Genomic DNA, 72,089 nt, shown 5'->3' on the forward strand with positions numbered 1-72,089 from the left:
TACTAGGGTTCTCTATAGTGTGAACCCAACTAAATAAGCTAGTGCTATAACTATGCCAGTCTCTAGAATGGCTGTCACATAGCCTGTCATCCCACTGGCTGCATATCATCCATGATCTCACCAACCATGCCAGTGGTGTAAGTGTGGGGCCTATCCCCCAATCAGGTCATTCAGTGTCCACCGCCTCACTAGTAGATGAGCTCGATATCTTAACACAAAGTACAAGTGAAGTGACATGATAAGGTCACTTACACACTCTCATAAGTTTAGATTAGTAAATCTAGAGAACAAGGCAAACTTCAACACCTTGAAGAGTGCTTTCAAAGTCAAATAGGCCCAATAAGGAACCTACTAGAATCCTTTGGATTAGTTATATCATGCAAAACAACTAGAGGAGGAATCAGTTTATGATTACATTAAATTGAGTGTGATATCAACACTCACAATGTTTGAATAAAGGTAAGTTCTCTCATGAAATGCTAAGCAAAATATTCATGGAGGGACTCAAAGATGCATCATTCCACAATGCCTTGTCCTCAAAAAGTACTCAGAAAGGCATAAATCCTTTGAGCTAAAGCAATATTGACTTTGCTGATAACTTCATGGGAACCCTCTCATGAGAACTCCCTAAAGGACCCCAAAGGAAACAAAGGTATCTTTTGACATTGTACCATAAAAGGGAGAACCAAAAGAAAAGAGCCTTCTGGAAGTACACGCGACCTTGGGTCGTGGATTGGTTTTTGGTACCCATACCATTGCATTTCCTTGATAGTAGCCTTGTGCTGCTAGTAAGTCTTTTCTAACCCACTGCTTTTGAATGCTGAGTTGTGTGCAAGCTTGCTTGGAATGCTGCTTTCTCTCCTTGGTTTAATTCCTTTGTCTTTTACTTGTAGCATGGCTTTCCTACCTTGATAGCCATGAGGTTTTGTGTGTATCATAGTATCCCTAGGCTTGAAGCTGGGCTTTGAGAACCCACTATTGTCTGACTAGATACCCTTGCTACCTTTTCTATGGGTCTCTGGAATGGGGATGATGTTTTGGCATGGATGCCTATTCTGTTTAGTCCTCATCCTTGCTTGGCAATGGTGGCTCCATGTCGCATGCCAATACTTGTTTTTCCTTATTAAATGGACTTCATAATGGAAGGGTGATGGTTTCTTTGTCATTGTTGAGTTGTATTTCTCGTTTTGCCCAATGGATATGACAGTTTGCTGGCGCAAATGGATCTTGTAGGAACCCTTGAGCTAGGTATTTTGATATTTCCTCCGTCCACTCAAGCACCATATTAATTTTGAAAAGACATGCATCTAGGAGGTCATCATCAATGCCAATTGCAGGTTCTCCATTTGAAATTCTAGACATATGGTGTGCCAAAACATGTTGCGTTCCTTTCCTTACCATGACCGTAAAGTCGAATTCCAGGAGGTCATCATCAATGCTAATTGCAACAAGTTCTCCGTTTGGAATTCTAGACATATGGTCTTCTAAAACATATTGTGTTCCTCTCCTTACTGTGACCATAAAGTCAAATTCTAGGAGTCAAAGCAACTAGCATGTGATTCTCCCCATGGTCCAAGGTTTATTCACTAGATATATATAAGGCCTGGTGATCAACAAAGAATACAAACTTGTTGGCCAACAAGTAATGTTGGTGTTTCTTTACAGCATAAACCATGGTCAACCCTTCACACTTAGTTGTGGTGTAGTTTATCTCTGCATCATTCAATTGATAACTAGCAAAGCACACTAGGTAGTCCAATTTAAATTCCCCAAGTTACACCAATACACATCCTATAGTAAAATTTGATGCATCGATGTGCACATGGAATACAATATTCTAGTTGGGTGGTCACAGAATTGGTGCACTAGCCAGTGCTTTCTTCATCTTATCATATGCATTTTGACATTCCTCAGTCCCTTCAAAGACGATGAGTAGTCTATACAATGGTCTGGCAATTTTAGCATAGAATATGATGAATCATCGATAGTACCCCATGGTCTGGCAATTTTAGAATATGATGAATCATCGATAGTACCCCCAACATGTCCCATAAACCACTATACACCCTTGTAGTTTGTTGGTGAGGCTAATTTCAAGATCGACTTTACTTTGCTCTCGTCAGTGGAAATACCATTCTTGGACACAATATGCCCTAATATTACACCATGCTTGACCTAGAATTGACACTTTAAAGGATTTAAGAATATATGATATAATCGACATCTCTCAAACACCTTCTGCCCGCAAGCCAAGTGGTCAGTCCAGCATGAGTGTACACATAGATCATCAATGAATACCTCCAGCCACTTTTTCAAGTAGTCTTTGAAGGCCGTGCACATCCATCGTTTGGAAGGTTGCTGGGGCATTAGTGAGGCCAAAAGGCATAACATAAGCATAGGCCCCCCACATTGTGTTAAAGGTCATCTTGTGTTGGTCTTCTGGTGCTATGGACACCTAATTGTAGCCTGAAAACCCATCTAAGAAGCTATAGGCTTCCTCGCCTACTACTACCCGTTTTTCACATTTTTCGTGTTTGGTAGTGGGGATAATGATCTTTCCGGGTGGTTGCATTGACCTTTTGAGAGATCAACACAGACTCTTAGTTTTCCATTCTTCTTTGGCACAATCACGATTGGTGAAAGCTAATCTGTGTGCTCAATCTCATACATCAAATCCGCAGCGAATGAGTTTATCAATTTACTCCTTTACAATCACCGCACAGATTTCAAATTCATTTGTTAACGGTTTCTACCTGGACGGTCTCGATCCTTCCATGATCGGGATAGTGTGTTGAACCACCTTGGGCGGTACATACTCTTTGAGGAGAGCAACGAGTTCTTCTTTATAGCAGCCGTTTAGTCTTTAGCAATGTAGATAGGTTTGGTGTCCTCCCTTGGCTCTGCAATGTCTACCTCCTTAACTTCCGCTGGACCGTCGTAGGACGTGGATTGGCCATTTTCCTTCACCCTTTTAGCTGTCAATCGGACCGGTGTAGGTTTTGAAATGGTCCGGCACTACTAAGAGCATGCTTGACTTGTCATCCTCATCATCTTCTATCCTAACCAGATGGCCTTCTTTTTCTCTCGCCTAGCTTCAATGAGAGCCTTATTTTGCTTTCTTTGTCTTTCCTTAGAGAGTATCAGCGTATGCGGCTCTTGAGGCGTGGCTTTCTCCTCTTGTTTTCTTGCCAAGGTTATCTTACTCAATTCCTCACCCCAATTCTTAGAAAATTCCTCATGCATGTTAGTGACTTCGAGATATTCTAGCCACTAGGGATTCGTGGGTTTATTGTGTACACGGCATTTTGTCAAAAGATATACCTCTTTTGTTTTCACCACTTCCTGAGGCATTATGTGCCGTTGTTACGACCTTGCGGTCCAGACCCTTCTGTGCTAGAGGTGTCTTCCTCTATTTCATTTTCTTTTGATTGCACATCTATCATACGCACTGAGGTGGTGGGAATGGTTCCTAATTCAACGTATGTGGTTCCTCTAGGGGGCAACATATCTATGGTGGACAGTACATGCATCCAATTTTCACTAAAGTCTGGAAGTGGAAGTGATGCGTACATTTTGGCCTCTTCCTCTTCCCGTGTATTCTCCCTAACTGGTTGACAAACTTGCAAGGATGTGGTTCGTTCTGTGGTGAGACTGAATCATCTCCAAACAATTTCCCTTTCATGGGGTGTGCCTTTCACATATGGAGATTGATTTTCAGGATTTGCAAATCCCTTCGAATATACACTTGGTCTAATGCCCAATTGTGCACCACCTTAGCTTCCCTCATGAAGGGTAAGATAATATCGTAAGAATCTGGCTGGCACAGAAAGTCTGTTACACTAAATGTATGATGGTAATGGAACGAAAAGACCATAAGCCAAACATTTTTCAATAGACCCATAGGTCTTGAAGATGTCCCATAGGTCTTGAAGATGTCCCATCTGCCATCTTGATGATTAGATCCACCCTTTCTAATTCTGGTTTTCCCCAGTTCTCCTAACATCTCTTGGTGATGATGCTCACATCCACACCTCGATCCAAGATAGCAAGTGCTTGGTACCCATTATGGTGAATTGGGATTGTGTCATTCGTTTCATCACTCTCATAATACCGGCCCAATTGGTTGATAGGTATTTTGATGAATCTGGGTGCTCCCCCTTCCTCATGCACTAGGTTCTTTTCTGCTAGAGGTGACTAACTCCCTTCTGTATTGGACATTGGGTTCATTCTTCCTTCTACCCAGTCCTTGACATCTACCCATAATGCCAACGTGTTGCATAGCAATGGTCCCCACAGCATTTTGACAGTTGTGGATAGTATGGCTGCAAGACTGCCTATGTCTCCAAGTTCTCTGGCAAGTGAGGGATCCTTCCAGATGTTTGTCACATATTCAACCCTAGGGAATGAATGGATCAACAAATCTTGATCTACCTCCTCAAACATTCTTGCCATGAGGCTATGAGTCCCTTCTTCAGACTCTTTTGGAATTGGAGTATGCACATCCAATTTCCTTTCTTTAAATAACTCGTTTTGTGGATACACTGTATCCTTAGCCCTATTAGCCCTCAATTTGGCTTCATGGTTGCATTAACATTCCTCAACAAGGGCCTTAGGTTCTTCAGGTTTCCTTATCTGTTCTTCAGCATTAGGGTATTCTCCAACACCTTTGGGGGTTGCTGGTCCCTCTTTTGGCTGCTCATCTGGTTTCAACACTTAGTCATCTCCTTTCTTTGATTGGGTGGATCTGGTGTCAATGGTATCTTCCTCCGATCCATCCTGAATTATGACCATGGTATCACCCTCGCCCACCTTTTTCACTCTTCTTCTTCTTCCTGTCTTAGAGGCTATCACACCTCCTAGATTTTATCCGCTTGTTTTGCTTGGGTGCATGTTAGGACATTCAGTGGCATGATGTTACCAGGCTGCGCACTTATAGTCTTGATAGTGGCATGGTTAGAAGATGGGCAGTCCTTGACCAAATGATCAACACCACACTTAACACATGAAAGTGTAGACATGACGTTGGTTTGTGCTATGATTGGCTGGGTTTGCATTAGCCACATTCTTTAGAGGACACTCCGTTACTTGATGATTTCCATTACAATGAAAACATTGTATGGGTCCTCTTCTCATAGTTAAGTTTATGTCTTTTCCTTTCCATTGTACCATGGTTTGAAACACTGACACTAGCGTACTGTTTTTTGCAAGACATAATACTCCGGTGTGATCTCCGTGGGCTCCTCGTAGTAGTCGGTATTGACTTCTACCTCACGCATGATTTTTCCCTCTTCCAAGGGTTCCTCGATCACACCTGGTTGATCTTGGCTCGTGGAGGCTATGGTAGTAGGACACAAGTGGCGGAAATGGCGACATGTCCTACATTCTAAACATTCCCCTTGGTAAGTAAGAGGTATTTGGTTGCCCTATAGCTGCGGTTTGTATTGGAGGGGCTGGCTCGTAGTTGTGCTAGAGGTAAGATCCTCAGATATCTACACATGGTAGTGTCATGGTTTCCTAGTCTCTGACAATGAGCACAATAAAGTAATTGCCTTGGTCTTAGGTGAGGGCATTCAGTGCTCATGTGATTTTGTCTACAAATAGAGCTCATCTCTTTGGGGGTAGAGATGAGCATTCCCTAATGCTTCTCTCCCATCCCTGACCTTTAACTTCTCCAAGATGGCATTACTAAGTTCCTCGAGTGTCATTTTGCCAACTTGCTTATTCTTGGATCTTGCATCCTGATGATGACTAGACACTCGTGATGGTGCCACTACCGAAGCTAACTTGGTATCTTTTGGTTTGCGACAACTCGAGCATGTTATCCTCATATTCAATCGCCAATTTATAGCATGTATCTAGAGTAGTCGGTCGAGCTAACACCTAATAATCATGCATCTTCTGATGATCTCAAACTCCTCTTAGAAAATAGGGCAATAACTGATCATAAGTTAGCCTTTCCCTTACTTTACATCTTGATTTTAAGTGTTTGAGCCAAGAAACATAATCACACATGGACTTATTGTCTTTTTGCTTAATGTTGTGGAGCTATGCCGTCATAGGACTCCACCTATCACCACTTCGAGCAAAGCTCAGTATGAACACATTCTTAAGCCGAGTGAAATTGACTTTATCCTTAGGCTTTATCCTTAGGCTTTAGGGTTCAATACCATTGGTGGGATTTCCCTTCTAGGGTCAAAGAAAAAGCATGTGTCATGGTTACATCACTCACTGGCCCACATGTTTCACAGGTTGACTCAAAGACCTCGATGTGTTGGATAGGGTCCCCATCCCCTGAAAACTTTTGCACCAGCTTCAAAATGGTGTGTGGCTTCATCTGAGATGGTCTGGATTCAAGGGTAGTGCCTAGCTCCCTAACCATGCCTCTGTCCATTTCTGTAGCCGTATTCAACAGATATGCCCTTGTCACTACATTTAGATCTGCCCTTGTCACTGCATTTAGATCTATGTTAGGATCCACAATTGGCCTTCGAGGAGCTACCCCCCCTACCTACATCCCCAATTAGTTCTTCTATTCAACTTGGGTCTATGGTTGGGTCCAGGTAAATCCTCATCACTTGCCTCATGGTCGGCCTCAGCCTGCCTTTGTTGGATTAAAAGTTCCATGCTCTACAAGAAGGTGGGATCATTGCATTTCTTGTATATTCTCTCTTGTGTAGAGTCGATCCTCTCCTCCTACAGATGCCCTATGTAGATTGTCCACCTCTTCTTATGTTTTAAGGCTTTAATCAGCCTTTGGATCCTCATTGATGGGTTCTAGGGCTAGTATTCCCCCTTATGTCATCCCCATCCACATGTTATCAGTGGCATTTCTAGATGCTTCTATATTCTTGCCACGTGGTCAAAACGGATTCACATTATCCATTTCCCTTTGTTCCACCATTGTTCTTCGTGTGTCGAGCTGTTGCCTTTTTAAGCTCAGTAGCCGTAATTGTCAATGTGCTTTAGCCACCTTCAAGTCTACTTCCACTTTCTCAGATGTGGGGAAGAAGATTTGACCTGTTTTGGCAGCATTTTCCTTATCCCTCCTAACCCTAGGGGTCATCCCACTAATCCTCACTGTGTTCACATTCCTAGGGCCAAAAGGTTGGGTTGGTAAATCTGGTCTTAGACCGTGTCCTACGCTTGTTGATGGGCTTGTGCCCGTAGATTGCACTTCATCTTTCGTGCTGTGTTGGAGACCAAAAAATCCCCTAGCCATATCAAAGATTCCGCTGGACTTCACATAAGAAGCTGGTTTTTCTTCCTCTCCAAAGCTAGAGAATCTTAGCTCTTCTTCCATGGATTCTTCACTACTTGTTTCCATGGTGGTCAAATTTCTCCAAGCTGCAACACTCAATTGAGTGCTCGCCAAGCGACCTGAACCAACACTTCTTTGGTAGGAAGAACCTGGGTGATTGATGCACTGCAATGCAAGTCACCAACACAACCAATGGCTCTTTGTTTTTGTAGTTTTTATGATTTTTAGAAAAAATAGTACAAGGTGTGTCACCAACTGCTAGCTCACACTTTAGAAATTTGTGATGAAAATAATAAAATTAAAAGTAAAACCAAGTGTAGCTTTCCTTTACATACGACCAAGTACTCACCCACACTTCCAAACACACGATTTTCCACAACTACTCTAATTCCTTCTCTTTCACACAAACCTTATCTACAAATTTTTATCGCAATGCACCTTCAAAATGTTGTGTTCTTTCATTATAAGAAATTTCCTTTTATACATCTAGCCCTTATTCACATGTGGGCGCCCAAAACTTACTAACTAAGGCCTTGGGTGGCCAAGATCATAGAATGTACAACTTTTATAATGCCTTTACATAACACTTATTAATGTCCTCAATTGGAGGATCATCTTTGTTAATACAAAATGGGATTAACAGTCACCAATAGTAATCATTCCCAAGAAGAATATAAAGCTTAGAGTGTGTCTTAACCTGAAAAAGGTTATTGTCGCCACATGCGTATTGCTGCCTTTTTACACTAATCAAAAAGGTTACTATCGCCACATGCGTATTGCTGCCTTTTTACACTAATCACATGTTAGAAAGAGTCATTGGGGAGAGTAGAGGCTTTTAGTTTCTTGGATGGCTTCTCAAGCTACAACTAATTGACGATCAATCTAGCAAATTAATATAAGATAACACTTGCTAGGATGGTATCATCCTAAGTGATTCCATTAGGCATTCAAACCTTGTGATGAGGCTAGTTGCCTTAAAGCAACTAGCCTAATTCCACTAGGCATCTAAATATGTATTAAAGCTTGCTTTTCACTCATCAGAAGCTTGCTTTTCAAAAAGACAACTCCCAAAAATAAAGCTTAAGAGCCTTTTGAGTGTATAAGCTGTTCCAAAAATATAGCAACCTAAAAATATCAAGGCTTGGGCCTACCAAAAGTATAAATACTAATTAGTATATGTACAAAGGTTCTAATTAGTATGTACAAAGGTTTAAGGCCTTAGCCATCCAAAAATATAAATGCCAAAAATATGTAATAGGTGTTTACATGTCTTTCAAGATATCTCAGTGTGGTCCAACAAATGTTCCACCCATGAGACTAACAAATAGTTCACCACTCAATCATCACCTACATTAAAATAATATTAGTCAGCACTCAAAGCTGATTAAACACATTAATATTGACTACATCATACCAGCACACACAGCTGATTAAACACATTAATAAATAAAAGGCACATCCAACATATAAAATATCCCCGATAAATATACATCGCACTTACGGAATTAAATAATGGCATCACCCATATTCCCATGTGTAAGTAATGATCGCCTAGGCATCCCCACTTGACCATAGAGGTTATGGCTAACATTCCCGCTTGCTTAGGTTGCAATTGACCTTAATTGCATGGATGGTATAAGTGGATGAGATTTTGGTAAGAATAGAAAAACCTTTCTTGCATTCATTTAGCATCTTCAATATGACGATTCTTGAAAGTAACAAGATACTTAACATCAGTGTTTGCATGTGCATGTAGTGATATTCTCATTGTCAATAATAGACTTAGGCACAAGATGTTCCTCTTCATCTACTAAATCAGGAGGTTCTTCTAATATAGGAAAGGCAGAGGTTCTCTAAAACGTCTCAAAAGACTAACGTGAAAAGAATTATGGATATGCCAATTGGAGGGTAGCTCCAACTTAAATGAATTGCTATTTATCTTTGCAATAATCTTAAAAGGTCCATAAAATCTAGGAGCTCACTTTATCACAGGATTAATCTCTACAGACTTAAGTCTCTTTTTCTCAATGCAAAGAAGAATATAGTCGCCTTCATTGAAGATGACATGTCTATGTTTACGATTTGTATACTTCATGTACTTATCTTGAGCTTTTTAAATATTTAATTTCACTAACTCATGAATTTGGTCAAAGAATCTACAGCCTCAGTAGAATGTGAGAGACGAGTCATAGAAGTCGGCAAAGCCTTACCATAGACTATCTTAAATGGTGCTTTCTTAGTAGTAGTGCGAGGACAATTATTATATGCGAATTGCAAAATGTGTAAATAATTATCCCACCACTTAGGCTGAGATAAAACATAAAATTTAATTAAATTAAGAATTGTACTATTTGTTACTTCAGTTTGCCCATTTGATTCAAGATGAAAAGTAGTAGAAAGTCAAGTTATGTTCCAAGATTATTAAATAAAGTAGTCCAAAAATCACTACAAAACTTTTTGTCTCTATAAAAAACAATGATCTTTAGTAAACCATGATGCACAAACACTTGTCTGATGAAAACATATGTAGCTTGATAAGCAGCCAATGTCTTTTTACAAGTAATGAAATAAGCATGCTTGCTAAATCTATCTACAATAGTCTAAATCATATGATTCTTGTTAACAATAAAAGGAAAACCAGTAATGAAATCCATACTTATTTGTGCCCATGGTTCACTAGGAATAGATAATGGCATAAGCAAGCCAAATTTCTTTCCTTTATAACTCTTAATCTTTTGACAAGTAACACATTTAAACACAACTTTGCAATATCTATATGTATATTAGGCCAAAAGAAATCTCTAGCAATAATTTACAAAGTAGATAAAACTCCTCTATGACCAACAAAAGGCTGTTTTGATGAGATTCTTCAATAATAGCTTGCCTAAATCGTCTAGTGAAAGAAAAGAAAACCATCATCATAAGAATAATCCAAATGAGGTTACCAATCATTGTCTTTCACCTTGTTGTATACAAAAATTAAAATCATTTTTTGTAAGTTCCTTTCATGTTATCAAAAGAAATCCCATCAATAATGGATATATTATTAATGCTAGGTCTCCTACTCAAAGCATTAGCAAAAACATTATCATAACCAGGTCATATAAAATAACTGGCTGAAAAGTTTGAATAAAAGATGCCCACTTAATATGTCTATCCGATATTAAAAGTTGTGAAAGCAAATGTTTAATACTTTATTGATCAATTTTAATGATGAACTTAGAATCCATAAGATAATGGTTCTAAATTTTCAATGCATGAACAACAATAATCAATTCTTTATCATAAGTGTTATACTTGAGCTCAAATGGTTCCAAAATTTATACTTTCAAAGGCAATTGGATGATTATCTTGTATAAGCACAACACTAATACCATGTCCATTAGCATTAGGTATACTACCACAACAAATGGTCTAAGGAAATAAGGTAATGTTAAAACAAATGTATGGGTTAGTGCATACTTAAGAGTATTGAAAGACCTTTCTTGCATGTCAATCTAATGAAAAACTTTAGCCTTTTTCAACAATTCAGTCGCGCTTTGTAAAGCAAAGTTTTCGACAAATCTCCTATAATAAGAACATAGACCAAGAAAAGATCTCAACTCATGAATATCTTTTGGTCTAGGCCATGATCTAATGATCTCTATCTTTTTAGGATCTACACGAATTCCATCAGTAGACACAATATACCCAAGGTATTCAATTTATTTTTGAGCTCACTCTTATCCAGATTGGCATAAAGTTGATTCTCTTTCAAAAGATTGAATATTATCTCTAGATATTTTTCATGCTCATCTTCATCTTTGCTAAAGACTAGATGTCATTAAAGAAAACAACCACGACATTTTGGTGCTTCGAGAATATACGGCTCATCATGCGACTAAATGCCACAATGAGATATCTTGGATGATATATGAACACCTATTATGGTTATATATTTTTGGCATTTATATTTTTGGAAGGCCTTAAACCTTTGTACATACCAATTAGTATTTATACTTTCGGTAGGCCCAAGGCTTGATATTTTTAGTTTGCTATATTTTTGGAAGAGCTTGTACGCTCAAAAAGCTCTTAAGCTTTATTTTTGAGAGTTGTCTTTTTGAAAAGCAAGCTTTAATACATATAAATATGGATGAGTGGTACAATGGGCCATACTCATCAATCTTGTGTCCACACGGTGATCTCTCTCTTATTTTCAAGCTATTCTCTTTATTTATTTTGGTATAAATTTATTTACGTAAGGTTCATGCTACTAATTTGTTTCAAGTCTATGGTTTACTTTAATTTTTCTATTTGAGGAAAATAATTATTCTCCAAGTGCAATAAAGGTCCTAACCGAAAGCAACTGTCTCAGAGAGGCCTTCAAGAATATAGACCACAACTAGATTTCTCTTAATTTAAATGTGGCAATAAGTTGTAAAAAAATCTGCTTTACACACCAAAACTAGGTTTCTCTTAATTTAAATGTGGCTGTTGTGAGTTGTAAAAAATCTACTTAAGTACCAAACTATTGTAAAAAATATGTTTTTGGCTATTCATTTCATGTATATTCATGGTCACAGCATATAAGTTATTTTGCATAATGGTTACATGAAGCCATTAGAATATGGGTGCCATTTGTGAGGGTGTCCTATTCACCCTTTTTGTGAGGGTGATTATTTAATGCTTGTTGCACGGGCATTAATTAATAACCCTTTCTACGCTGAGAAATGTGTAGCCCCTGCACTCATCGTAGCCCCTCGCCTGCTCGCCTCTTATTTAGTTGATCGCCTTTCCTCACCCATTGCTCCCTTGCGCTAGTTGTAGCCCCTCAACTGCTCGCCTCTTAGTAGCCGATCACCTTTCCTCACCCGTTGCTCCCCTCGACCGCTTGTTTGCCTTGCCTCCCCTCACTGCTTGCTCACCTCGAACCTCCTCCCCTCGGCGGTTCGCGTCCCCTGACCCGCCTGCTTGCCTCCCTTGCCTTCCCCTCGAATCTCCTGACCCGCCTGCTCACCTCCCCCATCTTCCCCTCACCTGGTCGCCTTGCCTGACCCGCTTGCTGGACTCCACCACCTTCCCCTAGCCTGGTCCCCTCCCTCCCTCCCTCCCTCGCTCTTTTTGCACGCTTTGAAGAGCAAAGTGCATACTCCTACACCTCTTGCACCATCATCTGCACGCTAGGAACTTGGGGAAAGAAAGGGTGCAAACGGTACGTGACTAGGGAAGAAGCCATTTTCTAGAAGCAAGCAGAAATGCCATATGAGGATCATGCGAGATTCTTGGCAAAAAAAAACTAAAAAATATAGTCTTATTTAACTTTAAAAAAACTATACTTTAGCCCTCAAAAAATTAATGAATGAACTCAAGAAAAAGATTTATCACATCATGTATGTATATAGTCAAGTATCATATAAGTTATTTTGCGTAGTGGTAAACCATAGCTGTTAGTAGAGAGTTGGAAAGAAGGCGGTGGGAGGCCGTTGCAGCCCAATTGAGGTCATGGGTCAGCCCAAGTGGTGGTGCTGGCCGGGGGAACGCCCAAGAAGCTATTCCCTCTTGTTTCTAAGGTGCCCAAGCCCAATTACGCCTATTTGGCTTGCTGCCCTCGAAATTTAGAAATCAATGGAACCTCTGTGATGCGGATGGGTTTTGGTTTCTGTATCTATGCAGGACGTTCCAAAAGCTTTGCTTCCTGTTGGGAATCGGCCGGTTCTTTCCTACTTGCTGGAGCTTCTTGAAGCGAGCAATCTGAAAAATCTCATCATAGTAAGTGCCTCGTTTTCATCTTTTGCTTCTCGGCTTTGCCCCTAGGAGCACACATAAGCCACTTTTGTGATCAGCGTAACGATGCCATTGTTGTGATGCTTTTAAACACTAAGGTTACTTCATTGGAAGCTCAAAAACCTGACATGAAGAACAAGATTACCTTATTAGAAGAAGAAATTCTTCGGCTGCAAGAACTGTCAATCTATTCATATAATCTCAGGAAACAGCTTGCCAATGTAAATAACATACCCTTGGGATTTTGAGAAAGGAAAAGGAAGCAGAATCAGTTGGAGTCACTTGCTGAATCTAGCGGTGCTTGAAAGAGAAGACTCAGGGTCACATTAGACTCCACCCTAAAAAATAAAGTTATGATGAATTGTGGATTAAGAACCAAGTTTGTATGTTAAATTTTGCCGGTGAGATGATGGGACATGGTGTTGAAGCCCAAAAAACAAGGTTTGGCTTGCTAAAGCATGTGGTGTATTGATGTTATTAGGGTCTAAGCACACTTAGTCGGTTGCTGTGATTAGGGTTTCAATACATATTTTAGCCATCGTTGTGAATAGGATTTTAAAGCACACTCAGGAAGCCTTTTCCATAGCTAAAGCTAATTAGCACATTCATTTGTCAACTTTACAAGTGCATGGTTGGCAGGAAGCACACCACCAGGACCACCTGGTTTGCAGGATGCACACGGCCTGGGCACACTCTGGGCTCCAGGCACATCGCTTGGTTTGTAGTCAGGACAAGGTCTGGGCAAACCTGGAGCTGCTAGAATGCTGAATGATGGGGGCTCTACCAGCCAGTAACCATCTGGGCGCAACTGGGCTGTTAAGGCTGGAATTGCTACAGCAGGCTAAGGTGCTAAAATCGGTGGATTTATGCAGTTGGAGCTGCTTCAGAATACCCCCTTTCCCATGCTTAACTCGCAGGTGGGCAGCAGAGGAGAATAGCTTTGAAACAGCTCATCTCTGTCTGTCTGTGTGTGTGTGTGTGAGAGAGAGAGAGAGAGAGAGGAGCCTATGATGATCGTCTACATGTAGAGGTGAAAACTTAAACTGGGAAGAGTGCAACATGGCTAGAATCAAGGGAAAGTGTGGAGGCGTGCTAATGTTTGCCCTTCTTCACTGCAGGTTGCAGCTGTGGCAGAGGATGTGGGTACGGCAGATGCCTTGAGAGCTGTTTCCCATCGTCTCACTGCAGATCACATTCTTGTATGGTGGATTTTTCCTATGTTTTTGAGTTGAGTGCCCAATAATTGGAGCTTCTAGTTTCTTAACTGCTATTCTTTCTCCTGGTTTCCCTTGAGATTTGTGCCTGCAGGTTGTAAGTGGGGATTTGGTCTGCGATGTCCCACTTGGTGCGGTTGCAGCCATGCATTGTAGGAAAAGAGCATCAAGGACAGCACTCTTATGTGCACGTCCAGCAGCTGGTGTGTCTGATGGAAGCTCAGGAGCAGGGGGAAAGGAGAAAGCTAAACAGCAAAGTCCTAGTGACATCATTGGTCTTGACCCTTCTCGTCAGTTTCTTACATTTATATCTTCAGGTATGCTTCTATGTATGGTTCTCTTATGCTATATGCAGTTGTATCTATCACCATAGAATCATCATTTCATTCCCCTGTCATCCTAGGATGGAAAGTAGAATGCAAGAGAAGGCTCAATTCTGTAGACAGATACCTCATTGTGCATTACGTGCTTTTCAGGCTGGGTACGAAACAATCTGGTTGTTTCTAATGACCTCTTATAATCTGAAGGCCTAGAAGTCTTTCCACTGTCTGCTGAGTTCTGGACTTAAACTTTCTGCTAGATGCTGTCCACCTAAGGTTAAGGGATGGGGATTTTTGTATACCAATCAAAGTACATTCAAAAGCTGTTGCACAAATTTGGCTTCCAAGATTGTGAGCCCATCTCTACTCCGATGGAGCCAGGGGTGAAATTGAGCATGTATGATGATGGAGAGCCTTTTGATATGAGTGTTTACAGCCACGTAGTGGGCTGCCTCATATACTTATGCAACACACGCTCGGATATTCAGTTTGGGGTTTCCCAGTGTAGCAAATTTATGCACAGCCCAGGTACAAAGCATTGGCAAGCAGTGAAGCGGATCTTCCGCTATCTTCAGGGCTCTCCCTGGATCTTGTGTTGGTATATCTCAGGGGGCAGCTTGCAGATACATGCATACAGTGATTCCGACTGGGTTGGTGACTATGATACACGGCAATCCACCAGTGGGAATTGTTTCTTTTTGGGGCATTCATGCATATCATGGTTGAGCAAAAAGCAGTCTACTTTTGCCACATCTACTTGTGAGGCTGAGTACAGGGCAGTCTTTACAACCATAATAGATTGTGTATGGCTGAGGAGATTGATGGCTGATCTTCGTGAGTGTTAGCAGCCACCCACCACCATACTCACTGTCAGTCAGAGTGCTATAGCCGTGGCACGAAATCCAGTGTTTCATGCACGTACTAAGCACATAGAGATTCATTATCACTATGTCAGGTAGAGGATTCATGCAAGGGAGATCTCATTATCTTATTACTCTACACAGGACAATGTTGCAGATCTGTTCACGAAGGCGTTGCCTCGAGAGAAGTTTGAAGCTTTCTGCAAAGCTTTAGGCTTACTCTTCTATAGAGAGTAATCTGCACGGACCTTGTACAGGTTCACATTGCCACTATAGGGGGGATTTATTGGCATATATGCTATGAGTTATGCCACATATGATATGAGTAGTGCCACATGTGAACATGGGCTAACCAAGGACACTTTTCTCCCTGTGGGTTTTTCTCTTTGGATATTAGGTGTGAAAGAACACCACATATTTTGTATTTTGATATTGTGGAGTTAACTCACTCATTCTACACATTTGTATCTCATCTTTCTTTGAGTATCAATCACCATCTCTCTCTCACTCTCTTGAGAGACCTTGTTGCTGTGTACTTATCTGTGTGTTCTCTGTTTCTGTGAAACCCTAACCCAATAGTATGCTAAGCTGATTTTTGCTCAACTACATAAAATTTCAGCATATCAAGCACACATGAGTTTGCTATTTCACTTTGCCCATCCTTTTGAGGATGATAGACACACGAGAAACTCAATTTTATGTCCTTATTGTTAAATAAGCCCTCCAAAAGGGACTCGTCCTTCTTGGGTCTCTACCTCCTACAATTGACATGGACATCTCATGATGTTTGAAGACCTACGCTAAGAAAATTCAAGCTATATGGTGGGCTTTAATGATCTTTCTAAAAGGAATAAAGCGTGTGCGCTTGCTAAATCTGTCAACAATAGTCCATACTGCATCATTCCCAAAAGATGTTATGTCTGAAACTAAGTTTGAGACCCTTCGAATTGATATGTGGATCAGGGTTATAGAATTCGAGGAATTCTGGTATGAAATTCAGAATTCCGATCAAAAAGTTTTGGGGATACTGATTCAAGAAATACTCTTTGTATTCAAAAGAAAATCAAACTGAAAACTTGCATAGAAACCCTGTTTTCTTAAAGGACTGTCTTACGCCAGAATGCTAGAGAGAGCATTTGGTATATGTTTTTGTAAGGGAAGTTCGGTTGCAACAGCTGGCGGGGAGTGTTCAAAGGACGGCTCACGTGGCAAAGCTTGCCCAGGTCTTAATCAGTCTCGGTATGGTTGAAAAATGATGCCTTTCCAGTACGATGGGCGAGGGCCAATGAAGTGGTCCCTGAGTGAAGTGCCAAGACACCTAAGGAGGATCTTGGAGGGTTCTGACGAGGCGATGCACGGGCTCGCGGTGCCTAGGACACCCATGCTATTATTTCAATTTGATTATTAAAACTCCACTAATTCGAGCCTAACCCCATCCGGCCCATGGGTTAGCCACCACCCAACCACTGGAATTGGTAGAACCAAACAATTACTCACCCATCCATAATTGAATGCCTTTCTTAACTTTTGTTTTCGAATACAGATACACACACACTCCTCTTTAAAACTTTAACATATAAAATAATCCATTGACAAATAGTTATTGGTTACAGATGTCATAACTCAAATATTCCATCCAGTCTCTTGTTTCTTGGTTGTCAGACGCAAGGGTGAATTCCCTTGGCAGTAAATCCTGGCCAGAGTCCTGGTTTTTGGTGTAATTGCTGAGTTTTATGGTGTATGGTGTTGTGTATGTTTTTGGTCTATGATCAGTTGTCTGTGTTGGTTTTGAGCTGTTCTTTATGGCGTGGGTGGGTGGTGAAGAGTGAGAAGTGTTCCAGCCGGTGGCTGGTGGTGCCTCCGTTGTGTTTGTATTTCCAAGTTTGGGAGGTGAAGGGCTATAGAGGCAGTGGTTCTTTTTTCTTTTTTTCACCTCACAACGTGAGTTCAAGGCCTATTTTAAAAATCCCTTATCTGTAAATTTTTCATGAATAAAACATACCCTTTTTCTATTCAACCTATGAATACCCTCTTTAAATGGTACCCATGTGCTACGCTTACATATTTATAAGTGATCCCCCCCCCCCTCCCCCCCGCGAGATGAGGAGTATTATTGTAAGCAAACTGGAGAAGATGAATGTATTTATCCCATAAATTAGGTTGTTGGGCAACATAGGCTTTGAGTAGATCCAAGATAGTACTATTAGTAATCTCAGTTTGTCTATTCATTTTTGGATGGAAAGCTGTGGAAAAATCTACCGTAGTATCTAAGGTGGTGAAAAGAGTGATCCAAAAGTTACTATAAAACCTTGAGTCTTCTTTAGAAACAATGACTTTTGGCAATCCGTGATGTACAAAGATTTGTTTGATAAACATAATCGCGGCTTGCTGAGAAGTCAAAGTTTTCCCACAAGGCAAGAAACATGCTCGCTTACTTAAATGGTCAACTATAGTCTAAATCATATCATTATGACTCGATGGACATTTTCTTTCTCGATTTGGTATAGTGTCCCATCGTCGTTTTTTTGACACATGTTAGCCTTGTACTGAGATGGTAAAAAGTGCTTCTTTAAGAGTTTTTGGAACTCTTTCCATGTTAAAGGTCGATGTTTACCCTGCTTGATCACATTCCACCATAAAGCAGCACTTTCGATCAAGTGATTACAAGCACATTTGATTTTGTTCTTTTTTGAGAACTTTTGCGCCAGAGAAATAGTCATCTAATTGGCTAATCCATGCAATAAGAACTCGTCCATCCTTCTTGACATCATAATTTCAGAAAGTGAATGCCTTTCAACTAATTCGTAAGTCTTTCCGGGAACTTCGCCACGCAAGGTAGCTTTAACAGTGCGTTTAACATGATCACTTTCCTCCTCGTCAAAGTTAGAAGAGTTGGAAGAGTCACATTTGCATTTGGAACGTTGCACTTAACACTCTAATTTGTGTCAAAGTTTATGACGATCACTAGCAATTTGCTCTTGCTATGCTAAGATTTGCTCTTGCACAGTAGGTTATATAGGTAAAGTGGCCATTGCAATAAAATAGATAAAGAAAGTGTGATTTCATAATGCAAATAAATAAATGGGGACGAAAAACTTAGCTCTTGAATTATTGAATTTGTCGCCGTTCTCCAATAATTTGCCGGTCTAGGCACCGTTCTCCAATGATTTGTCGGTATTTCTTTGATGCCAAAATTTTTATTGTAAGAGGCTTCTACTTTATTTATTTTTTAAGATTAAATCTTTTCTCAAATTTTTCTGTAGATTTTTCTACAATCTGAAAATCTAAATTAGCTGAATTTTCTTGAATTTCCCCCTTTGTGCAAACTCTTGTTCTTCTTAAGATCTATGAAAACCTTTAAGTATAAGCTTTGTAAGCTTATATAAGCTTTATAACATAAAGCTTACTATAGAAGCTTATAGCTATAAGCTTTTTCCTTGCAAAGCGTATTAAGATTTGAATTAAAAAAAAAACATAGCTCAAGAGTTGATGTAATCTGATGATCAATTATAGCATTTAGAAGCAAAATTTCTTCCTCACCCTCAATAAAAGGTGGTTCCTCGTACACAAGATGAGTGGGAACTAATCCCTTGAAAGGTTTTAACAAATTGACATGAAATGAGTTATGAATCTGCCAATGAGAAGGTAATTTAAGTTTATATACAGCATCATTAATTTTGTGAATCACCTTAAAAGGTCCATAAAATCTTGAGGCAAGCTTAACAGCTGGAATTTTTTCAACACTATTTTTTCAACACTCTTAAGTCGACGCTTTAATTTCAAAAGATATTGCTTTACATTTTCGGTTTGCTTCCATATTGTTCCGAGGCATGAGCAATAGAATCTTTTACATCATTCAAAATGCTACTAAAATCAATAGTGAATTGATCAGCACCTTCGATTTTGTGGAGAAGTCTAGTTGCCGGAATAGGCAAAGATGTCCAATTTCTTCCCTTGTAAATCAATCCCCTTTTCAGAATAATAAAAGATCTTGTTTCTACCTGTTTTGGCCTAGAGAGAGAAAATATTTTAGAGAGAGATAAGTCAGGTTTTAGATATCTTTGGATGGAAAAATATCCCTTCTTATTAAAACAATTTCCATACATAATTTTAAAAGGTGCTCGACCAGTAGAGCTGAATGAGGAGCTCGGGGGGTTCACTATAAGTAAACCCTCTATATCACGTGAGTTCAAGGCCTATTTTAAAAATCCCTTATCTGTAAATTTTTCATGAATAAAACATACCCATTTTCTATTCAACCTATGAATACCCTCTTTAAATGGTACCCATGTGCTACGCTTACATATTTATAAGTGAGCCCCCTCCCCCTCCCCCCCCCCCCCCCGCGCCCCCGCGGAAATGAGGAGTATTATTGTAAGCAAACTGGAGAAGATGACTGTACTTATCCCATAAATTAGGTTGTTGGGCAACATAGGCTTTGAGTAGATCCAAGATAGTACTATTAGTAACCTCAGTTTGTCTATACATTTTTGGATGGAAAGCTATTGTAAGATCCCTGTCCCCACCGCGCAACCATTTCAGGGGTGCTAGCAGTGGAAGTAGCACTTCTTACACGGGATAGGGTCCCACACTCGGGGCCTCGCCCACCCACGGATATCCGGACAAGAGACTAATCCATCGATTTTTCCAAAACCAAACCCGAAAAAACTTCCTTTGTCCAGAAAGCACGAGCGATTCCACCAAGATAACTTTTTCCTAACGTAGTCAAAAGCCTTAACTAATTGAGCTCATCTGACTGAACCCATAAGTCCCATAGTCAGATCACGAAAAAAGACTGTACTTGGATGATAGAGACCAACGCTTTTTTTCTCATTGAGAGAGGCACAGCCGTTGATTCTTTTCCATAGAACAATTTTTGTCTGGGATTTACTTCATCTATCGATATAAACAAAAATTGAGTCGATTTACGGATCCATCAGTCTAGCCTAACTCCATCAATCCCATGGGTTAGCCAACCGCGCCCAACCACTGTAGTGATGGGATCCAATTAGGAATTTGGTTAGGTTTTATCCCAGGTACCAGGGAAAAGAGTTCCCAGGCTCCCTAGCCGGATGTTCATGCAAACATAAAACTAGTCACACCACTTACACACCCAATATGAAATTGCCTTTTTCTCAGCATCAGCTATCTTTAAAACAATCCTTTAATGAAACCATTGTGTCACTGATCACAATCCTCAAAATCTCTAGTTGAATCCATATTTTCAATCATTTATTCATCGGTGTACTTATGGCATCATGGGCAACTAGAACGCTCACCACCTGTTTACTCAGGGGCCTTTTCAATAGTTCCTAACTCATAGTAGGCAGATAATCACTTATAAAAATCAAGATGGAATCCTCGTTGACGACCTTAATCACAAGACGGTTAAAATGCTTCCCCACCAGCATTATTGACATCATTTACAAACAGGTCACAAATACAGTTTTTATATTGAACTCTCGTCTTTCCACATTATCCCTCATCAGTCCACATTACTTATTCCACATTCCATTCATATGTGTACTCATTCTCATTCAATCACATCATTTTTCATCTCATCACTTCATATTCATTCACATCACATATCATATATTCACATCCCAATTCACATGTCATCACATCTCATCCATTCACTCATATCGACGACACATCATTTCACATACACATTCGCATTCATTATTCTACATACACATCCACATTCGTATATGCACATCATACATCCAATTTCACATCCACGTTCATACATACACATCCATATCCACATCCATACATCCACATCCATATCCACATCCACATGTATACATCCATTTCCACATCCACATCCACATGCATACATCCATTTCCACATCCACATTCATACATCCACATCCACATTCCATATCTACATCTATACATCCACATCCATACATCCACATTCACATTCACATCCATACATCCATATCCACATTCCACATTCATACATCCATATCCACATTCCACGTTCACATTCATACATCCATTTTTACGTCTTCATTCATACATCCATTTTTACGTCTTCATTCATACATCCACATCCACATACATACATCCATACATCTACATCCATACCCACATCCATTTACATCTATCTGATTCCTATCACATCTTATCACATCTATTTATAGAATGTAGGAGAATTCTACTGTAAGGAGGAGGAGAAGAACAAACAGAGCAAACTGTAAGGAGGAGGAGGAGAACAAACAGAGCAAACTGTAAGGAGGAGAACAAACAGTTGCCAGTTGCGTCCTCGATTCCGATTGTTGTTGTTGGAAGAGGATCCTGTTTGTGAGGCTGCTGCCTGACCTGAAAATCTAGGCCGAAAGGGCTGTTGCCGAGTAGATTGCTGTCCAGAGGATTGGGAATATTGAGACTCAGGTTGAGATAAATTTCCTCTGCGAATTGTGCTGGGAGAAACGAGCACTGTTTGAGGACCGATTGCCAAAGAAGGATGTCCTGGGTTGTCGTCGTAGATCTCCAAGGCGCTCTACATAGGCAATGGCAGCATCTATGGTGAGAGGGTTAAACTTCTGCACATCTTCCTGTAAGTTGGGTTCAAGCCCATCGATGAAGCTGTGTAGCTTGTCAGCGGGGCTGAGGCTCTCAATTTCCAGAGTTAAACGTTGGAACTCTGTGATATATGCGGCTGAGGATCCTGTTTGCCTTAGACAGCGGAGAGCAGACCGGGCATGGTGGTCCGCACTGGCAGGTTCAAAGGCCTTGCGGAGGGCGCGCCGGAATTTATCCCAAGTAGGAGTGTGCTTACCATCTGCAACACGTCGTTGCCACCATAGAAGTGCTGTATCCTTGAGTAGTGAACTGGCTAAAGCCACTTCTTGCTTTCGACCAAATCGGTATTGGTCAAATATACCTCCATTTTGAATATCCATTGGTCAAGCACGCGCTTGTCGCGGCGACCATTATAAGGGGCGGCAGTTTGACATCGAGTTTCTTTTTTTGTGCAGCATTAAATATTTTATAAAGAAGTTGGAGTTCTGCATTGTTTACCTCGGCAGTTGGATCTGGTTCATCTTCATTTTCTGCTACCGAAGTCTCTGAAGAAGATGGTTGTGGATCACTGGCTGGTGTGCGCGCTAGATGGGGCCGCTGCAACTGGTCGAGTCGTCTGCTGATGGTAGAGAGACTTGTCGAAAAAGTCTGCTGAAGTGTCTCCATCTGCTCGCGTAATGATGTAATGGCCTGCATTTGCTCGTCTTGTTGCTGGCCCTCCTCCTCTGAGATAGATGGCATGTTGGATCTGCTAGAGGGAGTAGCGCGGAGAAGCTGGTGAAATATGTGGTACTGCTGGAGGAGAGAGTGACAGTGAATCGTCTCCCAATTCTGCTAAGAAATTGGAGTCTAACTCCGAAGGCTCGAAGTCTTCCACCTCGTCGAGAGAAGGTGTCTCTGCAGGGGTTAAGGGAGTGTAATCTGGCACAATGAGCTCGCTGTATACTCGAACCAAGGGCTGAAGCGAGATGATCCGGTTTACTGCATCCACACGGCACTCGTCCAGGAAATATGCAAGATGTGGCTACCGTCCCAAAATAAACTTGTAATGCGCAAGATGGTGTGCTGGACACGTCAAGTAAATATGCCAGATCACCCACGCCTGGAACTGAGTGGCGTGGCGGTGACTGATGTATAATAAAAAGTCCAGGGGACCTGGTACATGAACTGGAGCTGGAACAGGTTCTGCAACAGGTTCGGGTAATGGGGCGGGCTCCGGTGTGGGTGTCGGGATGCTATCAGAAGTATTGAGGACAAAGCACGGTTTTATGCTGATATGCAGCGTTCATCATCGAGGGAGTTATTCGAGGGATTGCTAATATAATCGTGCTTAAGGCAGAGCACGGTTTTATGATGATAGGTAGCGTTCATCACTGAGGGAGTTACTTGAGGAAATGCTAATATATTTGAGAGTATCCAAGAGTTTTGAGACATTATGGAGGGAGGGGAAGGTTGGGAAATTATCCCCTAGGTACTATGGACCTTACCGAAATGTGAAAAAGATTGGTGAGGTGGCCCACAAGCTACAATTACGTCCTAATGTGTGAGTTCATCGAGTTTTCCATGTGAATAGACTCAAGGAGAAATTGGGGGCGGGGGATAACATAGTTACTCCTCAAGAACTTGTTGAGGTTGAGGACTTGTTCTTTTCTCCACATGAGCTGGACCTCATCGTTGACTTCACAGAGAGGCAACTTAGGAATAAGTTGATCTTTGAATGCAATATTAGTGCAGAGAAGGACTCAACTTGGGAGACATTTGCTACTTGTAACATCGGTTCCCTGACTTCCATTTAAGAGTAAATGTTTGAGGAGGGGGAGTATGTTATGTACCTAATACTAATCCTTTTGGGATAAGCGCCTAATGTCACATGCACTCTGCACTGTAGTGCATGGTGACAAGATGGCTCATCATCATTAGTGCAACATTGTACAGTATTAGAACCCTTTAGGATGATATTTGTCATACGCCGTGACCCCATTGTAATCCTTAGTCTAGGATATGTCAGGCACGAGCTACGTAGGTCATTCCTTAGCCTTAGATAGTCAATTGGTCAGTCGAAGTCCCTTAACCCACTTGGAGAGAATGATTCATGCATATAGAAGTCATAGAAGCCTTAGGGTCTACATCAGTTCATGGTTGCATTTTGTATATATCATCCATCCCATAGGCACATAAGACCACATAGACCATGGCAGAAGCATCAGAATATTAATCAGCATTATTCCAGTATTTTTTTCATATTTTTTAGTATTTATTTATCATTTTACACCATTTATCACATCATTTCTAGTCGTGCTGCATTTATGATGCAGTCAGCCAGCTCTGTAGCCAGCCGACTAGCATCAAAGCCCATATAAATAGCATCACTCATTCATTCATCACCAATCAGCCCACAAGCCTTCAAGCGCTTCATCCTTCAGCACAAGGAGCATTAACGCTTGGACCATTCAGCACCTCATCAGCAAAACGCAGCATCAACCAGCATTCAGCTTTAGGGTTCAACATTTTCAGCATCCATACACTCATCGTTTTGCTACAGCCCTTATGGCGGTGAAGGTAAAACACATTCATACATTCATTTACAGCATTCATTCACAGCCTAGAACCAGTCCCAAACAGTCCATATCTCAGCCTCAGAGTTGCAGCCTTCCTACATTCCATTGGGAAGAGTGCATAGGCTCAAGATCGATCATTATTGGTGCTTCTACAGTCGTGTACAGTTCAGCCCGACTCTTGGTCCTCTAAGATCTTGCGTTTGGCTTATCGTCAGTCCAAAGTCATTCTCTTCAAAGTAATAAAAGCAAATACTATTCTGGTAATGGGATAGAGGGCCCTTCAGTGGGTAATTCGGGACTCAATCTGGTGTACAGTTTCTCTCTCTCTCTCTCTCTCTCTAAATCTCTTAAAGTTTGAATTCATAAAAGTGGATTGCTAAACTCGTGAAACTTAGGATACAGAAGGCGGTGTGAGACTTGTGTGACAGAATCCTTAATTACGAATACTTCCACTACATGTTACATTGGTATTAGATTCAGCTTGTCCACACACTGCATCCTAGTGTGAGGGCATCCTTGGATGGTCAGATTGCGTTCTGGCATGACCACGGACTTCAGTATCATGTCTACAGAGGAGAGTACACATCAGTAGGAAGACGTCTCCCCCAAAGGAGACCTTGCTTCTCCAGCTACCGCAGATACCATAGCTCGACTCCGAGCTCAGAACCAGCTTCGCATGGAGCGTCTCCAACTCTTAGAGGCAAGAGCAGCAAAATCCACACCTCCAGCTACCCCCTACTTCCTCACTCTCTTCTTCTAGATGGAACAACAAAGACGAGAGGATGAGGCCATACGGCGGGAAGAAAAAGCAGATAGACAGGACTATGAGGAAGCCCAACGCAAGATCGATGTAGACCGGCGTCAGGCTGAACTTGCCGCTTGGGAGCACCAATGTTACTCGAACACCAAAGGGAAAAGGAGGCCATACATCTGAGGTATCAACACCTCTCTTCAGTTTTCCGAGCCATAGGTGCCACAAGCCAGCAAACCCTGACATCGACTACCGTCATCCGAACTCAACCGAACTTTAGTAAGTATGATGGTAAGTGTGATCATTTAGCAGTTAATCAATTCATTCATCAATTTAATGCTCATTTTCCTTTAGCTAGGATCACAGACCCTCAGGACAGAGTCCACGTAGCGGCTCCCCACCTTACAAGTAAGGGAGTCACTTGGTGGCAGCATTGGTCTAGTCTTCATACAAACCAGACCACAGGTGTTACAGCTTTTAGTTGGGATACATTTGTCCATGACCTAAAGACCACATTTCTTCCTCCCGAGTATTTGACCAACCTGGCAGATGAGTTCTATGGACTCAAACAGAACGGGTCACCCGTGCTTCAGTTTTCCGGAAAGGTTATAACTTTAGCACAACAGTAGGGTTATCTGAGTGGGCCAAGATGGATCAATTCATTCTTGGATTAGATCCTAATATCCGGTTCACAGTTCGTAACTTTGAATCTAGATATATGACTGGGTTTTGACTCTGGCTCAAAATGAAGAAATGAAGATGAATGGAGGCAAGCCTAAGCAGTCGTCGCAGTCTAGTACGAAACCGAGCAACAACAATTTACTGCATAGCCAGGGAAAGGTAATGCATCTTCTAAAGATTCTAAGGACGGGAGTAATAGCTCTATTCAGGGGGTAAGAAGGATAAGGACTTCAAGCCTAAGAAAACCCCCGACGAAAAGGCTAAAGCAGGCATCACTGGAGGCTACCTTCCTCCAAAGGAGCAAAGGAAATACCAGTCAAAAAATAGATGTTTTTTTGGTCATACCATTGGGCATGGCAAGAAAGATTGCCAGAAATGGCAAGCGGAGCAAGCCTCCAAAGCCCCTTCTTGCACAGTTGCCACAGCATCTCCTGTTCCTCCAGCCCCGCCTACTGCCACAAATGCAGTTGCTTTTACCTTCTATGCATCCTATCCTATCCGTGGTATTTGATGCTAAGCAGGAGGGTGAAAGCGATGTTGCACAGAAAAGCCTCATCCGAGCTTATGGCTTTGCCAAGGGCCGACAGTTTGTAGTCTTATTTGACATCGGCAGTTCTGAGGACGCCATCTCTCCCCCGTTGGTTAACAAAATGAGCTGCACATTAGTGCCATATCATTTGGATGTGGACGGGTTTACACCTGGTCTTCGCACCCACATATCTCAGAAGGCACAATAGTTTGCCTATGTAGTTCAAAAGGCCTCATTCCAACGAGATTTCATTGTCTTGTCTCTTCTGGGATGTGACATGATCTTAGGAATCTAGTGGTTTCGTCAATATGAGCCTATTCTCGATTGGGGGCAGGATACTTTTACTATCTGTAAAGGTTTTCCTGAGCCCGTCATGATTCGTGGGGATAGAAGCATTCTTGGCATCCCATTGATTTCTCATCTCGAGGCCCGATGAGCTATCCGCAAGGGAGCAGAAGGAGCACTGCTTTATGTTCGTGCTGAGACAACCCCTATCTCATCGGTGGCAGCTATCTCATCTTCATCCCTAGTCCCACAGTTAGTAGACCTCGTGGCTAGACATCAGGACATTATGCTTAGGGATGATCTCCCGCCCAGTCTCCCCCCATCCCGTCCTGAGGACCATCATATCGATTTCTTCCCTGGATCAGAACCTCCTAGCAGGTTCCCCTATCGTCTTTCCAAGACTTTAGAGGGCGACTAGAAAAGTAGTTATCTGAGCTCTTCCGAGCCAGATTCGTTCGGCCTTCTTCCTCACCATTTGCTGCACCCATCCTATTTGTCCAAAAGAAGGACAACTTTGCATGCCTTTGTGTAGACTACAGGGCATTTAACAAACTCAAGATTAAGAATAAGTTTCCTATGCCAAGGATTGAGTACATTTTGGAGCATTTAGACGGTGCAAATTTTTTCACTAAGATGGACCTCAAGAGTGGTTACCATCAGGTCCGCATTTTGAAGCTGACATTCCAAAAACAGCTTTCTGGACAGAGCGTGGTCACTACGAGTAGCCATGGCTTTTGGGCTTACCAATGCACCCGTAACCTTCAATAAAATGATATCCAAGATTTTCGCAGTCCTCATTGGTAAGTGTGTTTTCATATTTCTTGATGACATACTTGTCTTCTTAGCCACTACGGAGCAGCATGCGAAAGATGTGGAGAAAGTCTTGCAACTTTTGCGAGATACCCGCGACCTTGACTAAAGTGCTCACACATACATCTACCACGTGGCCTACATCATCGGTGGCTCAGAGGTGGTTTTACTTTATTGGGGCAGGTTACATTGGGTTGTGGGGTCTCTCTCTCTCTCTCTCTCTCTCAGAAAAGATGATCTGACTCCACTTCCCTTGGAGCCTCCATGAAGTTTGCCGATGTCGTTCCTTCTTCACTGGGTTTGCTGTAGCAGTCTCTCGCCATGTGTCCTGGCTTTCCACATTTGTGGCAAGTGAAGGTCCTCCCTCCTACTCTGCCTCTTCCTCGTCCTCGTCCTCGAGAGAATCCTCCTCGGGTGAAGAATGCTTTTTCCTCTCCTGCTGTTGAGTCGAGCCCTTTCTTCTCTTTGCCTCTGCTCTCTTGCTCTAGTAGAGCTGCTTCTATCTCGTGTATCTTCAGTTCAGGTACATTCTTTAGTGTTGCTACAATGTTTTCATAATCTCCTTTGTCCACACTCTTCAAAAGTACAGCTAATGCTTCATCATCTTCTACCTTTTTGCCAATAGTTGCCAGCTGTTGCTTAATGCTTTTATATTTGTTCAAGTGTGTGATTAAAGGTTCACTTTCCTTCATGTCCAATTTGTAGAATTGCATTAATAGATTTATCTTGGAATTTTTTGCTTGTGTACCAAATAATTTATTGAGTTCATCCCATGCATCTTTTGCCCATTATATCCCTGTGATATGATGAATGATTTCATCATTTAAACTGAGTGCAATAAGTCCCAATGCTACATGGTTTTTGTCTGCCATGTATAAAACTGTTCCCCATTAAATTTGGCTATTTCTTGTGCTGAATTCATGGTGATGTGAAGGGGGTCTTACCTCTTGATCCAAATTCAAGATTCAAGGGCAGTGTCTACCCTTTTACAACTCAATCTGGTGTTTAATAGATGATTACAACAATTTTATCAGCATAAAATCACCAGAAATTACATTAAATTGAGGGTAACCAATTTGTACGGGATGGTTGGAGTATCAAACCAACTCCGATTTGCAATCTGAAGCTTTAGGGATCTGTATCAGATACCTAATGGTTAATTTGAACCCTCAATTGCACCAAAGTACAGTGATTAGCACTGATTAATCACTGATTAGCAAATTAATGCTCTAGTTTGTGTGCAGAAAACAGAGTATGCGGGGAGTCCAGATCTGGTGCCTTCCACTTCAAATGAGCTCAAATGCTTTCAAAGGCATCAATAGCAATGAGTCTAGTAGAGGATTAAGCCAAGAAACACAAGATTTGACCAAATAATGAAAGCTTAATCTCTGTTTTACCAAAGTCACCTGTAGATTTGATGAAGAGCTTTGATCTCAAAGTAGACTTGATGAAATTGAATTCTGTCTTCACCAGCTTGTAGAGCATGCTTGATTACACCTTGGGCTAGGAGGAATTGAATCAATTTGACTTGCACAAGGAGAAATCTTCAAAATGCTTCAGAAAAACGGCACCCAGAAATCAACGAAAATCGGCAGTCCTTCGTGGCGGTTTGCGCATGTAATTGCATAGGCTGGAGCCCCTTTGGGTTAGCTACCTTGGGCTAGAATGGCTTGGTAAATGATTGAGTATGCAAGGTGCTAGGGCTCCTCCACCAGCTAGGAGTGAAGGGGTGAAGTGAAAAATAGCTAAATTTTTGATTATTTTCTAATTATCTACTAATCCTAATTAATTAACTAATGGGCTCATAAACCTGGTTGATTCTAGGCATGGCTCTGATACCATGTTGAAATTTGAGCATAATGATGAGCTATGGTGGATCATAGACTAGAATCAACATGATTAACAAAGTGATTAGCAAATGATTAAGACGTAATTAGTGAATAATTAGTAAATAGATTAATGTAGGCATGGATACTCAAAAACCAGCAAATTCTCATTAGGACTATGCCTCAATTTATAGAGTTTACATTAAGCATCAAATCCCATTGATTTCTCCATGATTCACTCCCAGAATATCTCCACCTCTTGCCTGATTCTCTCCACCTCTTCTCTTTTCCCTGAATATCTCCCAGAATATCTCCACACTCCTAAATTCCCTCATGCTACCCATTATTCTCTCCCAGTAAATCGATTCTTCTCACCTTTTCACAGGTTCTTTCACAATTACATCTCCTCTTTTACAGCCTCTATCCAAGAGCTTGTTCCCACACACACCCTATTCACTTGTATATTTCAACAAAAATGATAAGTGATGTCTCCATGAAGTTAAAGTTGCCTAACAGTTGGACAATGCATGATGTTTTCCACGTTTCTTCGCTAAAACCATATGTTGGACCAAAAGTGTTTGATGTTTCAGATGAACAGCAGCCAGACGTCGTAGACGAAGCAGAAGTCATTGAGCCTGAGGAGATTCTTCTTCATCATTGGAAGCATGGTTATGGTCGAAGAATACGTCAGTTCTATATGAAGGTCCGAGATTGAGGTACCCACGAAGCCGTTTGGCTAGACGAGGAGTTCTTTCAAGAGTATCCCCAATTGTTGGCGGACTACTTGGAAGCCATGAACCTGCCGCCAAGCTAAGCAGGAGGGAATGTCACATGAACACTGCACTGTAGTGCATGGTGACAAGATGGCTCATCATCATCAGTGCAAAATTGTACAATATTAGAACTGTTTAGGATGATATTGTCGTACGCCGTGATCCCATTGTAATCCTCAGTCCAGGATATGTCAGGCATGAGCTACGTAGGTCATTCCTTAGGCTTAGACAGTCAGTCAGTCAGTTGAAGTTCCTTAATCCACTTGGAGAGAATCATTCATGCATATAGAAGTCATAGAAGCCTCAGGGTCTGCAACACCAACCTGTTGATCTCTGATGCACAGGTGCAGCACTAAGGTGGTTGATGGAGACCCATGCTATGCATGTGTGGTGTGTGTGTGTGTGTGTGAGAGAGAGAGAGAGAGAGAGAGAGAGAGAGAGAGAGAGAGAGAGTTGTATTAACGTCTTCAAAAGGCCAAATGACCTATGAGACCAAAAGGTTACATCATATTAATGAGGTACATCATCTTGGGTTCAAAATAGTAGTAAAGAAAGATAACAAAAATCTAGAACTATGAAATCTGATCTAGGTACATGAACAGAGAGCTCTCATGTCACCCTAATACATCCCTCATGGGCCGCTGTGACGTGGTGCTCAAGGTGGTAAAACTGAGCCGGCACAAGAAGGTCTCGCGATGATGGCCCGGATCCTCCTGTGGTGGTGTGGCTGTGGGTGAGGGTCATGGGGTTTGGGGCGTCGAGCTCTGCATAACTCAATGGCTTTGTGGAGTGTCACACCTCTCGGTCGAGCTCTTGCACTAGCTTGTGGTCCATGTATGGTGGGTAGATCGGCCCTCGGAGTGCTGGTATGGAAGAAGTCGGTGAGAGCTCTCTGTGCTTGTCCTCGAGCAAGTACAACTGATCTGAATCTCACGAAGGACTCCCTGTGTCTGCGGAGCTCTAGAAGAAAAAGTCCCAGACATCTTTGATCCGGGAAGTCCATGATCTTGGAAAGTGGTCCGAACCTAGCTCGGAAGAGGTAGTGGAACCTCCTGTGAAACTCATAGTATACAGGGCATCGGCATATGTAATGATCCTCTGTCTCAGGCTCTGTATGACAGAGCTGGCATATCCTGTTCTCTAGTGCAGCCGCCCTGAGCCCATTTCTGGCAGTCTCCACTCTGAGCTGGTGGGACGAGGTGCGGATTTGGCTGATCGCACATGTCACCCCAAAAGATAGGTGTGTGTCCATGTAGCGTGGACGGATGATGAAACCATCCTCTATCAGGCATAGGAGGTGATCTCTGTAGAAGGCCATCTTCGTCCCCAGTGGACGACTAGGTGAACTCCATGTCCTTTGAGTATCCAGTTTGACAATGTCCTTCTTGATAACCTTGTTCTGCTTTGTGCGACTAAGAGCAAATGACAGGGCCTTGTGCTATACTAGAACAGGGGGAGTGTCTCCATGTGCATGCCATGCATGCCAAACCAAGTGCCTACCTATGCATACCAGCACTCTGTATCTCCCTTGAGTGTCGGCTGTCGCGAGGACTCCAGGGCTAGCCGGGGGTATATATCTAGTGGAAGCTCCCATAGACTGTGCCAGTATGTCAGTGTCTGGAATAGAGCCCATGTCACTATCGATGCAGCCCCCATCTCTGCCCGCACAATCTCATGTAGCACTGATGGCTTACTCCTAATCATGCGCGAGATCATCGCTACTAGGGGCTCTCCATCGGCTTCCACCCATCATATACCTCCTCTGTATCTATCTCGGCCGGCTCTCCCCTCTGTCTCCTCCTATGGTGTAAGGTGGGACTCCAGATGGGGACACCATACAGTAGTGTAGGTATAACTAGAGTATCAAATAGCCAAAGTGTTGCGTGACGAATGAAGATCAATGCAAGGATGCAACAAAAAAGACACTTAGGGCTCTTGTAAAGAGTTCCAAGTTGTAGATGAATGTGGGAGTGGGCTTGACAATAATCCCACATGGGAACTTTTGGGAGTTTTAGAGTTTTTGTATAAAAAGTGGCCCATTTGAGAGCTAAAGGAGGACTCTTTGGTCATTTGGTTGCTCCATAGCTCCTTCTCATGTGCTCTCCCAAGGCTCTCCATCTCCATTCTTGCTTCAATCTTGTACTCTCTATTCTCTACGTATTCAATGATTTGAGGTTGCGGTCTACACACTTGCTAATCTAGATTTCGTAATGATGTTTTGATGCTAAAATCTGATTTGTGAATTGTAGAGTGCATGTGATGAAGCTTGTGCATGAAATGATGTGTAGTTGAGGCTTGTGTGATAGCTCTTTGCATGTTAGATTCTTTGCATAAGTTGCATTTTTGTGCTTAAGTGTAGCCTAATCTTGATGCGTTGATTATGTTAGATTGAGAAGGAATCAACGATTGATTGCTTGATTGTTGAAGAAGGATTGAGTAGGATTAGAAGTCATTAGTGTGTGGTTAACTAATCTTCTCCCTTTCGGGATAGCCTCTATGCGCTAACCGGGTTGCATTCACGGATTGACAAAGTGTGTGGGTTGGAGTGTAGCCTCCGCTATGCTATGATGTCCCAAACAATGGCGCCGCTGCCGGGGACGCACACCTAAGTTAGTGAAGGGTGTTAACCATTACTTCATACTAAGTGCTCCATTGATTGCAAAATTGTGGATTAGGGTAGATTAGAGTAGAGTTTGCAAGGGCATTGAGTGTGTGATCTCAAGGGCGCCTTGTGTGTTTTCTGTTTTTGATTAGAAGCAAAAACAAATTAAAACCCCATTGCGGTAGAGTAATCCCGCCATTAAGTAGGTTCAAGTGGTTTCTGTTTTTGTATTTTCTGACGTCGGGCTGTAGGAGGTGTGTCGTTGGAGGCGCAGCAAAGAAAAATAAATAAATAAATAAATAAATATATATATATATATTTTACATATATATATACGTTGCAGCTGTTGGGCGGCCGGCTGAAAGCGAAGGCGAAGCGCTGTGGGGGGGGCGTCTGCATTAGGCGCAGCTTGCAGAAGAGTCCGTGTGGGTAGCTGCAAGAGAAGCAGGCGCGGCTGGCAGAAGCGTGGAAGGCGTCAAGGTGAGGGAGAGCGGCAGAAGGCTGCTGGAGGCGGCTGGCAGCGAAGTGGGCTGCAGCTCGCGAAGGAAGTGGAGGCAAGAAGGCGTGGAAGAGAAGGCGTGAGCTCGTCGACGGTGAAGGAAGAGGTGGCCGTGTAGCATCAGCAAAGGCAGCTGTAGAGCAAGCCTGCGTGGCTGGCTTGAGAGGCCGCGTGGAGGCGGAAGACGTGGAGTTGAGAGGGCTGTAGTTGGGCTGTAGCAAGCGTGCAGTTGGCGAAGGAGGCGACCGGCAGCTGAGGCCGGCGAAGAAGGGAAGCGAGGGCCCGTTGTGGCGACTGAGGGAGAGCGAAGAGAAGCGACGCGAAGGAGGGGCTGACGTGCGGAACCCAGGCCGACAGGTGTGCAGAGTGAAGGCACTGGCAGCCAGGCTAGCTGTGAAGATCATCAGGCTGGCGCAGAGCGAACTGATAAGGTTAGTTCATTTTTAATTTTTTTAATTTTTATTTTTTTAATTAATTTTTCATGTTTTTGTATTTTTTAAATAAAAAATAATAATAATAAAAAAAAACAACAAAATAATAAAAAATATAATTTTTTTTAAAAAAAAGAGAGAGAAAAGCGAAAAAAGAGAGAAAAACGAAAAAAGAGAGAATAGAAAGACAAGGAAAAAAAAAGAAGAGAAAAAAAAACAAGAAAACAATTATTATTTTCGTATTTTGAGTCCATTTTTCATTTCTGAATTTTCTGTAAAATTTTGCATAATTAAAGTAGCTTGCATTTTTTTAAGAATTTCTGTAAATTGTGTGCATAATTAGTATTTTTTTAGCGTGATTCATATTTTCTGTAATTGGTACGAAATTTATTAGTTTTTTTTTAAAAAAAGGAAGAAAACAAAAGGAAAGAAATAGAAAATTTTAAAAAAAAAATTCTATAAATTATGTGTTTTTTTTAGGAGTCCATATTCTTTGCATATTTTGTAATTTTTAAATTTTTTTTAATTTTTTGTAATTTTTTTACATAATTAGGGTAACTTGCATCGTTTTAAAATTTTTGTAATTTTGTGCATAATTAGTATTTTTTTTAGCATGATTCATATTTTTTGTAATTAGAAAAAAAAATTTAAAAAAAAAATTAAAAAATAAAATCATTTTAAAAAAATAAATAATAATAAAATAAAAAAAGGATAGGTATTTGTACACATATTCATTTTAGTTGCATTTAGTGGTTAGGAAGGGTAAAAAAATATATATATATATATACATATATATATATTTATTTATAAAAAAAACAACAAAAAAACAAAAACAAAAACAAAAAAAGAAAAGAAAAGAAAAGAAAAAAAACATAAAAAACCAAAAAAATTTGACCTTATGCACTTGCGGTCGGGACGTCTTATAGATTCTGCCATAGGGTCTAGGGCACCTTCTAGAGTACCTACGCAAGAAAGTGGGACCCAATCGGTAGGAAATTTAGCAGATATTGCTGAAACCCTTTCCGAATCCCAATCCGACACCCTTTCCTCCAGAACAACTAGCTCATTGTCCATGGACAATCTAGGGCCGTCAAATAGTCATCCCTTAGCCCCAAATAGAACACCCACAAGATCTTTTAATCCTTTTGAAGCCGACACTATGGGGTTAACACTCAATGTGAGACTCCAATATGTCTACACGAACGCTCAAGGAGCTGAGATCTTTAGGGATCCACAACAACAACGGTATCTTGTTAAGATCGCAGACATTTTCTCAGAACTTGATAGAGCATCTCTAGTCAATGACCAGGGTAACATGTACATGGGTGGAGATGGTGTTCGCTACGAAGTCACCTACCATCCAGAAAATGTAGACAAATTAGGGGAGCTCTCTAAAACCGAGTTCTTAGACTTATCAAAGCTTTCCAGAGCAAGGGAGTCTAGAGATGACTGGCTCATTGAGCCGGACATGCTTGGACCATCCAATGCCCAGTCCTTAAAGCCATCCATAGATGATTTACTTCTTGTAGATCTAAATTTGGAAAGGGATAGGAAAGGCAAGAGCAAAATGGATCAGGGGGCTGAGAACCAATGGGAGTTTGTACGACAAATTCCAGTGACAAAGGTCTTACAGGATGACCCACTTCAAGAGGTCTATAAGGACTCTTTAGAGGGATATTATGCCACAACTAGAATGCCAGAGCTAGATCTTCCTCTAGCACTTGTGGTGGTAGTTGAGAAGCTTGCAGGACACATGAACAGAATAGTTGATAAATGGGCCAATGAATACCGAACCTTAGATTGGAAGGAGATTCGGGAGCTCACGTGGAAAGGACAACCATTATTCATGGAAGTGTTCTCAACAAATACAGCCAAATCAGGAGAGAGCCTTTCTTGGAGAAACTATTGCTCCTCCCTTACGAGAGTTCACTAGAGAGGGACCTTCAACATCAAAGTGGACCACTGCTAGTAGCCCGACTCTAGCACCAAGATATTGTCCTACACCAAAAGTGCGACCACCACAGGTCACACCACAGCAACATTTTTCTCACTATGACAATCGGAGGAGAGGGGAGCCAACTCGGCCTCCTATAAATGCACCTCCTGAAATGCGGGTGACAAGATCTTTGGAGGGGTTTGGTGAGGCTGGTAATAGGGAACCCACACCAATTTTGGATTCATGTGGACCATCTTACCAAAGAGAGGAACAATTCCCACTGAGAGTGAGAGGCCGTAGGCCCTACGATGAGTATTCAAGACAAGTAAGGCCATCAACTCTTCAGAAACTGGTAAAGAAGTATGAAGGGTCGGGAGATCCATACGACCATGTAGCAGCATTTAGGCAAGCAGTTCGAGCTGAGCAAGTGGCTGACAAGCATACTCAAATTGAAGGATTTGGGCTTACTCTTGAGGGAAAGGTTCTTGCTTGGTTTCAGGCACTAGAGGCTTCAGACAAATCTTCTTTACGAGTTCTGGAAGAGAGATTCATTGCTGCTTTTTCCTTGATGGGAATTCAACATGACACGGTAGCACACATCTACTCTTTCAAGCAAGGTGAGAATGAGAGTGTTAGAGACTGTGTAAATAGAATGAAGCAGTACATTAATCGTTGCCCAGAAGATGAGAAGCCCGCCCAGAGTCGATTAATTTCTCTCTTCTTAAAAGGACTCAAAAATTCAACATTGCATACACATCTCTATGCGAAGAAGCATACAAATTTCAATGAGTGTTGCCATGATGCTATGGATTTCACCGATAACTTCAAATTCCAAGATGGTTCTGGCCCTGAGGTGAAACCTAGAGATCAGTGGGGTGATGACCAAAGTTCAGGGTCTAGCGCGCTAGTAAATCCAGACCAGATAGCTAACCTAGTACTAAGGAGATTGGGACAGATATATCGCCCACCCATGCAGCCACAACAAGAGCAGCAACGAATGAGGAGTGTACTACCTACAGGTCCTCATCTTTGTGGAGCATGTGGCGGTAACCATAAAACAGAGGAATGTAATACCTTTTCTCCTCTAGTCACAAACCAATCCACAAAAAAGTGGTGCCAAGCCTGTGCTTGGAACTTTACCCATACCACACAGGAATGTACTCGCATTGCAAGAATGAGACAGGAACGTGAGCAGCCAAGGGGAGGAGTGGCTCCACAAATGTATCAACAGTATACTAATTTTGAACGTAAGCCACCGATGGCACAAGAGCAAGCACGACCTGTTCTTGGTGCCCAACCTCCTGCTCCTGGGACTGCTCCTGTGAGGGTTGTTGACTACGACAATTCAAATATGTGTAGAGACTTGGTAAACCCAGGCTATGTGGAGGAGGAATACGCATCATATTCATCCAAGGAAAATCTCTTTGAAAGTCCCGCATACCCAAGCCAAGCATTGGAGATTCAACCAGGGGAACAAAATTCTTTGATGTTGCTAGGCGGCTACCAACCTAGGACTCCAGGCCCCTCAGGTCAATGGCAGCAAAGGAAAGTAGAAGCCAAACTAATGGGCCCCTGTTATGAGTGCGGAGAACCCCATTGGGCTCGTGATTGTCCACATCGCTCAAGGCAAGCATCTTGATCCAATATAACAGTACAACAGTTTCCACCAATTGAAAGATATTGTCTAGGGTGTTGTGTAGAACACTTCCCAAAGGATTGTCTGCTGAAACCACATGAGGAAGGCACCTCTCAACCAAAGGTCTCACTCAACCTTGTAGGGGCAGTTCCATCACCACCTTGATCTGAGAATGAGGATGTCGTGCCACTTAGAGTCATGACTAGATCACAGACACGAAATGCCGAAATACAGACTGATGAGACACCTCGAACTAGGGATGCAAAGACAAATCTAGTGGACAAGACCCTACAGTCCAATAGAAAAAAGACCACTAGGAGGAAAAAGAACCGAAACAAGCGAACTAAAAGTGCATCCACTAGTTCTCAAGAAGCCTCTAAACAAAACATGAGGGATAAAACTTTTACATCCCGAGAAGTGCATGAGGAGCATCAACCTCAACCTAGGCCTAGTGCTAAACAAGATGAGGCTAGTACGACTGAGGATAGTTCTGGGGGTTCTGTTTTTGTGGATAAGGTGAATGAGACTCTAGATGCCATCATTGATGCTCATAGAAGTCGCATTGCAGCTTTATCTGAGCTACCCAAGAAGCTTCAAGAATACCCAAACCCTCGTGAGGAGAAGATCAATCTAGCTGTACATCAGCAACTCATTAGGGAAGCTCAGTTAATACTTGAGGGACCACCACCACCTATTCCTCGGGGCCCAACCTCTCTTAAGCCAACATTAGAAACCATACCGGAAGTATCATCAAGTCGGGAAATGAAAAGTGAGCTCATTTCACAAGCTCATAGCGAGAGGTCTGCACCAATTGACACCCCATTGAAAGAAGGAATTCTGCCACAACCTAGCCTTGTCTTCCCATGCAATGATGAAGTTATTGATGCTAACGAGGACATGGCAAATGAGATGTGGGCAGCAGTTCATGAGAAAGTTAATGAGAACATGTCTTCTCTTAGTTCACCTCCATTCTCTGAGGTGGATTTTACCAGGGGCACGGAAAATAACTTTAGACGCCCAAGTATCCAGGAGGAAGTTCAAACAATTGTTTCTCCTAGAAGTAAGCATACAATGAAAACCTTACCATCATATCTGGGAGAATATGAGAACTGTTCTCAAACCTTGAAGATACCCTCCATGTATAAAAGGTTGACAAAGGAGAAGGATGTGAGTATCGTGCAAGCTATTTTGTCAGCACTAGTGGCTTGTACCTTACCTTTGCTTGACTTGATAAAAATTCGACCTGAGTTGTGGAATGATATTGCCACATGTTTGTCAGAGCAGGTATTGCTACAAAAGGGTCACCATGAGTGTACTATACACCCCGAGACAAAGCATGTTATGCCAGTTCCTATCAACAAAGTAGGAAAATTTTGTGAGGACGATCAGGGAAATGCTACCCTCCCATTAGAAGTGCGAAAAGTAGCTTCAACTGCAATACTTGATAGTGGTGCAGGAGTGGGCATTGTGACAAGGTCCATTTGGGAAAAGTGGGGAAAACCAGCTATTAGGAGTACCAGGATGCGCTTGCAGCTAGCAGATGGAAGCTTAGAACATCCCCTTGGGCTGCTTGAGAACATATTGGTCACCACATGTGGGATTGAATATGAGCACACCTTTGCAGTAGTGGATTTTGGAAAACATCCAAACTATGAAGTGATATTGGGTAGACCATTCATGCGACAATTTCAAATGATTCAAGATTGGGGATACAATTATTTGTACCTCCGACATGATTCTGTCATCACAAGAGTCAACCTAAGGAATCACTCATATCGTGATGTAACAAGGTCTCCAATAGATGAGTTTGATTCTGCTTCGTCTGAGAGCTCAAGAGTTACATTGTCAGACGGGCGAGAAGATCTGTGGATGTGTGGAGCCTCATGTAGGGATTTCAACACTGAGAGACTTAAGGGTAATCAAAGTGTATCAGATGAGGCATACATTCCACAACCCTTCCCTGAGCATTTAATTGATCCACTAGAATGGAGTCATGTCCTTGCAACATTATCGACATGTGCTTTACCTAAGCCAATTGAATTTTGTGACTCAGATGGATATGATATTATTCCTATACGAATGGTACAACCACGTGACCTTCTAGATGATTTGTACTATAGGAATGCATCCACAATAGCACTGCATGTCGAGGAAGTCTCAGAAGAGGATTTAACACTCGAATCTGCTAATGATGCTGATAAGGAAGATGGATGGGACTCTGATTTTAATAATGATGTGACAATCCCTGAGGAAGAGTTAGGAAAGGCACGCCTACTCTTGAGAGGAAGGGAGGTTCAAGTAGAGATCCCTCGAAGCCGACCTAAACGTAAATGCTGTAAGAGCCATAAAAGAATCCGTAAACAAGATGAGAGGGAACGACGTGAAAGACTACAAAAAGAAAAGGAGGAGTCTAAGAGTGAACACTCTCGACCACCACCTCACTTCTCAGGAAAGAACGGATATCTATACTATGTCCAAGCACAAGATAGTATCAAAGACCGAGTAAAACGATCAGATGGATTCCAAGCAGGAGAAAAGCTAAAAACTGTTAGCAAAAATCGTAAAAAAACGAAGAAACAAAAACCAAAACTCAAGTCTAAAACCGATTCAAAAGAGAGTGTCGGAAGTGCAAAGACAACGGTTGAACAAAAAAATCCGATGCAAGATGGCAAAGGAGAGCTCAAAACCGCATGGTCTTCAATGAGTGAAGACTCAAGTGGACAAGAACAAGGTCTCAATGTTCCTCCCAATTTCACACAGTACACTCTTCAAGATCGGAAGATTGTTCTTCAACAGCCCATGCGACAAAAACCAAGCATGCCAGGGGTTTCATACGATGGTCCAGAAGATGCAAAAAAGATTGATATTGCTAAGCCAGGAGAAGAGCCTCGCTATGTGTGGATTGCCACAGACTTGTCCTTAGATGAGGAGAAGTTATTAATACAAACAATAAAGGAGTATCGCGATGTTTTTGCTTGGAGTTATAAAGACCTCAAAGGAGTTGATCCAAGCATATGTCAGCATACAATTCCATTGCGAGAGGATGCAAAGCCCTCCAAGCAACGTCCTTATACTTACAATGAGAATTTTGCACGGAAGATAAAGGATGAAATAGACAAGCTCTTAGAGGCAGAATTTATCTATGAGATTGAACACACTGAATGGGTCTCCCCTATTGTAGTGGTGCCCAAGAAAAATGGAAAACTTCGAGTATGTGTAAATCTCAAGAAGGTAAATGCAGCTACTGTGCGTGATCATTACCCACTTCCAATCATGGATCATGTTCTGGAACGAGTTGCAGGGAAAAAGACATATAGTTTCTTGGATGGATTCTCCGGTTACAATCAAGTGTCAATTGATCCAAAGGATCAACACAAGACAGCCTTTGCTACTGAAGATGGCATCTTTGCCTATCGTGTTATGCCATTTGGTCTAACAAATGCACCAGCAACCTTTCAGCGGTTAATGAGTCATGTATTCAAGGAGTACCTTAGGCAATTTCTTGAGATCTTCATGGATGATTTATGTGTTCACTCACAAGAGCGTGATGATCATATAGAACACCTCAGACTTGTGTTTCAAAAGTGTCAACTTTATCGTATATGCTTGAATCCTGACAAGTGCAAATTCATGGTAAGACAAGGAAAAATTTTGGGCCATATTGTTTCTCGCAATGGGATTTCAACAGATATGGATAAAATTGATGTCATTGTCTCATTACCTCGGCCTATCAACCCTAAAGGGGTACAAACATTCATGGGACATTGTGGCTATTACTGTAGATTCATCTACATGTACGCTGTCCTAGCCAGACCATTATATGCTCTTCTTGTAAAGTTTAATTGGACTGATGAGTGTGAGGAATCCTTTGAAAAGTTGAAGCAAGCATTAGTGACTGCACCCATCTTACGAGCACCAGATTGGAACCAAATCTTTCATGTCCATATTGATGCTTCAAACTTTGCAATTGGATGTATTTTGGCTCAATCGGGAGAACATAATAAGGATTTCCCAATCTCATATGCTAGTCGACAGTTGAACAATGCTGAGAAGAATTACACCACAACAGAAAGAGAAGGTTTGTCCATGATATATGCAGTGAAAAAGTTTCGCCATTACCTTTTGGCAAACAAATTCATATTTTTTGTGGACCATCAAGCATTGCTATATTTAGTCAATAAGCCTTGTGCAACTGGAAGGATTGTGAGGTGGTTTATCATCCTTCTTGAGTTTGATTTTGAAGTGGCAGTTCGAAAAGGAACAACTCATCTTAGGGCAGATCATTTGTCTCGAATCACCTCTGGCGAAGCTCCTGTGGGTGTGGATGATGATATGTTAGATTCAACACTTTTCCTTGTAGAGATAGCTCTTAGATGGTCTGAATCCATTTTAGAAATTTTGACAAGTGGGCAGATACAACTAGCGGGTTCTAATGTGGACCTATGGCGACCGTTCAAGTTAATCTCAGGAAGATTATATCGTCAGGGTAATGATGGAGTGTTGCGGCTTATACCTAACCCCGACCAATATGAGGAGATCTTGGAATGGGCACATGCGGGTATCGGTGGAATCCATGCATCAGCTACTACTTGTGTGCGACGTATATCTCAGGATGGGCAATGGTGGCCTACCATGCATGCAGATGCTGAAACATTTGTTCGTAACTGTGCTTCATGTCAAATTCAACAGCCAATTCATAATGTCACATTATTCCAAATTTCAACTACACCAAGTTGGAGTAAGTATATTGTGGACTATCTTCAGCATGGTCATACGGATCAAAAAATTCCTAAACATCGAAAGCATGCTATTAAAGTTGAAGCGGCAAACTATATGCTGATAGAGGGCCAACTCTACAAGAGGGGCAAGGATGGCAACTTACGCATGTGTGTATGTGAAGCTGACTACTTGAAAATCACATGCAGGTGTTGGGGGTGGACACTTTTCGGGCAATACCACAGCTAAGTTGATTAGGTGGTCTGGGCTTTGGTGGCCAACCTTACAAATGGATGCCGAAGAATATGTAAAACGTTGTGACGATTGTCAAAGGACCAAACCTCCCATCACAAAGGATAATATGCCATTGCGGCCTATGTTAAGCACACGTGCTTTTGCAAAATGGGGTATTGATTTTGTCGGTCCCATTAAACCTCCAGCTCGTCACACGCATGCTGAATATATTATAGTCGCAACCGACTATTTGACCAAATGGGTAGAGGCAAAGGCTACAGTCAAAAATGATGCCAGAACCACAGCCAAGTTCTTGTATGAGTACGTGTTTACACGCTATGGCTTACCTATTGAGATCGTTAGTGATCAAGGTGTGCACTTTGTGAATGAGGTCATAGAGTTTTTGCTTCAAGAATTTATGGTAATTCACAAGCGTTCTGCACCCTATCATCCCCAGACCAATGGACAAGCTGAGATACTAACAAGATTCTCTGCACAGCACTCACAAAGATTGTTGAGGGACATAGGACTGATTGGGAGCAAAAGTTGCACTCAGTTCTTTGGGCATATAGGACAGCCTATAAAACATCTGTGGGCACAACCCCATTTGAGCTTGCTTTTGGATTAGACGCAATTCTTCCCATTGAATTTCTTGTACCTACTCTACGAGTAGCTAAACAATTGGATTGGACTGGTCATGAGCTTTCACAACGCATTGATGAATTGGAAAAGCTTGATGAGACCCGCTTATTGGCGGTAATGGGGATGTATGCTGAGAAGAGGAGACAGAAGCAATGGTATGATAGAAATGTAACAACTGGCCGATTCAAAAAAGGAGACCTTGTGCTCTTGTACACACTTAAGAAGCATAAGAGAAAGCTCAAGAAACGTGGCCTAGGACCGTTTGTGATTAATGAGCTTACTCCAAGTGGTGCAGTGCGTTTAGAGACACTAGAAGGTGAGCAAATGCCTAACTTCATTAATGGAAGTCGTCTCAAGAAATACAATGAACCATTAACTGAAGCCATGCTTCAACAGATGCAGGTTGCACAAACACGGAAAGAAGCACTTGACCTACTTAAACGTCAGGCTCAAGAGGAGGCTAAAGCTAGGGTTGCAAAAGCCAAGGAGCGTCGCAAAGCTTCTATGATGGCCTTACAGTTGGCTACTGATGAACCATATGTCGATCCATTGATTATGTTAGATTGAGAAGGAATCAACGATTGATTGCTTGATTGTTGAAGAAGGATTGAGTAGGATTAGAAGTCATTAGTGTGTGGTTAACTAATCTTCTCCCTTTTGGGATAGCCTCTATGCGCTAACCGGGTTGCATTCACGGATTGACGTGTGTGTGGGTTGGAGTGTAGCCTCCGCTATGCTATGATGTCCCAAACACAAAGCTTTGTCCTCGGCTCCTGAAACCGTATCTGTGAGCATTGCCTCTCTAGCGAACCAAGGGATGCATATCCCCTCATCAATCTAGCTTCAACCGCCTTCCGCATCAAGAACTGAGGTCCAACAAAAGTGATCCCAAGGTATACATATGAGGTAACTGATGGGAGTTAGGATTAGGGTTAGAGATTCATGTGGGAGACATATACAGAGAACAAGAAGGGAGAGAGAGAGAGAGAGTTGTGGGGATAAGTCAACTCATCAAGATGAGTTGTGGGGATAAGTCAACTCATCAAGATGAGTGTGTGACTCCCCTATCACACATGTATATTGCACTAGTACACATAGTGCACTTAGTACATTAAAAGTACTAAGTGTACTATGTACTATAACTTATGGGCTTGTACACACTATAAGGGTGGGCATAATGCCTTTATCCCAACAACCTCCCACTTAAAGGCAAAGTGCCCTTAAGTAAAGGAAAAGAAAAAATCAGCATGTACATGATAATATACAAGGCCATATCAAGGCTGAAACTGGCCTCATCCAATGCCCATCAAGTGTCTGCAATGAGCAAACCGCTCCGGAGGCAAACTCTTTGTCAATAGATCAGCCGGGTTGTCATCCGTATGAATCTTAACAAGCTGAATTTGCTTGTTCTCTATCACCTCTCTGATGAAGTGATACTTCACATCCACATGCTTCGTCTTTGCATGAAAGACAGGGTTCTTTGCCAACTGGATTGCACTCTGACTGTCACAATGCAACAATGGAATATCCCCTGTATATCCCAAATCAACCACTAACCGAGATAGCCATAATGCCTCCTTGCAAGCCTCTGTGGCTGCAATATACTCGGCCTCTGTAGTAGATAAGGCAGTGCACTTCTGCATCCTGGATATCCATGACACAGCACCTCCTGTGAATGTAAAAACATAACCGGTAGTAGACTTCCGGTTATCTGGATGACCGGCATAATCCGAATCCGTGTAACCATGCACTAATGCATCCTGTTTGCCAAAGCAAATGCACATATCCTGTGTGCCCTTCAGGTATCTCATGACACCTTTCACTGCTTCCCAATGCTTCTTGCCAGGGTTGGCCATGTATCTAGAAACCACTCCCACTGCAAATGCAATGTCCGGCCTAGTAGCAACCATGGCATACATGAGACCGCCACAAGCTGAAGCATACGGAATCTTGGCCATATCAGCCCTGCCACTATCTGACTGTGGGCTGTCCATAGCACTGAGTTTCACATATGGAGGCAAAGGAGTACTAGTCTTCTTCCCCCCATCCATATTGAACCTCTGCAAAACTTTGCCAATGTATTCCTTCTGAGACAAATACAACACATGCTAATTTCTGTCCCGAAGTATCCGCATACCCAAAATGTGATTTGCATCACCCAAATCCTTCATATCAAAGGTTTGATGCAGCCTCTTCTTCAAAGCATCCATCTCTTTACGAGATTTCCCGGCAATCAACATATCATCAACATACAAGATGAGGATCAATAGACTGCCATCCAAAGCTTTCTTGGTGTACAAGCAGTGATCTATGTCACTTCTCCTGAAATTCTCGGATTTCATGAATGTATCAAATTTGTGATACCATTCCCTTGGTGCCTGTTTGAGCCCATAAAGACTCTTTTTCAGCTTGCATACAAGCTTCTCCTTTCCACTCACTGCATAACCCTCTGGCTGTTGCATATATATCTCCTCATGGAGATCACCGTGAAGAAAAGCAGTCTTCACATCCATCTGAATCAAGTCCAGATCATCATGCGCAACCAAAGCTAACACAGCTCTAAGTGTGGTCATTTTGACCACTGGAGAGAAGATCTCCTCAAAGTCCACACCATACTCCTGCTTGAAGCCCTTAGCCACTAACCTGGCTTTGTATCTTGGCTTTGCATCAGGTGCAACTTTGAGCCTGTAAACCCACTTGCATGGCAAAACCTTCTTGCCTGCAGGCAAATGCACCAACTTCCATGTTCCATTTTTGTGCAGAGAATCCATCTCTGACTTCATGGCACGCTCCCAAAGAGCCTTGTCTGCCCTCTGTAAAGCCTCCTTATAACATGAGGGCTCCCCACAGTCAGTGAGCATCAAGTAGTCAACCCCTGGAACAAACCTGTCAGGGGCTCTGGAGGGTCTTGTGGACCTCTGTACCCAATGACCATCATTTGCAGGTTGCTGTCCAGCCTGCAAATCACCCATTGGTGGCTCCTGTTCCATGCCATAAGGCTGAAAAATCATGCCCGGTATCTCCTCTAACTGTGGTATATCCATAGGGATATCTTCTGCCATCTCTGGCTGTCCATTTGGACCATTTTCAGCACCATTTAAGGGCTGGTTTTGCTGCTGTAATGGCTGATTTACAGCCCTTGGTTGTTGTCCATGATGTCCATCATCATCAAAGATGACTCTGCTAGGCTCCTGTTGCCTTGCAGGCTCCTTATACATGCATGTTTCATAAAAAATGACATCATTGTTGCGTATAATCTTTTTATTCACGGGATCCCAAAGTCTATACCCCATTTCACCTTTGTTACCATATCCTAGGAATATGCATTTGTGAGACTTAGGATCGAGTTTGGTGCGCATTTCCCTGCGTATGTGCACGTACGCAACGCAACCAAACACTCTCAAGTGCTTGTATGACGGAGGCTTCCCTGTCCATACTTCCTCTGGCACTTTCCCATTAAGCCTCGTGTTAGGTGACCTATTTATAAGGTGAACGGCTGTCATAATAGCTTCAGCCCAAAAACCATGAGGTAATGCAGCATGTGACAACATAGAACGGACCTTCTCCTGAATGGTCCTGTTCATCCTCTCTGCTGTCCCGTTTTGTGAGGATCATAAGGAGTAGAGAGCTCCCTCTTGATGCCTTTAGCATCACAAAAGTCCTGAAACTGTTTGGACATATACTCTCCACCATTGTTGGAACGCAAAGCCTTCAGTGTTTTGCCAATTTGATTCTCAACATGAGCAACAAACTTCTGAAACACTGAGAATGTATCACTCTTCAAACGAAGAGGATAAACCCACACCTTGCGTGTGGCATCATCAATAAAAGACACAAAATATTTTGTCCCTCCCAAAGAAAGCTGAGGCATCTCACATACATCAGTATGCACAAGCTCTAACTGAGCATCTTTCTGTCCAAGAGCTTTCTTGTGGGGGCACTGTAGTTGCCTACCATATATACAATGCTCACAAAACTGAAAACTTGAAAATTTTAGAGAAGGCAAGTAACCCAAACGAGACAATTGCTCCATTCCTTTGACACTCATGTGTCCCAACCGGCTATGCCACATAGAGATTTCCGGCAGCTCGGTTGCATTTACATTAGCATGGTGACAAACACCTGCATGCATGAAGTAAAGAGTGTTTACCTTAGAGCCTCTGGCAACAACCAGTGAGCCCTTACTAATCTTCCACTTTCCACGACCAAATGTGGTAACATAATCAGCATCATCAAGCTGTCCAGTAGAAAGCAGATTCTTCTTGATCTCAGGCACATGCCTGACATCATGGAGCATAAGTTGTGAGCCATCTGAAAACACAAGCCTCACATCACCTCTGCCAAGAATCTTGCATGCATGGTTATCACCCAAATAAACCACTCCTTCATTGCCAGCAGTATACCTGACAAACAAGTCTCTGCAACCTGTGACATGAAAGGAGGCACCTGAATCAATGATCCATGAGTGCATACCATGACCACCTGTAAGAAGTGAATGGGCATCAAGTGAAGACGTAAATAGGACCTCATCCTCACTGTCACCTGCATGTGACACATTGATTTCTTCAATCTTGACTCCACTTTTGCCCTTTGGCTCTACATCTTTGTCTTTGTCTTTGCCTTTTCCCTTTTCCTTTTGATCATTTTTCCATTTGTAGCATTGCTTTTTGATGTGTCCCTTCTTGCCACAATAATGGCATTCCAAGTCCTTTTTGGAGCGGGACTTGCTCCTTCCCTGTTCTTGGCTTTTACCCCTTTGCTGGGATCTCCCACGTGCATTCATTGCATTGGACTTTCCAACGGAATTGTTCTTCCTGTTCATCTCTTCTTGAAGAAGAGCACCCTCAACATCTGCATATGATAGCATAGCATTCGAATTGCTAGTGGCTGTCTTGAATGTGTTCCAACTCTCTGGCAAAGTGCATAAGAGAAAGGTGGCTTTGAACTCATCGTCCATTGCCAACTTTTGATTTATAACTTGGCTGACAATACCATTAAACTCATTTAGATGGGCTGTCATAGACGCCCCTTCCTTCATCTGAAGGCCTATGAGTTTCTTCAACCAATACACTTTGCTGGAGGCACTTTGCTGGGCATACAAGTCTTGCAATCTCTGCCACATTCCCCAAGCTGTCTTCTCTTCACGAATGCTGAAAAGTAATAAGTCTGACACAGACAACATGATAGTAGATCTTGCCAGCTCATCCATATCTTCCCACTCTTCAGCAGTAAGAGAAGCGGGCATTACACCCCTTTCTTTGATAGGCTTGTGCTGCTTCTTCTGGAGCAACACATTATAGCACTGGGTTTGCCAAATATCATAGTTATGTGAGCCTTCAAGCTTCTTGATGTGAAGCAATGAAGAGCTCTCACCTGTGGTTGCCATAGCAATATGCAACCTGTCAATGCCTGACTCCCTGCAAAATGTGCAAACACTGCACCAAAAGCACACAAAGTGCTAACAGTTGTTCTCCCAAAGTTTATCTCCCACTGCGGAAGCAAGAATGCAACTTTTCTCCCACTGTATGTGATGAAATCACCAAAATCTGGTTGCTGCAGATTTAGGACAGCACCTTAAATGTGCTCTGTTGCCCTTCCAAAGTACTGTACAGCAGTACTAAGTGCTCACCAATGATGTACCAAACCTGTACCGGCAAGTACAGCAGCTGAAATTGAACCTTTTGCTCACTCAAATCAATGTGCAGCCATGCCAAAACTTGCACAAAGCTGTGCCAAATCTGTACCAGCAGGTACAGTAGCAATAAATGCTCTCCTAGCTGTCCAAATGAGTGAAAATCAGACTTTTACAGTCCCGAACACTGCATACAACAGTTTCGAACAAAAATTGGGCAAAAGCTCCTTGACTGCAAGCTGATTTTTGAGGATTCAAGGCATAAATGTCTTGCCTGCTGCTTTGCCAAGCTCAACCAGCATACGATCTTGAAAAGCCCCTTGATTTAAGATCAATTGCTGATCATACATGGTACATTGACGCACATGAAGGCATCCAGAGTCTTCACAGTGCTTCCCCCTGGCCACATATACATCCAATACATGAAAGCCCCTTGATTTACAGGCACATTGAGTGCTTGTCAGGCATCAACACGTTGCCCAAAGCATCAACTGCGAGTGCCTACATGCAAATCAATCCAATCGGCACAAAAGCCCCTTGATTTGCACTGCAATTTTGCCCGAATGTGCGATTTCTCACATCATACAGCATGTATGAATGCTTAATTGCACAAATACATCAAAAGCCCCAAATTTCGACAACCAATTTCCTGCAAATTGATCCTGATTGTGACCAATCTCACCCAATTTTGCCAATTTTGCTCAAAATTGAGCAATTCGCCACCTGTACTTGCTCAATTAATGATTGTACCTGCTCAATTGCAAATCCCAAAAAAAAAATTGAGGCAAATACCTTGTAATTTTCTGATTTTTTTTTTTGTTGCAGGAAAGGGGGTGATGATGCTGCTGCTGTGCAGGTGGGCAATTGAAGGAGCTGATGCTGCTTCAGTCAAAGTTGAAGCCAAAGGTAGTGAGGAGAGCTTTGTTGCAGATGACAATAGCGACGGATGATATCACAGAGAGGCTGAGGGCTCCGACTGTTCCAAGCTGCCGACTGCCAGTTGGTGAGGCGAGTTGCAATGGAGCGCAGCACCAAAAGCGCCGACCCGACTCCTCCAACTACGCGTTGGTGAGGCGAGTTGCGATGGAACGCAGCACCAAAAGCGCCGACCCGACTCCTCTTTGCGCTACGGGTATGCACGTAGGCGTGTTCGCCTGTTGTATTGACGCCCGCCTGCCTAATGGATAGCACTAGCACTACACGCGACGGGCCTTCCTCTTGCTCGTTGCTGTGCTTGATTGGCTGCGCTTGGTTGTCAAAACTGCAAGCACTCACACGCGCACGACTGCAAGCGCACGAGTGGTGAATTCCAGCCTCGCTTCTTTGTTACACTTTGTGGCCACCAGCGCCTTGCTGCTTGGCTGTTGGCTATGGCGCTCCTATCGCGTATCAGCCCAAGCTTCTTACTCGTCCCAGATATGCCACCATGGCCTCTGCACCTTGTAGCGCTACATGCTTCTTGGACCAACGCCTCTTACTGTGCTATCTGGTGGGCGCTGCTGCTGCTGTTGCTGCTGTAGGCGCCTGGTTGGTAGGTACAGTAGCGCTTTAGGCTTGTACATCAGCAGAGATGCACAAAGAATACGAGCCGAGTGTGCTGCACCGGAAAATGGCAAGCTCTAGGGCAAAGGGGGAGAATCAAGACAGCACTGGCTCTGATACCAGTTGAATGGGAGAGAGAATTAGGGTTAGAGATTCATGTGGGAGACATACACAGAGAACAAGAAGGGAGAGAGAGAGAGAGAGAGTTGTGGGGATAAGTCAACTCATCAAGATGAGTGTGTGACTCCCCTATCACACATGTATATTGCACTAGTACACATAGTGCACTTAGTACATTAAAAGTACTAAGTGTACTATGTACTATAACTTATGGGCTTGTACACACTATAAGGGTGGGCATAATGCCTTTACCCCAACAGTAACATACTCCATAGGCTCTTCTGACTTTGACCTTGACTTCAATTTTTTTGTTTGAACACCTTCCACTGTTGATCTCCACCTCCAAGTCTTATTGAAGAATTGAGCATCTGTTCCAATGCTATCTCCATGCCTGATATCCCTTACCCTTAACACAACGGTGGGTCACGTGCAGGAACTGATCATGCTTGTTGCTAATGGATACATATTTGGTGCAATGTATTTGAGGAGTCTTTCTCGTGGTTCTGCTTTCTTTCTTTTTTCGGAAACAAGATCCAAAGGATAGCCAAAAGTGCCCATGAATAAGCTGGGACACTCTTTTGAAAGCGATGAAGTGTTACCTGCTGTGTACAAGGGACTTAAGGTCTTTGTGATCTTGGATGTTGGTGCAACAAAAGAAAATATTCAAAAGAAAGAAAAATTCTAATATTCGTGCTATAGAGTTGTAACTTGTGATGCTAGGCATCAAATACATTCAACTCAACTAAAAATAGGCATTTGTTTTTGGTTTGGGTTTGGAATAAAACACACCCCAAGTGAGCCCACTTACCTAAGTTTCCGCCCAAAGAACTACACATACATAAGCATATATCCGTGAAGCAATTCAAGTACTTGTTATTCATGGTTGCAAAAGATCAAACAATACCATGAGGATAAAGATGAATTCGGCCAGCACTCGCCACCCAACCATAGGCTACAAAGCGGATACAAGGCTTTGCCACCCCCGAGATAGAGGCCCCACAACCCTGGTCCAATGCGCATCCCAAAAGCATGCACTTCGGTCCTCACAATTGTCGTCGATGTGGCTAGCCGATGGGCTAACCAATAGCTGGGCCCTTGGGAGACCCCACTCCCAAGGTTTGAGTCTCATGGAGGATCTCTCCTAAAATGAGCTTCAACCCAACTATATAGCCCAATAATCCAATTCACATAATACTGAATTGTCCAGCCTTCATGCTAGCCTTGTTATGTCCAAACAACAGGACATGACAATCTCCCCCTCCTAATGAGAGAAGGCAGAAATCACCTTAGAGAGAGAGAGAGAGAGAGAGAGAGAGAGAGAGAGAGAGAGAGAGAGAGAGAGAGGCTCATTGCCTTTTTTTACTCTCTCTCTAGGTGCTTGTTCTGATGATGTATCTAGGCATGAAGGACCTTGGTGAAGCAAATGGGTTTGGTTCTGCACTTCTGTTTGGTAAGTGGGTCCTAATCTCCTTTAAATCTCACAGTCAGAAATTGATACATCTTAATTGAGATTTCATTCATTGACTTGTGCAGCTATTCGCCTTGCTACCACAAGAAAAAATGTCGCAGCAGCACCCTTACTGCTGCCCAGTATTGCTGCACTTGGCTATCTTTGTTGGGACATACTTGCAAGCTAGAGTTTATTGACGCTTATGTTTTTCAGGTGAGATCTAGCACTCTAAAGGTGGAAGCCTCCAATTTTGTGGGGAAGGAGTGTTTATATGTTTTTGGAGGCAAAATTGTGTATAGAGAGGGGGGCGATCACTACGAAACCAATTCCCACAAACAATCCTGGAAAGCTGAAGGAATTCCTTCATGGAGTTTTATTGAGATATAAAACAGATGCCAGAGCCCTCTCTGAAGCCAAGCAGGTGCACGCACACATAATTGAGAATGGACTGAACTTGAACCAAGATGTTTTCCTGGGGAATCTCTTGATCAGAGTGTATAATAAATGTGCTAGCCCAGATGACGCTCGCTGGGTATTCGACAGAATGCTCCATAAGAATGTGGTCTCTTGGAACATGATCATTGCAGCATACTGTCAGCATGGCCAGTTTAGCAAAGCCCTCCAACTGTTTGAACAGATGAACACACAAGGTGTAGAGCCAACCAGTGTCACCTTCATCAATACGCTCAAGGCGTGCACCAGCCTGTCTGAGGGCAAGCGAGTCTATGCGTTTATCAAGGACAAGGGTTTTGAATCAGATCTTGTTGTTGGCAATGCATTGGTCAGCATGTTTGGAAAATGTGGAAGCTTGGAGATGGCTGTAAAAACATTCTTGGAGATGCCGCAGCAAGACTTCATCACATGGACCACAATGATTGCAGCGCATATTCAACATGGGCAAGCTGCCGAGGCTATACAATACTTTAAACAGATGGTCTCAGAGGGTGTGAATCCGACCATCATGACATATGCTACCATCCTCAATGCGTGTAGCAGCCCTACAACTTTAGATGAAGGAAGATTGATCCATGCTCATGTAATCAGAGGTGGATATGAGTCACATGAAATCATAGGGTCTGCTCTGCTTACTATGTATGGCAAGTGTGGAATTGTGGATGATGCGCGATGGTTATTCGATGATACTAGTAAACAAGATGTAGTCACATGGAATTCGATGATTTCTGTTTATGTTAGACATGGCTGTAGTAAGAAGGCCCTCCAACTTTTCCAACAAATGCATCACCAATGTGTTAAGCCAAATGGTGTCACCTTTATCAGCACACTAGATGCGTGTACCAGTCTCTCAGCATTTGAAGAGGGTAAGTTGGTCCACAGCTGCATACTTGACTTTGGAGTTGAATCAGCTGCTGCCTGGAATGCCCTACTGAACATGTATGGGAATTGTGGAAGTCAATTGGATGCATTCAGCGTGTTTGACAGAATGCATGTAAAAGATGTGGTCTCATGGACTTCGATGATTCAAGTCTTTGCACAGAATGGCTATTTTGACAAGGCCCTTCAAGTATTTCAATCTATGCAGGAAGAAGGCGTCAAACCTAACAAGGTTACCTTTGTCAACATCCTCAAGGCATCCATTGATTCTGGTGAACTGACCAAAGGCAAGCTGATACACACCCTCATTATCGACAAACAAATGGAGCTGGACATTGTTATTGGCAATGCTCTTATCACAATGTATGGCAACTATGGAAGTCCGATCGATGCATGCAAAGTTTTCACCTCCATGCCTACACGGGATGCTGTATCATGGACTGCAGTGATTGCAGCTTATGCCCAGAATGGCTATCGAAAGGAGGCCTTTGACCTTTTTCCACAAATGCTTAAGGTTGGGGTCACTCCAACCAAGATCACCTACATAAGCATTCTTGATGCCCTTGCCAGTCTCGCCGCGTTAGAAGAGGGCAAGATGATCTACTTTCTGATTGTTGACAGTGGAATGGACTGTAATGTGGTGGTTGGGAACGCCTTTATAAGTTTTTATGCAAAATGTGGGAAGGTGGATGAGGCATTTCATCTGTTCCAGAGACTGCCTGATAAGGATATCGTTTCTTGGTCTGCGATGATTGCAGCATATGCCCACCAAGGTAAAGGCAAAGAGGCTTTCAATCTCTTGTCAAAGATGAAAGGAAAGGGTATTAAGCCCGATGATGTTACCTTTGTTAGCCTGTTCTCTGCTTGCAGCCATGCAGGTCTAATTAATGAAGGCTTTCAATTCTTCTATTTAATGTCTGAAGACTACAAAATCTCAGCGTCTGACGAACATTACAGGTGCATGGTGGATCTGTTTAGCCGGGCAGGCAGGCTTGATGAGGCATTAGCCTTCATCAATAACCTTCCATCTTTTCCCACTGTTGTAGCATGGATGACTCTGCTAGGTGCATGCCGAGTCCATGGTAACACGGAAAAGGCCAAGTGTGTTGCTGAGCATGTCCTCGAGTTGGATTCACAAAACCCGGCTGGCTATGTGATTCTGTCAAACATCTATGTAGCAGCAGGAAAGCAGGTGGAAGCAGATAAGATCAGGAAACTAATGAAGGACAAGGGTGCGAAGGAAGCGTTTGGTGGAATTTATATGGAGGACGATAGTATGATATTGCAGTTGGGGGATGATGTGTAAATCCGTTCTCTGCATTCTAACGAACTTTACGTGACTAAACTTACTCTTGCATTCACACGGACTTTACAACCCTATCATTGCTCATTAATGACTGGGTTCATGATGTTGCAGTTGGGGGATGTGTAATTGCATTCAAACGGACTTTACAAGACTGAGCTTACTCTTACATGTAACCTATGCTCCTCTTTCCCCCTTCTTGTTGAACATAGACAAGGACTCATGAGAAAGTTGCCCAATGAAGAGCTGGGCCGAGGGAAGAGAAACCATTGATAGGGACGCAACGGAATGTATAGCTAAACACAAGAACTGGGCCAAAGGATTGACAAGGGACGGGGATGTTTAGTTGACTGAAACCTAGGGCAAAGGGAAGGATGCTGCACAGAAACCAATTGCACATCACCTTACAGCTCCTCTCTCTCTCTCTCTCTCTTTCTGTCTGTCTCTATAAAGTGTGGCCTTGCAAAAGCATGTAAATAATAAAAGTAAAGGGGAACACAATAAAATTGTATCTCCCTCATATTTTTCCTTTTTTCCCCCCCCAATTTCCTCAATTTTTCAATTTCCCCTAAATTCCTAGTTTTTCATTTCCTTGTTTTGAGCTGTTATCATAGCAACCATTGCAGCTATGATTCAAGCATATCTACACCAGTGCAAGGACAAGATTAATCCTGTATAGGATATCAAGTCCCAAAACATTCTTCTGGACAATCGTTGTTTCACGAAAGTAGGGAATTTCTAGTTGGCTAGGATCATGGCAGGGATGAGTTCACTAGGCTTAGGAGAGATTTCAGCAACTTAACCTATATATTACCTAGAGCTAAATCTCAAGCTAATAACACATCCAATTAAAAATAACTATAGCTCAAGTTTAAGGAGACGTCAAGATTTAATACTCGTTAATATACTTTGCATTTAAAAAAAACAATTGTTTCCATTCGTTTGTTGCAGTAATTAAAGTGTACTTTCTAGATTTCCAAAGCGCGCACGCACATAACAAGAGCTTCTTGTGTATGGAGCTTCTTGAGTAGATATGTGTTCTCTTTTGTTTGAGTTTACTATCTTGAGCGGAATGAAGCAAGAGTTATGGAAAAGGGGTGGAGCTTGGCTGCTTGTGAGCTTGAGCTGCGAGTAAGAGGTGAAGCATGAGGCCCAGTTGGAGAGAAATCCCTTCCATTATCATCTCGAGGACCTTGGAGAGGAGTAGCTAGTGTGATGGCTCTTTTGTTCGGGACAAAGCACCTCAACATGTGCTTGAAAGCACGACTGATGATAAGAGATAGAGAACAAGAGAGTCTCAATTGATAAAAAGATGGAACCCCAAGACTCTGACTTATGAGAGTGAGACAACCCTTATTTATACAAAACCTTGGGTCTTAAAAAGCCAAAAAGCAAACTCTGTAAATGTGACCATCTATTAACGTGCATCTCTAAATATGCCATAATCCAAATTAATGCTTATCTTAAGCCAGTGACTTTATAGCAGATCATCCCAAGACGAGATTCAACGAATCCAAGCTTCTAAGCGGTATAGATTTACAATGTTCTCTTGATCTTAACATCAATTTAATATGAATTCACATGACAAAAATCTTGTTATCATTTATCCCACCAAGTTGACAGTACGGATGTACTTATAAACTTGAAAAGTCTTCATGCACTCCAAGGTAGTTGATGAAGATCCATTGACGATGAACTATGTCAATCTCTCCTTGACGAAAACATCTCAAAAGTAGCCGATCTCTAGTGTCGCATCTCAAACACATCTTTGTATTTAACCTCTATGGATGACAAACTGATTGTATCCTGCTTCTTAGAACACCATGAAATGGATTTTGCACCATGAAAGAATTCATTGCCACTAATACTTCTTCTATCCATCAGACAAACTGCATAGTCAGAATCACCAAATCTGTGTAGACTAAGTGTGTCACCCTCATATAAGATATCCTAATTTTGAGTGCCTTCCAAATATCTGAGCACTCTTTTGGCTGCAATCCAATGAGAATTTGGGGTTCTACATAAACTTAGCAAGACCATGTATTGCAAAACAAAGGTCAAGCTTAGTGATAGTCAAGTAAATGAGAGAACCAATGAGTTACATGTACAAAGTAGTATGAGAAGAATGACCTGATTCATCCTTTGTCAGCTTTCAGAGTCGCTTCCATTGGTGTAGACACTGGCTTGTAGGGCTCCATACCAAGCTTCTTGAGAATAGTCTGCAGGTACTTTTGCTGAGAGATGAAGATACCACCTGCTGAGGTCCCAGCTACTTTAATCCTAGGGATATAGTGTAGGTATCCAAGGTCTTTCATATCAAACTCAGCTGAGAGTTTGGATTTGACAGCTGCAACCATGGCTTCATTGTTTGTTGTCAAAACCATATCATCAACATAGAGAAGAACAATAACAATGTTCTTACGTTTCACCATGTAGTAAATAGTATAATTTGCATTACTCTTTTGGAAACCTTGAGCTCTAAGATGCTCATCAATTCTACCATACCAAGCTCTTGGAGCTTGTTTCAAACCATACAAGCTCTTTTGCACCTTGCAAACAAGATACTATGTTCCGACTTTGATAGAACTTGCAGGCTGCTACATGTAGACTTCTTCCTTAAGCTGGCCATTGAGGAAGTCATTGTTGACATCCATTTGTCACAATAGGCTAGAGAAAGGAATAACCTGATGGAATTCATCTTGGCTAACTGGAGTAAAGGTCTCTTCATAATCAACCTCCTATTTTTGCAAACCTTTAGCCACAAGTCTTGCTTTGTACTCGTCTATCTTCCCTTCCTTGTTGTACTTCAGCTTGTAAATCTATTTGTACCCTATTGCCTTCTTATTGGGTAGAAGCTCACACAGATCCCAAGTGTGATTTTTGTGCACGGCAGTCATCTCTTTATCCATTACATCTGTCCATTCTTTCTTATCGTAGCATCTTCATAGAAGAGGGGTTCATCATGCTGCACGGCAATCATCTCTTTATCCATTACATCTGTCCATTCTTTCTTATAGTAGGCATCTTCATAGAAGAGGGGTTCATCATGCTGCATTAGTGATGTTAAGAGAGCACAATCTGTTTATTCAAAGTTTAAATTATTACCTCTATGATATGTTAATCTTTGGGGCTGCCTTCTGTCTCTAGTAGGCCTCCCAATGGCTACTTGGTGGGCATCATTTTGTTCCTCTAGTTCTTCAATGGAGTCCTCCAAAGGTGTAATCTCCCCTTTGAGGGAAGCTGATGTAGAAGGGGTTTATGCATCTAATGGATGAGCCGATGTCCAGTTGGCAATCTCATCAAATATTACATACCTTGACATAAATGTTTCCTTTTTGATTGGATCATAGAGTTTGTAAGCCTTGTGCGCACTACTATATCCAACCAACACACTTTCTTGACTTGTCATCAAGCTTCTTTCTATTTGCATCTAGAATATGAGAAAAAGCTAAACAGCCAAATATTTTGAGATGATGTACCTAAGGCTTGAATCCATGAAAAGCTTCATATGGGGTGATGCCCAGGAGTGCTTCAGTTGGGGATCTGTTCATCAAGTAGCATGCTGTGTTGAGAGCTTCAGCTTGGTAGGTGTTGGAGAGGTTCTTCTTCTTTAGCATACACTTGGCTCACTCAAACAGGACTCTATTCTTTCTCTCAACAACTCCACAACCTCCCCTTCTGTTCTTGAAATTATTCCTCTCTAAAATAGGAGAAAGATCTTGTTTTACCCTGTTTTGGCCTAGAGAGAGAAAATATCTAGAGAGAGATAATCCAAAATTTAGATATCTTTGGATGTAAAAATCCTCCTAAAATGGATTCCCCTGAAAACCGAAGTTCAAAATGAACTTTTCAATGTGCATTAGGAATTAATTGAAAATGGTATAAGGGACCTTAGCCTAAGGGTCTACATTTTCAGAAATGGATTATGGTCCAATTAAGGTTTCAATGGGTTAATTAGATTAATCCCAGTGTTGGGATGAGATAAATCCAAAGAATAAAAGAAAATACCTAAAAATGAGTAAATGCTCACATAAGATGAAGAGTTGACTGAGTACAAGGTTTATTAGTTAAACATTATGAGATATTACTAAAAAATGAGATATTTTGGAATAATGATGCATTTTTGACACCTTGGTAAGGAGAGGGGGACTCCTGAGGTAGGCGCCTATTTCACATGTATGGAAGGGTTTTTAATTTAAAAAAATTATGATATTTTTACCTCTTCTCTCTCCTAGATCAAACCAAATAAAAAAGGGAGCCAAACTGGTCCAAATCTTGTCCAAATTGAGTCAAACTGAACCTGGAAAATTCTAGAACCCAATTGGACTTGGTTGGTGGCCTCCCTCACCTATAAATAGACCCTTAGTCTTTTGTAAAAAAATATTGGAGCTATACCATGCCAGTATTATATTAAAATAATCATATTTTCTATTATGCCTTCAATTTTTCTCTCTTGGAAGCTTGGAGCTCTCTCTGTCTATAACTCCTCTTGGAGTTGCTCTTCTCCTCTTGGTGGACCAATTGATTGGTCGGGGGCTTCACTGATAGAGAATCAAGCCAAACTTGGAGGTAAAATCAAATTTTATGGTTTTTTTCAATCTATCTAAATGACTTTCTTCTTCTCAATCCCTCTCAAGCTTGAGAAGCTTTCTAAATATTTATTCTAATTCAAATCAAGCTTTCCCTTAAAGTGGTAATGCTTAATTAAGAGAAAGTTAATCTTTATATGCTTATTTGTAATGCTTTCTTTAAGTAAATCTCTCTCTCTAAAAGAATAGCCATCTTTATGGCTAAATCCTTTGAAAAAGAATGCTTCTCAATGATAGTCTCTTAATTCAAAGCTAAACTCTAGGCTTGATAAGCTAGAGATTAAGAAAATGGTATTTTTATGATTTTGTGTTAACAAAATAATGGTTATTTCTTTTAGATTATTTATAAGTAGTTAAAAACTACTTTGATTGATTCTAAATGAGAAATAGATTATCCTATCAATTTGAAAAAAGAGAAATAATGAAATTAGCTTAATCTAGTGGGATCATTATAATTATGTTTATGATTATGGTTAAAATTATGATTTAAATTCATAATTTGATTTTAAGCATCAAAGAGAAACTACTATCATATTTTATTACAAGCTTTTATTTTTTAGAAAAATTTGAGAATTATCAGTAATAGCATCGAAACTATGGTAAAATTTTTAGAAAATAATACATATCTTATTTTAAAGCATAATGTAAATGAGGACTTCCTACCATATTCTAGGATTGGACATCCTATGCAAAAAGAATGATTTTCATCATATTCATGAGAAATAATTTTTTTATAATTATGCTTAATTCAGTGATTAAGAGAAAAGAGTAATTTTTGGTAAATTTATTTTTATGCAAAAAGAGGAATTCCCATGATATTTGAGAATCAAGTATTTAAATGGTCAAAGAGAAATTTTTGGTAAATTTATTTTTATGTAAAAAAAGAAATTCCCATGATATCTGATATCCAAGTAATTAAATGGTAAAAGAGTAATTTTTGGCATAATTCAAATTATGAGTATTTATCAAAAGTGGAATTTTGAGCATTATTAATTTTATTGAAAAATATGGGTAGAATTGATTTTTGTAAATCCCATGAATCCTTTACTCAAAAGAAGAATATTGAATATATTTCACTTGAGAAATTTGAGAAAGAATATAAAAATATCCATCGAGAGAAAAAGTACCTTTAACTAGGCCAAGCTATTGACAGAAACTTAGAAAAGTCCCATTGGTATCCAAAGTAGAAAACAATACTAAAAGTGGATGTGATAAGATGTGATGTAGAGCCGAATGAATGTAAATAAATGTGATGGGATGTGATTAGATGAGATGTGAATATGATAAGAGGAGATGTAAACGTGATGTGATAAGATGTGAATGCGATGTGATAAGATGTGAATGCGATGTGATAAGATGTAAATGGATGTGGATGTGAATATGATAAGATGTGAATGTGATGAGATGTGAGTGGATGTGAATGTGATAAGATGTGAATGTGATGAGATGTGAGTGGATGTGATGAGGTGTGGATGAGATGTGACGTGATGTGAATGTGATGTGAGGAGATGTGACTGGATGTGAGGAGATGTGGATGAGATGTGATGTGATGTAAATGAATGTGGATGTGAATGTGATGAGATGTGATGATATGTGAATGGGGGTGATGTGATGTAAATGGATGAGAATGAGATATGAAGTGATATATGTGTATGTGAATGAATGGATGGATGTGAATGTGAATGAATGGATGGATGTAGATGAATGTCATGAGATGTGAATGGATGTGATGAGATATGGATATATATCGATGTGATGTAATGTAGATGGAATGAATGAGATGTGATGTGAATAGATGTGGACGTGATGTAATGTGGATGGAATGAATGTGATGTGATAAGGATAGATCTGGATGGAATGTATGTGATGTGATAAGGATGCAATGAATGTGATAGATGTGAATGGGTGTGATGGATGTGAATGCGTGTGATAGATGTGATGGATGTGAATGGGTGTGATGAGATGTCAATGGATGCGATGAGATGTGAATGGATGTGATATAATGTAAATGGATGGATGAGTTGTAAGGTGGATGAATGTGGATCTAGGTAGATGTGAATGGATGAGATGTGATGTGATGTGGATCTAGATAGATGTGAATGGATGAGATATGAGGTGAATGGATGTGATGTGATGTGATGTGATGTGGATTAGGGTAGATGTGAATGGATGAGATGTGATGTGGATGAATGTGATGTGGATCTAGATAGATGTGAATGGATGAGATGTGAGGTGAATGAATGTGATGTGATGTGGATCTAGATAGATGTAAATGGATGAGATGTGAGGTGAATGGATGTGATGTGGATCGGGGTAGATGTGAATGGATGAGATGTGATGTAAATGGATGTGATGTGATGTGATATGGGTAGATGTGAATGGATGAGATGTGATGAGGATGGATGTGACGTGATGAGATGAGGATCTGAATATGGATGTGATGAGATGTAATATGACAACTGAATCTGTGAAAAAGGCAAGTTCTATGGAAAAGAATCAACGGCCGTGCCTCTTGATGAGGAAAAAACATTGGACTTTATGATCCAAGTGCAAGTCTTTTCCTTGATCTGACCATGTGACTTACGGGTTCGGTCGGATTAGTTTGGTTAGTTAAGGCTCTTGACTACGTTAGAATAAAAATATCCTGGAGGAGGAATCGCCTATGTCTGCTGGGCGAGGGAAGTTTTTCTAGGTTCGGTTTCGGAAGAACCGAGGGATTAGTCTCTTGTCCGGATATCTGTGGACGAGGCCCCAAGTGAGAGGCTCTGTCCCGCGCAAGAAGTGCTACTTCTGCTGCTGCTAGCACCCCGGAATTCATTGCGTGGAGGGGGCAGGGATCTTTCAGCTGGTATCAGAGTGAATTGGCTAAAGTGGAACAACCGAGAAGCCAGAAATGTCAAAAATTTATGAAGTACCAGTAAAAGATTGTAATTATGCCATGAAATTTATACAAATTGATATTCAGAATGAAGATTGAAAAATTGAAAATTGGATCTTAGGATGGAAGTACCGCAATTGTATGGAATCCCTGACTTGCTTGAGGCCTAGATATGATGGTATTTACCTTATAGCTCCAAGGACCATGACTACCCGTATATACCGTGGGTATATATGCAGCTTTTTACTGATAATATATATGAGTAAATCTAAGACCTTGAAGTTATAAGCAAAAATGCTATCCAGAGGATGAATTCGAATGCTGGTTGATATGATTTTAGAATTCTGGTTAAGAATTGATGAGTTGATTTGGATTCCGAATGAAAGATGATGATTCCTGAATTCTGGTTGAAGGAAGATAAGTTGAACAAAGCCACAATGAGGATGAATGGGACAAATCACAGTGATGATGTTAGTAACTGGAATGACAATTATGACTTCAGCAAATCACTATGAGATTAGTGGATTGTGCTAATAGATTGCTGCTGTTAACCTTTGACCCAGTGGATCTAATTAAGGGATGACAAATTGAGAACCTTTATAACTGAAATTCTCGTGGAGGAATGTTCAGATGAAATTTTCGGTTTGAGCCATCACCATCCCCTTGCATCTCGGTCTCGGCCACAACCATGTTGCCCTTGGGGTCCAAGCTTGATGCTCTGAGAGACCCAACATATTAAAAAAATCCCAGAAACAGGCTTGTTTCTAGGTTTTTTTTTAAAAAATTCACTTTGAAGATAGACCCTCACCAACCCAACCATGTCTCAAAGCTTTTAGAGCTTTGAGAGACCCAACCATATAAAAAAAAGCCTAGAAAAAGGTCGCACCGGCGCGGCCTATTTCTAGGCTTTTTTTAAATTCACTTTGAAGATAAATCCTCCTAGACCCAACCATGTCTCAAAGCTTTTAGAGCTATGAGAGACCCAACCAATTAAGTTGATGATTATGATTAAAATTATGATTGAAATTCATAGTTTAATTTTAAGCATAAAAGAGGAACTACTATTATATTTTCATTACAAGCTTTTATTCTTTAGAAAAAAATTGAGAATTATCAATAATAGCAGCGAAGTTATGGTAAAATTTTTAGAAAATAATACATAATGCTAGAAGAGGAATCCTACCATATTCTAGGTTTGGACATCCTATGCAAAAAGAATGATTTTCATCATATTCATGATAAATATTTTTTTTGTAACTATGCATAATTAATTATGAGAAAAGAGTAAATTTTGGTAAATTTATTTTTATGCAAAAAGAAAATTTTTTGGTAAATTTATTTTTATGCAAAAGAGGAATTCCCATGATATTTGAGATCCAAGTAATTAAATGGTAAAAGAGGAATTTTTGGCGTAATTCACATTATGAGTATTTATCAAAAGTGGAATTTTGAGCATTATTAATTTTATTGGAAAATAGGGGTAGAATTGATTTTTGTAAATCCCATGAATCTTTTACTCAAAAGAATAATATTAAATATATTTCACTTGAGAATTTTGAGAAAGAATATGAAAATATCCATCGAGAAAAAGTACCTTAACTAGGCCAAGCAATTGACAGAAACTTAGAAAAGTCCTATCAGTATCGAAAGTAGAAAACGGTACTAAATGTGAATGCGATGTGATAAGATGTGAATGCGATGTAATAATATGTGATGAGATGTGGATGAGATGTGATATGATGTAAATGGATGTGGATGTGGATGTGATGTGATGAGATGTGATGTAAATGGATGTGGATGTGGATGTGATGAGATGTGAATAAGATGTAATGACATGTGAAAGGATGTGATGTGATGTAAATGGATGAGAATGAGATATGATGTGATGTAAAAGGATGAGAATGAGATGTGATGATATGTGAAAGGATGTGATGTGATGTAAATGGATGAGAATGAGATGTGATGTGAGAGATATGCATGTGGGATGTGAATGGGTGTGATGGATGTGATGAGATGTGAGTGGATGAGGTGAGATGTGAATGTGATGTAATGAGATGTGATGTCATGTGGACCTGGTTAGATATGAATGGATGAGATATGATGTGGATAGTGAGACGTGATGTGACGTGGACTTGGGTAGATGTGAATGGATGTGAAGTAATGTAAATAGATGTGATGATATGTGGATCTGAATGAATGTAGATGGATGTGAGGTGATATGAATGAATGAGATACAATGTGGATATGTTGTGATGTGATGTGATGAGGATAGATGTGGATAGATGTGATGAGATGTAATATGATGTGATTGGATGAGAATGGATGAAGGACGATGGGAATACATATGACTGGATGTGGAGTAAGAAAGGAGATGGGCAATCCTTAAGCTGGTTTCCAAGTCCTTGACATCCGAAGCATCTGTTCTCGCTTCAAAGTTCTTCCTTTTGCATTCTAGAGAGAGCCAAAGTTCCTGAGAATGTACTTCGGGGAAAAGGTCTTCCTTCATTTCTCAAGCTTCCCGTCTCCACATTCTGGTTAGGACCTTGGTGTCTCTTTGGAGGCAAAAAGTTGGAAGAACTTCCCGCGGTGTCTAAAATCTTTTAAAGGATGAGGGAGCTGGCTTTGGTGAGACTTTTACGATGAAGGCTTTGGTAAAGTCCTTCGCCATTCTGACAGCTTCAACCATGGACACTGGCTTGGCATTTTTGACCAGTGTGTCCAAGGGTTCGTTCATTCCCTGAATGAATCTGGCCATGAGTTGCTCTTCATCTAGAGGTGGTGAATATTTGAGTAGAAGAGCGAAGGCCTGATGATATTCCTCGATGGTTTTGCTCCCCTGCTTCAGCTCTAAAAATTCGTTCATTTTGGTTTCCAAAAATCTAGGGGGACAAAATCTCTTCCTTAAATAGGTTTTCAGGTCGTTCTAGGACTGAGTATTTCTGTCCAAACGGTTGGTGTCACAATGGTTCCTCCATGCCACCTGACTATTTCCACTATCTTCAGCATGTCTGGCAAGATCCATTTTGCTTCCCTCATTGTAGCCAATGACGTCAAAATATTCTTCCATGGCTTCCACCCATTTCTCCACAGCCTCGCCGAGGTTCTCCCCTTCTCCTTTGAAGGGTCCTAGTGGCTGAGTTCTATGAAGAGCCTTGCGAATGTCAGGGTCAAGCTCATCATCTTCAGAGAGAGGGTCTGGCTGACGGCGAGTCTGGCTGACAGCGGCCACAGTTTCCTCGTCTTATGATTCTGCCAAAAATGATATATTATTAAATTTCTATTTTTGATATCGTCCACGAGATCCTAAGACTTAAGAGGTTCGGAAAACAATTTCTTAAACAAGACAAATGATCTTATTGGAGATCTATGACATATGTCCGATAACTGATTTTTCTTTATCAGTTCGTCCATAAACAATCACTTATACAGCAGGGATTTTTTCTCCAGAAAACATTTCTTTATTTATATAAAAGTTTCAATATGTACATAGAGCAGCTCAGTTCCAGAAATCAAAATCTCCTTGGGAGACGCATAAGATGGCGGTACTAGGCCATAGCCATGCCCTGATACAAACGTTCACTTATTGCCAAGGGAGCTATTATCTTCTCCTTAGGAATAAAGCGACTAAAGAGTTTGTAGATTTGGCATGAGAGTCTGAAATTCCGAGGCGTTGAATGATATAGAATGACACCATGTACCACTTTCAACTTTATCAAAATCATGGCCAATGAGAGGTTTTGCCTCAGTGTTGCATGCCGGTCGCAAAAGGCATGGACATACTGCCCTGCAAACCACTTATGTTGTCGTCTCTCCGCTAGGTCGTCAGGAAAATATAAATCCTGGAAATGGCATGCGAGTCTAACTCAGCTTGTTCGAGTTGCAGTGGAAGAGATGAGATGCTCAAAGACGAACGCAATCATGTCTTGCGACTGGGTGAGGTCAAGAATACCAGATAAGTACGAAACTTCCATCTATAAAAATAATTTCTTTGATTAAAAATTCTTCATTAAAAAAGCTTACTAAATGAAAATAGATTATGAAAAATGCCTTTTCTGAGTTTTTGTTCGTTTATCCTTATTAGCTTTCAACAAGTCTCTGATGCCAGCTCTCTGGGGCTCCTACCGGCAGTGAAAGCGGCATTGGCTTCCCGCGCGGGGCGAGGTCCACACACTTGGGGCCTCGCCTGCGGATGTCCGGGGACGAGAGGCTAGCTCGGGCGGCCCCTCCGAGACCGGGCCCGAAAGACTCCCCTCGCCCGAAAGGCACGGGCGATTCCACCAATTGGGAAAAATCTTCTAATGGGGAAATTACTCTAACGAGTCAAGTCTTAACTAGATAAACTAATCTGACCAAACCTGAAGTCACATGGTCAGATCAAGAAGAGACTTGCACTTGGTCCATGGAATCACCGCTTTTTTCCTCATTTATGAGGCACAACCGATGATCCCCTCCCACACAGAACAAGGTCTTCTCAGGATTTAAAACTAAATAATGTAACTAATCATATCTAGTTGTTTCTCAGGAATCCTCCGATCTAGCCTAACCCCATCCAGCCCACGGGTTAGCCAACCACCCGACCATTGAATTGGTGGGATTCCTTTATAAAGATTTGGTTGGGTTTTTGCCCGAGTACTGAGGAAAAGAGTTCCCAGGCCCCCTAGCCGGCGATTTATGCAAAAATCAAGGTAGGCATACCACATACACACCCAATATGAAATTGCCATTTATAACAGACTCGACTGGTTTTAAAAACAATCCTTCAATAGAAATCATAATATTTCTGATCATCATTTTCCAAAATTTTGAGTCCATTGTATTACAAAAATGTATCCTTTGAACTCCCCGTTGAAGACCAGCTGGCCAACCAACGAGATCCAGTATCAAAATTTGGTTCTCAAAAATCTTTCCTTTTTGTCCATCCAAAATCTTCCTCGATGTACGCATGGGTGTCCTAGCAACCGCGAGCCCATGCATCGTCTGGTCAAAACCCTCTAGGATCCTCCTTAGGTGTCCTAGCACTTCACTCAGGGACCGCCTCGTCGGTCCTCACCCATCGTACCGAAAGCGCACCATTTTAACCGTACCGAGGTTGGTCAAGACCTCGGTAGGCTTTACCGTGAGCAACGTCCCTTGACGACTCCCCGCCAGCTGTTCCAACGAACCTCCTCTTAGAAAAACATAAGCCAAATGCTTCCTCCAGCATTCTGGCGTAAAATAGTCCTTTGAATGAAAAAATAGAGGTTCCAATGCAAGTTTGAGATCGGTTCCGGCAACCCTTTTTTCGTAATTCCCAGTTTCCTAATGAGGATCCTTGATCTCTCATGAGGGTAATCTACCCATCATTTTGTCCATTTTTCCAACTAGATTCTTGGTGAGTTTGGTCAAGGAAAAACTAGATTAGTTTCGGTAGTCTATTCTTTGGATTTAGTAACTGGAATTGGTCATGAAGTTTTTGTCTGATTCACATCGAGAGAAGGACAATTAGGTTTAATGTCCTTCCCTCACGTAGTCTAACCAAATTCATTCGGTTTAGTTTTATAAGGATTCCCTTTAACTAAACATCTAGATTTTGGGTCAATATCAATTTAGTGATTTTACCAATTAAAATATCTAAAGATATTCTTTGTGCCACATAATTTCTCAACCTTAATTCATTAGGTAGAATTATGGTGGAAATTCATCTTTTGACACTAAGATTTAATTCAAATCCCATCTTTTCTTAAAATTCATAAAAATTCTTCCTTTAACTAAAATATCAATACCTATTTTTTTTTGAATAAACTTGAAATCCTTCTTTTTCTCATTTCAATGAGTGCAATCCAATTATCATGGGAATTTCTCTTTTACCATAAATTAAATCTACTTAAAACTCTTCTTAAAAATTACATAAAAATATCCATTAATTCCATTAAGCTAAAAATTCCACTTTTCTCATTCAAACATTTGAATTCCAATATGGTGGGAATTCCTCTTTTATCATTTAATCTTATCTATACAAAAAGATAAATTTAACTAAATTTTCTCTTAAAATTCAAATAAAAATCTTCATTAATTCCTTTACGCTAGGAATTACACTTTCCTCATTTAAATATTTGGATTACACTATAGTGGGATTTCCTCTTTCATCATTTAAAATTTATCTATACAAAAAGATAAATGTAACTAAATTTTCTCTTAAAAATTTAAATAAAAATCTTCATTAATTCGTTTACACTAGGAATTACACTTTCCTCATTTAAATATTTGGATTTCAATATAGTGGGAACTCCTCTTTCATAAATTAAAATTTATCTATGCAAAAAATTTGTTAAACTAAAATCCTTCTTTAATTTTTAAATAAAATAAGGATTATTTTAGCATCACAATTTTTTTCTTACTTCATTGGAGTACATGGATTTCTATTGTCATGGGGATTACTCTTTTAACATAAGAAATGGATTACTATAAATTCCTCTATTTTGTAATTAACTAATTATGCATAAACATAAAAATTAAATTTCCATGATTATAATGAGAATCATTCAATTAATCTAGGATGATTAATCCTAGAATATGGTAGGAAGTTCTCTTTTCATATTATCAATGAAAATGGTTTTTGTGTTAATTTTACAGAAATTTTGCCATAGCTCCGTTGCTGCTAGTACTCGCAATTCTCAATAAATTTGAAAGAATAAAGTTTAGTATTATTCATGTGATTAGAATAACCACTAATTGGATCATTATCCAATTATGGATTGATTCTTAATTTTACCATAAGTTTAATAGCATAAAAGTATTAAAAAGCCATTATTTTGGCCTACAATTAGACAAGCATGGAAATTACTTTTAGATTAGAGAAATGCTTCATGAGAAGCTTCATTCAAATTGAGAATAGGTCATAGGAATGACCATTCTTTGGGGGAGAGAGAAATGCTTAAAAACCATTATAAATTAAGCATAAATGAAAATTTATGTATTTCTTCATTACAATACATTAAAGAACTTCAATAGTATTCAAAAGCCATTCAAATTAATGCTTCTCAAGCTTTAGAGGGGTTGAGAAGAGAAACATTTGGAGATTTAAGAAAAAGAAGACAATAATCCACACTTTACCTCTAAATTACTTGATTCTTTGATCACAGTAGAGGCCCCCAACCAACCAATTGGTTTGGTATGTTGTTGGAGTCTCCAAGGAAGATTGAAGAGAGAGAGAAGCTCCAATCTCTTCAATTTGTAGAGGGTTTTTAGAGGATAATAGAAAATAAGCTTAACTTAGAGTAATACCGACATAGTTTAGTTCACAGATGAGAATACAAAGGAATGAGGGTCTATTTATAGGATAGGGAGGCCACTAACTGAGTCCAACTAAGTTCTAATTTTTTTTAAGCTTCAGTTTGGTTGAATTTGGACAAGTTTTGGACCAATTTGGCTCCCTTTTTGATTTGGTTTGATTTAGGAGAGAGGAGAGATAAAAATATCCTATTATTTTTGAGTTTAAAACTCATCCACACATGTGAAATAGGTGCATCCTTGAAGGGCCCCCTTTTCCTTACCCATGTGTAAAAAAATGAATGATTACTCCAAAATATCCCATTTTTTTAATTAATACTTCATAATTTTTAACTAATAAACCTAGTACTTAGTCAACTCTTCATCTTATGTAGGCATTTACTCATTTCTAGGTATTTTCTTTTATTCTTTGGCTTTATCTTGTCCCAACACTTGGATTAATCTTATTGGTCCATAGGAACCTTAATTGGACCATAATCAAAAAAATTTCAAAAATCTTGACCCTTAGGCTAAGGTCTTCTAAATCAATTTTTATTAATTCCAATTGCACCTTGGAAAATCTTTTTGGATTTTCTGTTTTAGGAAAACATTTTTGATATCTATAGAATTTATTTATCCAAAAATATCCCAATATTGATTTACCACTCTTTAGAAATTTTTATCTCACTAGGTAAAACAAGGAAAAATAATATTTTCTTGTATTCAGAAACATAGAATGATTACAAGGGATTGAAGTAGAGGCTTAATAAATATTCAGCCCGAGGAGGAATCTTACATTGTGAATGAGGTTGTGGAGACCTAAGTGATAAAGTCAATGGAGGATGTCTCGCGTAGCAAGGTCGGCCGAGGTCTTGACCAACCTCCTCGGTTCGATTTAAATGGTGAGCTTCCAGTACAGTGGATGAGGGACCAAGGAAGCGGCCTATGAGTGAAGTGCTAGGTGACTTGCGAAGGAGCCTAGAGGGTGCTAACCATATGGGTCGTCGAAGATACCCACGTGTGCGTCGAGGAAGAAGATGGAACAAGGTGTTAGAGTTGTTTTTTGAACTTAGGCATGGATCTGGTTGATTGGCCTTGCTGGTCCTCTCAACGGATGAGTCCATGGCTCTTTTATATGGATCTATTGGTTGATCTTGCTGATCTTCAATGGAGAGTCCATTTGGATTTTCTTATATGATTATATTTTTGGGTACTATGAGCTAGGAACTATTGAAAAGACTCATGAGTGAACAGGTGGTGAGCGTGCGTCGAGGAAGAAGATGGAACAAGGTGTTAGAGTTGTTTTTTGAACTTAGGCATGGATCTGGTTGATTGGCCTTGCTGGTCCTCTCAACGGTCGGATGAGTCCATGGCTCTTTTATATGGATCTATTGGTTGATCTTGCTGATCTTCAATGGAGAGTCCATTTGGATTTTCTTATATGATTATATTTTTGGGTTCTATGAGCTAGGAACTATTGAAAAGACTCATGAGTGAACAGGTGGTGAGCGTTCTACTTGCCAATGATGCCATAGGTACACCGATGAAGGATGATTGTAAATTGGAATTCAAGCTAGATATTTTCGAGGATTATGATCAGTGATACTATGGTTTCATTAAAATATTGTTTTAAAGACAGCTGAATCTGTGAAACAGGCAATTTTATATTGGGTGTGTAAGTGGTGTGACTATCTTGAAGTTTGCTTGAAGCGCTGGCTAGGGGGCTTGGGAACTCTTTTCCTTGGTACCCGCCGAGACAAAATATAACCAAATTTTGAAATGGATCCTACCACTACAGTGGTTGGGCAGTTAGCCTACCAATGGGATTGGATGGGGTTAGGCTAAACTGATGGATCCCTAAAATGAGACTCAATTCTGTTAAATTACGATAGTTGAAGTAAATCCCGGATAACCCTTGTTCTATGGAAAAGAATCAGCGGCTGTGCCTTTTGATGAAGAAAAAAGCGTTGGACTCTATGATCCAAGTACAAGTCTCTTCCTTGATCTGACCATGAGACTTACGGGTTCGGTCGAATCAGTTTGGTTAGTGAAGACCTTGACTACGTTAGAATAAATTACCTCGGAGAAATCGCCTGTCTGCTGGCGAGGGAAGTTTTTTCGAGTTCGGTTTTGGAAGAACTGAGGGATCAGTCTCTTGTTCGGATATCCGTGGGTGAGGCCCCGAGTGAGAGGCTCTGCCCTGCACAAGAAGTGCTGCTTCTGTTGCTAGCACCCTAGAATGCGTTGCGCGGAGGGGAGAGGGAACTTTCACACAATGGAAAGGCTGATTGAAAAGAAGTTGTCCAACGGGAATGGCTGGTTCAGATTTTGGGAATATTTCCTGCAAACATTGTGATCAAATGCTTGAATGTATGAAAACATGCCCAATTGTTATCTATTACTGTCTTCCAAGAGATCACCAGAATACAAGTAAATGTGATATACATATGGGTAATCATGCGCATCCTTATTACAAAGAAGGCATAGGTACATGCATTGGAAAAATTTTGGAAGAGAAGGTCAACAGGGTCACCCTTAATCCTTTCACTACAGCAAAGTAGTTGCAAATAGCAGTGGCCCAAGATGTTATATTTGACATGCTAATGAAGGATGATGCACATGGTTACTCAGATATTGGGGATGGTGAGTTTGCATAAATGTTGGAGTATGTTACGCCTTTGTCCAATAAGAAACACATTGAGAACTGTTTGGAATATGCCAAGTGGGATAAAAATATTTTAGCTACTGGTCTTGAGGCAGTACTTGAACTTAAGAACAAGTATCGATACCCTTTGCTTCAAAGTGTACTCTTTCCGGGCTAGTTAGGGGACAAACATCAACCCTGTGTTTTTAAGATTTCTACAAAGGGTCCTGGTAATGGATTAGACTTGGTCAACAAGATGAGACCAGGTGGTAGTTTGCAACATATGTGGATCCATTTCGACCGTGTTCACAGGGTGTTTGGATGGCCCACAATGTTTGGCCACGTATATGATCCATTCATCTGCTGTGAATTGGTCACCATAGCTACGTGCGAATTTAGTGTTGAGGATCGACATGCACAAATAGAATTTTGGAAAATGTTGAATACAATGCTTCAGCAAAACCACTTTGATAAACCTGAGTTTCGTGGATTCATGGTG

At 41.2% G+C, this 72,089-nt stretch overlaps 1 protein-coding gene across 2 annotated transcripts; it reads left to right on the top strand.

The window, feature by feature from the left end:
- The first annotated feature begins 14,139 nt into the window (after nt 1-14,139).
- LOC147632439 (pentatricopeptide repeat-containing protein At5g39350-like) lies at nt 14,140-54,747 on the top strand. 2 transcript variants are annotated; one of them, XM_086807267.1, is made up of 3 exons: nt 14,140-14,220; nt 14,316-14,552; nt 51,810-54,747. In XM_086807267.1, the coding sequence occupies exon 3, from the start codon at nt 51,868-51,870 to the stop codon at nt 54,232-54,234; it is 2,367 nt and encodes a 788-aa protein (XP_086663393.1). In that variant the 5' UTR covers nt 14,140-14,220; nt 14,316-14,552; nt 51,810-51,867; the 3' UTR covers nt 54,235-54,747. The 2 variants fall into 2 exon arrangements, with proteins under 2 accessions (XP_086663393.1, XP_086663394.1); XM_086807268.1 differs by lacking the exons at nt 14,140-14,220; nt 14,316-14,552 and adding an exon at nt 51,519-51,596.
- Nucleotides 54,748-72,089: the final 17,342 nt, after the last annotated feature.

Source organism: Cibotium barometz, chromosome 13 (genome assembly GCF_041138505.1).
Source record: "Cibotium barometz isolate CiBa-2024 chromosome 13, ASM4113850v1, whole genome shotgun sequence".
NCBI lineage: Eukaryota > Viridiplantae > Streptophyta > Polypodiopsida > Cyatheales > Cibotiaceae > Cibotium > Cibotium barometz.

Bases quoted from the DNA above. Each gene is read 5' to 3' on its own strand.
- LOC147632439 (XM_086807267.1), top strand. From the start codon at position 51,868: ATGTTTTTGGAGGCAAAATTGTGTATAGAGAGGGGGGCGATCACTACG.